At 31.4% G+C, this 68,593-nt stretch overlaps 5 protein-coding genes, 1 long non-coding RNA gene and 3 pseudogenes across 6 annotated transcripts; 5 read left to right on the forward strand and 4 right to left on the reverse strand.

Moving 5' to 3' along the window:
* Nucleotides 1–2,680: 2,680 nt before the first annotated feature.
* Nucleotides 2,681–3,931, reverse strand: LOC109794247 (putative ribonuclease H protein At1g65750). Its single transcript, XM_020353712.2, has one exon. The coding sequence runs from the start codon at nt 3,929–3,931 to the stop codon at nt 2,681–2,683; it is 1,251 nt and encodes a 416-aa protein (XP_020209301.2).
* A 7,845-nt stretch (nt 3,932–11,776) lies between these two features.
* LOC145952801 (uncharacterized) lies at nt 11,777–12,098 on the reverse strand. The gene is made up of 3 exons (XR_014430293.1): nt 12,065–12,098; nt 11,889–11,984; nt 11,777–11,802 (listed from the first exon to the last, which is right to left on the reverse strand). It is a non-coding gene; the product is annotated as an uncharacterized LOC145952801 (long non-coding RNA).
* A 98-nt stretch (nt 12,099–12,196) lies between these two features.
* LOC145952800 (uncharacterized) lies at nt 12,197–12,922 on the reverse strand. The gene is made up of 3 exons (XM_083065798.1): nt 12,629–12,922; nt 12,388–12,555; nt 12,197–12,320 (listed from the first exon to the last, which is right to left on the reverse strand). Exons 1-3 carry the CDS (start codon nt 12,862–12,864, stop codon nt 12,212–12,214), a joined length of 513 nt encoding a protein of 170 aa, XP_082921924.1. The 5' UTR covers nt 12,865–12,922; the 3' UTR covers nt 12,197–12,211.
* Nucleotides 12,923–13,178: 256 nt separating this feature from the next.
* On the reverse strand, nt 13,179–14,593 carry LOC145952799 (uncharacterized). Its single transcript, XM_083065797.1, has 3 exons — nt 14,284–14,593; nt 14,007–14,210; nt 13,179–13,922 (listed from the first exon to the last, which is right to left on the reverse strand). Exons 1-3 carry the CDS (start codon nt 14,539–14,541, stop codon nt 13,830–13,832), a joined length of 555 nt encoding a protein of 184 aa, XP_082921923.1. The 5' UTR covers nt 14,542–14,593; the 3' UTR covers nt 13,179–13,829.
* A 6,788-nt stretch (nt 14,594–21,381) lies between these two features.
* Nucleotides 21,382–28,191, forward strand: LHW (transcription factor-like protein). Its single transcript, XM_083065103.1, has 10 exons — nt 21,382–22,155; nt 23,177–23,386; nt 23,502–23,583; nt 23,712–23,753; nt 23,837–23,896; nt 24,494–26,341; nt 26,435–26,536; nt 26,846–26,986; nt 27,073–27,198; nt 27,563–28,191. Exons 1-10 carry the CDS (start codon nt 22,061–22,063, stop codon nt 27,725–27,727), a joined length of 2,871 nt encoding a protein of 956 aa, XP_082921229.1. The 5' UTR covers nt 21,382–22,060; the 3' UTR covers nt 27,728–28,191.
* Nucleotides 28,192–31,487: 3,296 nt separating this feature from the next.
* On the forward strand, nt 31,488–33,488 carry LOC109788749 (aluminum-activated malate transporter 2-like; annotated as a pseudogene).
* Nucleotides 33,489–42,848: 9,360 nt separating this feature from the next.
* On the forward strand, nt 42,849–44,891 carry LOC109788748 (aluminum-activated malate transporter 2-like; annotated as a pseudogene).
* Nucleotides 44,892–50,967: 6,076 nt separating this feature from the next.
* LOC109788747 (aluminum-activated malate transporter 2) lies at nt 50,968–55,353 on the forward strand. The gene is made up of 6 exons (XM_020347564.2): nt 50,968–51,989; nt 52,093–52,239; nt 52,330–52,602; nt 52,715–52,821; nt 52,917–53,057; nt 53,141–55,353. Exons 1-6 carry the CDS (start codon nt 51,596–51,598, stop codon nt 53,540–53,542), a joined length of 1,464 nt encoding a protein of 487 aa, XP_020203153.2. The 5' UTR covers nt 50,968–51,595; the 3' UTR covers nt 53,543–55,353.
* Nucleotides 55,354–58,996: 3,643 nt separating this feature from the next.
* Nucleotides 58,997–59,742, forward strand: LOC145952519 (E3 ubiquitin-protein ligase RING1-like; annotated as a pseudogene).
* The last annotated feature ends 8,851 nt before the right edge of the window (nt 59,743–68,593 follow it).

Consider the following 68,593-nt stretch of genomic DNA (forward strand, 5'->3'; position numbering starts at 1 on the left):
TATTTGTTAACCCCTATTTATGACGTGGCTCTATCCCTTTGTGAAATATGAGGAGTAATAATGTTAAGAAATATTAGTTAATGCTTTTAATTTTATATATATATATATATATATATATATATATATTCACTGTAAAATATTTTATATAGATATTTGGTAGAAATTTATCTTATTATTATATTTGGAGTTGTTTTTGTAGGTGTCACTATGGATCATACCTGTAACATATAAAATTTGTTTTTCCTATAATTATTGGTTGTAATGACTTATAAAATGATACTACATGTAGGGTTGGATTTTATTTTTAAAATTATTATAAATCATAACAACTTTTTTTTTCCTATCACTATGACGCATAGTATCATTTTTTAATTATTTTTTTAAAAGGAATAAAACAATTAAAACTGAATTATTTTAAAATGTTATAATTTTTATTTTGTTAAGTTTAATTATTTAATTATGTAATATTAAAAAAATTGAAAGTATTTATTTTAAAAAATGGTATATTCATTAAACAAATCTTGCATATTTTTTCAACTTTTTAATAAATTATTTTTATTTATCAAAAATTTAAAAATAAAAATAAAAAAACCAAAAATAAATAATAAAGGAAAAAAAACAGAAAAGGGGAGTCATTATAGTCACAAAATAGGACTCAAAATTAAAAAGTAAATAAATTTAAATCACTATAATCTTTAGTAACCTAAAAAAAAAGACACTATAGCCTATAATGATAATATATATATATATATATATATATATATATATATATTTATATTAACTAATTACAAATTTTTATTGTTGATAATAATACTATATATTTTGTAGTTATTTACCTTAATAATTTTAGTGTGTCACGTTGCATGACATTACATAGCTAATTTTTTTTTAAAAACAATTATATATTATTAGTCGTATCAGCAACACTAATATAAATAATTTCAAAAATATAATATATTTTAAAATAGTCTCATTCTAATAATTAATTTGTAAAATTATCTCATAGTAATAAAAAAAATAATTAAAAAAAAACCTCAATACATTTATGTCATAAAACTATGTCCTTCTCTTGATTTTATGAAGTGGAACGTTGAAACTTAGATAGTGTACCATCGTGATGGTACTCCTTTGTCTCCATGATTAGGAGTGGGGTTTATATATGAGAGGGTATTGTTGCATTGAAACGGTTCAAACGTTTGTTTATAATTTGAGGGCCTAACCCACATGATACATGATAGTTAGTGTGACAAAACTATTGTGCATGTGAGTTTGAGAAGGCTTGTTAAGGAGAACCTCAGAAATCAGAATCGATAATGTTCAGAGGCTTCAGTGGGAGCAACTTGATGAAGAAGACCTTCTAAAAGCAATATTTTTAATTGTTTATTTTTTTTTCTCGACTCTAATGAATGCCATATGTGAGATCTTAGTGCTAAATCAGATTTTAGAGTGTGTTTAGATTATAAATTTTAATAGAATAATTCATTTTTTTTAATCAATTACAGTTCGATATATTTATTTTAGTATTTCTAAATTCAGAAACTAACTCTGTAATAACGCCATGCAAATTCAAGAAGTAAAATATGGTACTTTAATGGCTTATTTTAAACTAAAAAGAGTTCATGGTATTATTAGGAAAATGCATGGTAGTTTATTGGTCCTCTAATTTGAAAAGAAAAAGAAAACACTATCAAAATTACTTAGAGATCAAAAGTGGTATCGTATTAGAGAATAAAGTAGACTAGAAAAATAAGGATTAAAACTAGATTTGAGAAGTTTTAGATGGACGTGGACCAAAAATTTATTTTATCGTAAAATAATATTGACCATTTTCTTAAAGTTTAAATATATTTTTAGTTGGTGTAAAATGAGTAAATTTTAATATTTATTTTTATATTATTTTTATTTTTCATCTTTAGAAAATTTGGAATCATTTTTTAAATGAATAAATTTTAATTTTGATGTTAGTAAAATATTTTTTTTGACAAATCACTATTCTTTATTTCTTAATTTTCAATTCAAGGTAGATATAAATAAAATTTATTCTAATATATATATATATATATATATATATATATATATTTATTTATTTATTTTTTTTGTTGAAAATGTCATATGTTTATATATATGGCATACAATTTTGAGAATCACTAAAACGTAGAAACTGATTTAAAAACTATAAAATAAAAAATAAAATAAAATATTATTTAATGAATGCATTATTCGAATGAATACATTGTGAGTGATGTTAAAGGCACATTTGATAGATTCATTGAGTCATGACTTTCATGCTTTGGTTAAAAGGTTCGTCCAATCCACTATCAACGGAATGTAGGACCATAGGTAGCATCAATCTTGATTTGACACATGTCAAATTACTTCACATTAACACGTGTCAATATACACATTCATATTTTTTTTTTTTGTTTTTTTTGAAGCAGCAAAAGATATTTTATTTATTTAATGGTATCAGAAGTGCAATTCATATTACAAAAAATGTGACTTGGTTAACCGTAATATAGAAATATCATATTCCAGATTACTAGACAACCAAGATTTGTGTTGTACCCCTCAAGTCTAATAGAGACCACCAGTACATGTACATATTTCAAATCCTCTTTTAGCCCCTTCATGTTTTCCGTAACTCTCAATGTCACACATAGGCCGTTGGATTTCCTCCCTTTTATCCATGACTTCCCCCATCCATTATACAACCACCTGGGTCTGCTTGCCATTGTGTATAGCTGTATGTGAATTGTTTGTTCAATGATAGCCACCTCCAAGTATCATTTTTTATATCCTGTATACATTTTTGGATTTGTAGTCTTCGGCCGTTAAATCTGATATTGTTCCGCATCATCCACACGTTGTAGACCACAGCACTCCACAACACTTTCCACCTATCTGAAATTTTTTTAGAAGATATTGAGATGGGCATTTGCTGAAAATGGTTTGAAGGATTTGCTGGTAGTACAGTTGCTAAGTCTATCCAGTTGTAGCACGTTTTCCAGACACAGTCAGTAACTCCGCATTCAAAGAACATGTGAGATGTAGATTCCTCTGCTCGTGAACATAGACTACATAGTCTCTCCGACTCTCCTAGTTCAATATTCCTGCTCTTAAGATTCATTGTTGTAGGCAATCCTTCCCTAAGTAGTCTCCAAATCATTACAGACACCCTTGGTGGTAGGTTTAGCGACCATAGTTCTTTATATACTCCACCTTCTTCTCCACCATTCTTCCATGAACTGAGTTGATCATAAGTAGCCTTAACAGTATATTCCATGTTATTTCCTACCATCCAGATCCAATGGTCTTCACTATTTTTGTCCAACACAACTTCTTGTAATCGGCCCATCATTTCTTCCCACTGAATTTCGTCCCTTCCCAACCATCTTCTTCTCCACCTAAAGCTCCACTCCCAACCTCCCTCTAGCCAGTGTCCCATATTGTGGATAGTTGTTTGTTGTTGTCCTGAATTGATATATAATCTAGGATAGTCTTCAGCCAATGTTTGTTGACCTATCCACTTGTCTTCCCAAAATCTTGTCCTTTTCCCATTTTTCACTTTCCAATTCATACATTTATCAAACCATTGTTCACTACAGTCTCCACCACACACTCTCCTCAAGTCTCTCCACCACATTGAATAATCTTTTTTGTTATCCCCTTCTATCAATTTTACCCATCCTCCATATTTAGATTCTAAGACCCTCACCCACAGATTGCTCGTATCATGATACATGTTCCACCTCCATTTTGCTAACAACGAATCATTGAACAAGGATAAATCTTTTATTCCCAACCCACCCCGACTCTTTTTGCGGCAAATTTTATCCCAACTCACCCATGCAACTTTCCTTTGATCTTGCTCCTCCCCCCACAAGAATTTACGCTGAATACTTTCCACTTCTTTTTGTACTGTTCTTGGCATCTTGTAGAAGGAAAAGTAGAATAGAGGCAGTGAGGATAAGACTGAGTTAATGAGATACACATTCATATTATGTGTGCACTTTTCTTAAGATAATTTTATTTTTAATTTTTAAATAATAAAAAATAATACTTTCACAAATATAAGATCTTGAATTTTCAGAATTAAGTATAAAATTTATTCATCTAATAAATATTAATAATTTTTAAATTTTTTATTAAATAAAATATAAAAATATAAAATATTTCAATTTTATCAATTAATAATAAAGAATTATCTCATTTTATTTTTATATTATTCGAATAATTTTTATTTTTATCTTATAAAAGTGATAAAATAAGATAAAAATAATAACTAAAAATATAATTTACTTAAATATTATTAAATATTAATTACTTATCATTTTTCTAATGTCAAATCACAATAAATGTTAATAATTAATGGACAAACATGTAACAAGGAGATCAAAAATTGTAAATTTTATAAAATTAATTGAATAAAATTGTGAAATTTTTTTTTTCAAAAAAAAAATTGTGAAATTAAAATTTAAAGATCAAAATTACAAATTTAAGATTATAAGGGGTCAAAACTGTAATTTAAATTTGTTGTTTTATAAATATTTTTGAACAAATTTATACAAAAGAGATTCTAAGTGCATAGGTCAATGAAAGATGGGGAAAATGGGTATAATGGGAATTTGAGTGATTGGTAATTGGCAGTTGGCATTGAAGCATAGTCAAGATTCTCATACTTATTTGTCCCATTTTGGCCTTATCACCTTCTCTTCGCCACAGTGACATTTTTTTTGTGCCCTTTCCGTCCCATCATCATTCTCTTCAAATTCATTTTTGGTGCCTTTTCTATTTTGTATGGCACATAACCCACCTGCAAAATATAAATAAATAAATTAAACCCTATCTTCTATCCCCATTTTCGAACCATTCACCACCAAATTGCAAAATCCTAATCAAAGATCTTTTTGTCTCATGTTTTTTCCTTGTGCTTCTTTTTCCCTGTTATGATTGATATGAAGAAATTTTGACTTCTAGTTAACCTCGTAGGGACGCTTCTAGTTCTACCACCCTTTCTAGGTTTCTTTGGTCATTACGTTTAGATTCTTAATGATTTTGGGTCCATCTTAGGTATTGTACATTATCAATGTAAGTCTAGAAAATATGCTCCATTGGGATACAATATCCAGCGTAATTTTCTTTCAATACTGAACACTTGCACCAAACTAAGCAAGTACTAATACAAAAATAGATTAGCTCACCGTTTAATACACTATAAAATGTTGAAAAAATTCATCTATATATCCTTACTTTTCCACTAAAATCCCTCGAGTTGTATGCCTATAAATTATAAGGAAATTTTGCAAAATGAAATTAAATTCCTAGTCTCTGCCTCACAGCTAGTTAGCATGTCTTTCTTTGCTTTGTTTTTAAAACACGTGACACGTCACATCTTGCATTATTTGATAATATTTGTATTGTAAAGTAGATTGCTTCATATTTAACGAGTCCAATTTATTTTGTAAAATTAACACTGCATAAAAAATAAAATGATTAGCTATTGAATTTAGCTTTGTCCAAAATACGGAAGAAAGAGTTTTTGTGCTATCCTTTTCACTGTATGATAACAATTAACTAAGAAAATGACAAAAGAATACAAGTCTTAACTCACGGAGCAGAATCACTACATATATACGTGGTTGGAAATTTTTGAATTAATTAATTTGTTCAATACTGAGCTATAAACCCTATCCTAACATGAAAGGCCAAAAAAATTCTATAAATTGTGGCACCAAAACAAGTCAAAAAGTGCCTCAATTGCCTAAGCATTACTATGTGATTGCAACAGGTGTGTCAAACTAAAAATGTAAGTCAATTGCCCTACTATTTAATAGGTCCGCGTGTACCCCCAAATCTCAATACATCCTTTTATGCATTGAAAGGTAAATGGAGACAAAGATACATGCAGATTCTTAAATTCTCCTTTTACACCTTTCTCTGTTTTTATATATATTACTCTACTTTGTTTTCTATTAGACAGTTGACAAGTAATTTTTAAAAAAATGGAAATTATTCTTATTTATAGTAATTTTGAGCTAATATACACATATATAGTCACAAATGTGTTTAATTATAATTGTATTATATTAATCACGATTAACTAACTGTGGTTAATATAAGAACCTAATTAATTGTAATGTACCGATGACCGACTGTATTTTGATATAGTCAATTAACTAAATTAATTGCAAAATTAATAACGGTTAAAATATATTAAGTGAGCTCAAGCAACTGAGTATTGTGTTAGAGAGTTATAAATTAAAGTACCACACGTTGGGTAAATAAAAACAAGCAAAAATGTATGTAGTAGAGTGTTGATATTGGACTAACCATGTAGTAGTATATATTAAGCATCAGATGTGTATAGTTAAAAACATTCAAACCAATAACTGTTAAACTTTTTAATAGTTATATATATTTTGTTTGTCTTTACTTGCCTATAATATAAGAGGCTGTGGAAAGAAAAGACAAACATGAGGAAAAGGGGTTAAACAACCTCAATAAAAAATTAACACTTTGACGTAAAATAATGATATTAATGGTAATGTTCAAAATATATGATAATTTTTATACTAATTTATTTTATTTATTGAGATTACGTCTAATTTTTAATTTAATTATATTGAGTTCTATTATCTTTAACAAGATATAAATATTCTTTTAAGAAGTCACTTTTGTTTCAAATTTAAGTATTTTTTAAATTGTTTATTGAAGTAATCCATTTAAGTATTCTTTTAACACAAAGTCTCTCTAGGCTTTAACATCATATATTCTTTTATTGTCAAGTCTCTCTAGACTCAAATGAGTATTCTTTTATAAATAAGTATATCTAAACTTAACACAAAGTCTCGCAAGACTTTTACGAATATTTTTTTACTGACAAGCTTCTTTGATGTTAAACAAGTATTGTTCTAAAAAACAAGTTTCTCCAGGCTCTGTATATCTAGATAAAATTTTACAAATGTTACTTTATCTTATAGGCAAAATATCATAAAACCAATTAAGAGCAATAGTCTTTACAAAAAGAATGAATAATATTTTATACAAAAGTTCTCTTTTGAAAAATCTATTTTTCTTTATGTTCTTGAAAATCTTTATACAATGGCTCAGTGGAGATGATCGTCACAAAAACTTTGAAGGTTCCTCACAAACTTATTTCGTTTGTCTTTGTTATGAATCCTTTGAGATGAGAAGTGTTTGTTGGTGTATTAAATGATTACTTTAATTATATTTCACCAAATTATCACTTCTTATTTGATTAAGAAAGCTATTTACCAACTTTAGGATACCAAACAACTTTATTGTGGCATGTGTTAGCGAAAAAGAGATTTTGCATCGATTTTTACTAACTTTTTTTTTGTGATTTCAAGAATCTGTTTATCCTTGTTTTTTTATGCATAATATGACTTCATTCACTTTAACAAGTTTGTGAATTTCAACGAACTTTTTTTGTTCTATTTGTTATGTAATTAGTTAGTCATGCACAAAGTAGTCATTACTCATTATGATGTACATTAAAGACTTTAATAGATAAGATTGTATGCTTCATTTGATGACACATCATCTATTTAGAGCTTTGTATCTTGTACTTTGTCTAATTTTTATTTTGTAAAAATATTTTTCCTTTAAAAAAATATTCTATTTTTTATCATTAAAATTTGAAAGTTTAAAAGATCCTATATCGTCTTTTGACCTGACAAAGATGTATAAATGAATAAATAAATAAATAAAATAATCAATTAAACATGATCATTCTATACTTATATACACATTACATTTTGTATCTTAATTTGTATACCATCATCTATACTTTTAAGAAAAATAGATTAACTTACTACAACGTAACATAAAATTAATTTGTTTATGCTTGTTATTTAGCATATTAGCATTTTATTGAAGGTTTTAAATATATGATGTATAACAAAAGATTGGTTTAGAAGTTAAATTTAGTTAATAGTATGTTTGAATGAAAAAATTTAAGAAGAAATTTTTGTTAAAAAAATTAAATACTTCGATGAAATATCTTGTTTAGATAGAGAATTTTTTTTTTAAAATTAAAAATTTAAATATTTTAAAAATTCTTTAAAATAGTAGAATTTTTCTTATCTCGATTATATATTCTTCATTCCTTACTCTCTTTCCCTTTTCTTATCTTTTCTTTTGCCTTTTTCTCTTCCAATTACTCCTTCTGTCTCTCTTTAAAAAATATCAATAATTTTTTTAATTATTAAATATTTAATTTTTAAAAATTATTTATTTTTAAAAAATTTAAATATTTAAAAATTGACTACCGTTTATTTTACAAAATTTAATTTTAGAATTTGAATATATATATATATATATATATATATATATATATATAATCAGTTCTTCCTATCATGTAAATTAGATTACCTTATTTAAATTAAAAATTAAAAAATTAAAAATTTTGAATTAACTTATCAAAATAAAATATTTAAAATATTCCACTCAAACTCAACTTACAAGAAAAGTTGCAACAATGCAATTTATTGATTGCGAAAAAATAATAATAAATGCTGTTATAATGATGGAGATGATTCTATTTTCTACTACAGTGACTAAAATAAACTTCTACTCCCATCAGTTTTTCAAAATTATGTGTGAATATATATTTTTTCATTTATATGTATTTCTCACACTTTCCTTTCGTTTGTAATTTTTTTATTTTTTATGTTGCAATGAAAGAAAGAGACTCGATAAACTGATATTGAAATAAATAAGTGTTACTAAAGAACCTTCTTTTCTACGACTTAAAATACAAAATCAATTTATAAATTTAATATTATTTTGCATTTATATACTTTAGTTTGTTTATAAAGAATCTCCAATAATGATGAATTCATTCTTAAGAAGAAAAACTTTGAGAAAGCGTTCCATCTCTCGTTTCTTCTATGCATACACCGATTAGATTTTATATGAAGTTGTTCGATCAATAATTCCTTGCTCATCATTCTTTTACGTTGTTTCCGAGATTATGATAATATTTTTTTTTCAAATGAAATTATTAGTCTATGTTTTGAGTAAATTTTACTTCAGACATTTTAAAACTATGATGATTTCTTATTATTTGATAAACAACTTAAAAACTTAATTTAATGCTATATTTATATGTACTATAATTAATATAGTATGCATAATATTATATAGGCCATATTATATATAGCTCAGACAATATCAGCCAAGCAACACATGTACATAAATAACATTTAAATATTTATTTGATTTTGATTTTGATTTCTTAAAAAAAAATTATTAATTTTAATCAATCTTTGTCTTTAGTCTAGTCAATGATAACATGACATATGTTTCATTGAATCAAATTCATCATCAATTAATTATTTCAAAATGACTTTTTTTTTTTTGTAAAATTATTCTAAAACTACCAATTTTCATTAATATGATCGTTACAACGGTTGATTTTTAAGTCTTAAAGTTTCGTGAGTTTTGAATTTGATAAAAAAAATATGTCAAAAGGGATAATTTTGACACAATCAAGATCTCGAAAAAAATTAGTTTTTAACAAAAATTAGTAAATATTGCTATTAATATTATATTTTAAAAAATTATTCTAAGACATGTGACATGCATAACATGATTCACTTGAGATTATACCCTACACTAAGATTACATGAAGAAAAGAAAATTTTAAAAATTAAAATTTACAAAAATAAGTTAAAATATTTTAAAGTATTAACATTTCATTAAATTATATTTGAATGACTAAAAATTTAGTCTAAGAAAACATAAAAATAAGTGATTGGATTCATTTCATAAGAACCATTCACTACTAGAATTTCTCTTATTACATGCGACTTTTCTTGCGAATTTTTCATAAAAATTCGCAGGAAACGTTGTTCTTGCAAATTTTCCTGCGAAATTTTATCTGCAGGTAATACCTTCGTGGATAATATTTTTTTGCGAATTTTAAAATTCGCAGGAAATTTTCCTGCGAAATTTCTTGCGAAAAAAATTCGCAGGAAACTTTCCTGCAAAAAAAAATTTGCAGGAAAGTTTCATGCAAAAAAAAATTCGTAGGAAAATTCGCAGGAAAGTTTCCTGCGAATTTTTTTTGCAAGAAATTTTGCAAGAATATTTTTTAAATTACTATAAATTCTATCAATAATTTTTCAACTTTCAAATGCTCACAATGAATTCATCCGAAGAATTTGTTTCCATGCCTCCAACATGTGAATGTGATACATAATCTTTTAAATTCTAAGATTGTAGATTATAAGCCTAACACTCAACCATATAAGTCAACTTGTAAGGTAAGTGTTGCCCCAACTTATATACTCTTTAATTGCTTTATTTTCAATCGATGTGGGACTTGAAGTTTTTTTTAAAATATTAAACTTATAAATTTAATTTTTTTTTAAATTTTTCTTGCGAATTAAAATTTGCAGGAAAATTCGCAAGAAAAGTTACCTGCAAAATTTTTCTACCATTTAGTAAAAATTACTTGCGAATTTATTTTTGCAAGAAAATCTGCAAGAAACAAAATAAAATTCTTACAATATTTTCTGCAAATTTTTATTACCATGGAAAAAAATTTCTACGATTATTAAAATTGTAGCAAAATTTATAGGAAATATCTATAAATTATTTTTCGCAAATAAATTCGCAAAAAATTTCTATGGATATTTTTTTACAGGAAAATTCGCAAAAAATTTCTACGAATATTTTTTTGCAAGAAAATTCGCAAAAAATTTCTGCGAATATTTTTTTGCAGGAAAATTTGCAAGAAAATAACACTTTTCTAGTAGTGATTGTGAATAGGAATCTATTTTTTCTCGTTCCCCACAAAATTACTATACCCTACAGTTAGGTGAAATAATAAAAGGAACAAAGTAACCACGTAAAGAAACGCGTACTAGCTCGTGTCTCCAACAAATGCTCCATCTTTTTATGCTTTTTACCTGTTTGTTTATTTGTCACACACAAATAGAGCAGTGACCAACCAATCATCTACGAAGCCATTTTCATTGCCATCTGGTTGCTTGGTCTACACATGGCCCTTTTTTTATTAACCAGACGGCTTAATAAAATTTTATAATCCATTCATCATCATAACCTCTTCTACATGACCACATGACCTAAGGTTGGATATTCTATAATCACTAGTACAGAAAGAGTCTTTTACATCGTGTATTTTGACCCTTTTACGTCGAAAAAAAGGGTCCGACGTTAATACGGGAGTCGTAAATTTACGTCGCCTCTAAAAGGCGACGTAAATTTACGTCGGGGATTTCTCCAAACCGACGTAAAATGGGGCAAAATCATGCCACAATTTTACGTCGGAGATGGCTTTGTCCGACGTAAATTTACGTCGGTCATTGCGTGGATCGACGTAAATTTACGTCGGACAAAGCCATGTCCGACGTAAATTGTGGAAGTTTTTTTTTTAAAAACGTTTGTAAATTGATATACCCAACACCTGCATATAAATATAATCCAGAATACCAACTCTAAACCAGACAGTCCAGAATAGAAATTCAAATTGTATTTCAAAATTGAATGACAAAAAGAAAATAATATATAAATCTTAAAAAACATAAATTATGACAATGTAAATCCTATTATCCTAAAAAAGCTATAAAACATGTTTGTCAATGCTATCTAACTAACTAAACTAACTAACTATCAAACTATAAACATAATATCTAACTAACTATCAAACTATAAACATAATATCTAACTAACTAAACTTAGAAAAAAATTTGCCCATTGTTCTCTTATCTTGAGCAACTCATCTTCCGGCAATGGAGATGGATCTTGAAAGACCTGAAAGGGTAATTTAAGTGTCATTAATATGCAATGTTAATTATTCTAAAGGTAAATATAGTTAAATAAATTTTGATATGAATTACCTGCGCCCAAGAATCAATAATACCCGCAGAAACTATGGCTTTCATCCAATACATGATGTAATAGCCACATTCAAACGAGTCTTGTTGCTTATTACACTAAAATGAGAAACAAATAACTATTAATTCCAAAGTCAATAAATTTAAATATTATTGATTGTATGAATTTATTTGCTAACCTTAGGGTATATGAAATGCAATGACTTTGATGATCTGGCTCTTCCACTTAATATATTAGCTCCAGACACGATTCTAATTAATTGAAATAAAAACAAATGTTAGCCAATATATATAATTAGTTTTAAAACATAATGAAAAAATTTTAGTTACTCATGTAATTGGCTTTTAATTTCATGGCTTGGTTTTCGATGAAGTGAACAAAACCACACCACAGTATATTCCTTAGGAATGATTACCATTAACTGCCAATGGGACCTACATTGTATGACAAACAAATCAGTTAAAAAATTACCATGATTAAAAAACCAATTAAAAAACTAACCCGTCAATGTATGGAGCCATGTATATATGTCTTCTTGAGTCACTCATCCATGTTTGCATATATTGTTGGATCTGGACCTGAGTGTTTCCTGATTTTTGGATGGATTGAGGCTCAATAAATCCATATACTTCTGCTTGTGCTTGCTCCACACTCAATTTGTCCATGTACCTAACACAAATAATTATTATAAGTTAAATGTAATTATTGTAAATTTAGACTCATAAAAGAAAATATGACTTACATGGCCCACAACTGTATGACAGATATATTTAACATGCAGTTTCCCCCAACAATCTCTAATGCATCAGGCAGAGATATGTATAGTGGAACATCAGAGCTATCAACTCCAAAAACTCTAATGTCCCACTGCAATTGAATTGGATGCTTCTTTATTCGTGGTAATTTGATTAGAAGCTTAGATATGGGATCATCCTCAGCTTCTGCGATATTGGCATCATGAACATGAGGTTCTCTCATGACCTCCTTACCACGATTGATAAAATCCTAAAGAAATAATCAAAATTAGTTAAACAATAATAGAATTATAAGAATCTAAAAGAGCAATAATATAATTACCTTTGCCTGTGCTGAAAGCGGCATGACCAAACGTTTTGGCCAAGCTAAGAATGTGCCGGTTGCCTGCCCCACTAGTTGAACCTCTGTATTGGGCAAAGGCACTGGAGCAGCAACATCTTGAACTTGGTCAACCACAACCCGTGTCCAGTCTGGCTGTAGAGGGACACCATGGATGGTTGAGCCACCCTCAAATACTCGGCCAATAGCCACTAACCGTGGGGCGTCATCCTCAACATATAACTCACACTGGTTTGGTACATCAGTGTGAGTCTGATCCGGTGAGGGATCTGGAGCAGCACAACTCCCTTTAGTGCTGACTCGAACACCATCATGAGCAACTGCAGTCTGTTACTGAGAACGAGCCAAAAGTTCAAACTTCTGTTCAAACTGTTTTCCAATATTCTTCAGTTTCTCTTCAAACTCCATCTTCAATCTCTGCTCCAATTCCTGTATAACCTCTTGACTGCAAGAGTTGACAGTGCTCCTCGATGATCGACCACCAAAGAAATCTCGGTGGCTCCAAGAACCACCAACACCACGCACACGACCTCCGTGCTCTGGCTTTCCTATGGCCGTTGTGAGGATATCATTCCGACCATCAGAAACAAATGAGCCTTGGGTGCTCTGCTCAACTAAACCCTCCTGCAACAATAAGGAAGATTAAAAATTCTTATGAATTAAATGAGTTGAAATGAAGAGTCTTAGTTTGTATATTTTTACTTACTATTTTACTAGCAACGACTCTTGCAGACTCAGAAGTCATTTCCCATCTGGTTTTGTCCGGGCTGCTATCCACATCTCATGGCGGGGAGGTGACTCTACACGGTCAGCATCCTCAACCCCTGCTGCCTGTGCCTTAGCCTTCTTCATTTGCTTTTTTTTCTTTCATATCCCCCTCTTGACAATAGATGGGGTGCATCATTCTTGGCCTGTCGTTCTTGGGCAGCTATTCTTTTAGCCTGCAATAATACAAAAAAGAAAATGAGATAAATTAAAATGTACCTTAAGTATTTGTGTCAATGTAAAAGTTATCAATAACTAACCTGCCACGAAGGGTCCAATCGAGTGGCACAAAATTGCATCCACTCCTCATCAGTGATATGGTACTTTAGACAGGGAGTCTCATTTTGGCGCTCTCCAAATACATACTCCCGTGTCAAGAAAGTCTTGAAGTCTCTCCACCTGGTGGCAAGGGCAGATAACATCTTCCTCCTCATGCCCTCAGTGTTGGGAATGTCAAAATTTTGCTATGAAAATAACAACAAATAATAAATAATGTATTTTAGTTATATAATATTGAAAGGATGTGAAAGTATATACCTGAATATCCTGCCACATGAGGTTCTTGTCAACCTCCTGAACGTCATCCCATGATGGAATGATAATAGAAACATGTCGTCGAGCTAGGACTCCCAAATAGCTCTTAAACTTGGCAGCATTTGGGCCTGATGCCTTTCCAGAACGAGGATCCACCTCAACCGGTGTCCTCTCCTTGGCAATGCGCCCAGCTGTCAACCCAGACAATCGGGTGACAGATCTACCTTCCCTCCTTCCACTACCAGACCCAGAATCCTCCATAATCCTGAAAAAATTAAACTGTCATTATTAAAACAATGAATTAACTGAATAAACAAATAAAGTAAAAAAGATAAAAATAATATAGCAACAAAATAACTAATAAAAAAATAAATAATACATAAACAGAAACCTATTAGGTTGGAATGTTTTCCCATATTCCTTCATCATGATCACTTCGAATAACATGTATTTCGTCCACTTCATTGTCCGCAATAGGACCAAATGATCTACTTGAAAAAGACGGTGTCTCATGCATATCTAGAGACTCATCTTCGTGAGTTCCATGCATGGTTCTTCCTTCGAGGACCACTGACCATTTCTCATTACATGGATCCTTGACATAAAAAACCTGTCTTGCTTGATATGCCATAATAAAAGGTTCATCCTTATAGCCGACCTTATTCAAATCAATAAAAGTAAATCCTAAATCATCTGTCCGCACACCCGTATTGCCATCAACCCATTTACACTTGAACACAGGCACTCTAAACGTAACATAATCAATTTCCCATATGTCTTCTATGACTCCGAAATAACTCATGGATGCTGTAATGGGATTTTTATCTTTTGAACTAGCAAAGTGCACAGCCTCAGCCTGAATTGTAACCCCACTATTTTGTACTCTACTTTTGTCATCTTCTGTCTTTGTATAGAAACAATATTTGTTAATGTCATACCCACCAAATGTAATGACATCGTTGTTAGGCCCACGCGCGAGTCTCAAAAGTGTATCAGAAGCATTAACCTCACCATAAACCTTTTTCTTAAACCAAGCTAAGAAACTCTTGTTATGTTCATTCAATACCCATTTCTCATTCATCCGGGGGTGTGCTATCTTGATTTCATCTATGTGTTCAGATATGTAAGGAATTACTTCATCAGTGTTGTTCAATATGTACAAATGGGCTTGGTCAACTTCTGTTCGACTCACAGTTCTAATCTTTAAACTTCGAGTACCCTTACCAAATTGTTTCCCATCATGTCGAGTCTTGGGAATTCCTATTGGTTCTGATTTTGACATATACCCTGAACAAAACTCAATGGCTTCTTCTGCAATGTACCTCTCCACAATAGAGGCTTCTGGGCGGTATTGATTCTTGACATATCCTTTTAAGATCTTCATGTATCTCTCAACAGGATACATCCATCTAAGATAAACCGGGCCACACAATCGAATCTCCCTAACCAAATGAACTATCAAATGCACCATGATATCAAAAAATGAAGGTGGAAAATATATTTCCAATTGACACAAGATTGTGATTGCTTCATTTTCTAACTCATCTAACTTTACAGGGTCAATTACTTTGTTGCAAATGGCATTGAAGAATAAACACAATCGAGTAATAGCAACTCTAACAGAAGATGGTAAAATGTTACGAATAGCCACAAGCAAAAGTTGTTGCATGAACACATGACAATCGTGAGACTTTAAACCAATCAACTTCAAATCTTGCATAGACACCAGACTCTTCACATTTGAGGAGTACCCTTGTGGAACTTTCACACTGCTTAAGCACTCACAAAAACTTTTTTTTTTCTTTCTTTGATAGAGTATGACAAGCTGGAGGCAAGTAAGTGCGTCTTCCAATAGACTGAGGATGCAACTCAGAACGTATACCCATGTCCATCAAATCTTGTCGTGCTTTCACTCCATCTTTAGTCTTTCCTTTGATGTTTAGCAATGTCCCAATTACACTATCACAAACATTTTTCTCCACATGCATCACATCTATGCAGTGTCTAACATCTAACTTGCACTAGTAAGGAAGATTAAAGAATATTGATCGTTTCTTCCAGATATTTCTCTCAGTTGACTTCTTTTGCGTCTTTCCGAACACAATGTTAATGTTCTTCACCCGTTGATATACTTCTTCACCATTGCGCGGTGTGGATGCAATTTCATCCTCTTGACTTCCATTGAATGTTTTCTTCAATCTACGGTATGGATGACTACGAACAAGAAACTTACGATGCCTAGTGTACGCAGTCTTTTGCCCATGTTTCAATTGGGTATAACTTGTGTTTTCTTCACATATAGGACATGCATAATGACCCTTCACACTATACCCACTCAACTTACCATATGCTGGAAAATCATTTATTGTGCAAAATAACATTGCACGCATAGCAAATTTTTCTTCACGATATGCATCAAACACCTCCACTCCTGTGTCCCATAACATTTTCAAGTCATCAATCAATGGACTAAGATACACATCTATGTCATGTCCTGGTTGTCGGGGACCTGATATCATCATAGACAACATAATATATTTTCTCTTCATGCATAGCCAAGGAGGCAAATTATAAATGACCAACAAAACTGGCCATGAACTGTGTTTACTACTTAAGTTCCCATAAGGATTCATGCCATCTGTAGCTAAACCAATTCTTAAGTTTCTTGACTCTGCACCAAATTCTGGAAATATTTCATCAATCCTCTTCCATTGCGGAGAATCAGCTGGATGTCGAAGAAAGTTGTCACATTTTCTACTATTTTCATGCCATGTGAGGTTTTTTGCATCCTCTTTAATGGCAAACAATCTTTTAAACCTAGGTATTATTGGCAAATACCATAAGACCTTAGCAGGGGGACCCTCTATTTCTTCCTCACCATTACTTCCATCAGTTTTCTTTTTGAACCGCGACAATCCACATGTGGGACACACTTTCAGTGTAGCAAAATCATTTGTATACAATATGCAATCATTAGGGCACGCGTGTATCTTCTTATACTCCAAACCCATTGGACATAGTATCTTTTTTGCCTCATAGTTGCGATTAGGTAACGTGTTATCTTCTGGAAGCATCTCCTTCAATAACTCCAACAATTCTGTGAAACTTTTATCAGTCCAGCCATTTCTTGCTTTTAAACTAAACAATTTTAAAGTTGCTGATAATCTTGTAAACATACTGCATCCTGGGTACAATGGTTGCTCAAAATCAGACTTTAAGGTATCATACACATGTGCTCTTTCAAAATTTTCTTCATCAACATCACGTATCATCTCTTCTAAGTTATCGCCCATCCCTTCAAAATTTTCAGTTGTTGACACTGTTGGAATGTCTAATATTTCTCCGTGCCATGTCCATACTGTATAACTCTTCACAATACCATATATAAACAGGTGATCACGTATTTCTCCAACTTCTTGACGTATCTGATTCAAACATCGAACACATGGACAATAATATGCCCCTTTGATGGGTTTCCCATTTTCTCTTGCAAATTGTAAGAACTCTTCAACTCCATTTCTGTACTCTTGACTAATGCGACTTGCATTCATCCAACTTCGATTCATTATCTATATATTAACACAAATTAACTATTGACTCAATTATTGATAAATTTTCTAACCTAAACTACAACCCTAAAAAATCGATGGTAAACTAAAGGTCAATGCCTAAAAAAGTCTCTTCTTTAATGCATCTGGAACGGCCCGTACTGAAACTGGAACGGTCAACGGACCGTTCCAGATCAAAAAATTACAACAACAAATTTCCAGCAGAACGGCCCGTACTGCTTGCAGAACGGCCCGTTCTGCAAGGAGAACGGGCCGTTCCAGCGGAACAAATAGCAAAAAAAAAAACAAAATAATTACGGGGACAACAAACTAACCTCAAACGACCAACATGTAGACACTTAGAGACTTGGATACGTTGAATGTAGCAATAAACGCAGTGGGAGACTCAGAAATTCAGAGAAAATGAGAGGGGTTGTTTGTAAATTGTGAGCGCGAGAATGGAAAATACAAAGGTGGGGAATATAGAGCCATTTTTTACGTCGGGTTTCGTTGATCCGACGTAAATTTACGTCGCACTATGAAACTGCGACGTTAATTCCCACATTTACGTCGGACTAGGGGGGATCCGACGTAAATTAGTCTCCACTTAATTACGAAATGCCACCGCATTTTTACAATGTCGGTGTTTACTGTTTCCGACGTAAATTGGGTGACGTAAATACCCTTTTTTGCACTAGTGAATATTAATTAGTTGTTTAAGACTCATAATTAGTGATAATTTTGAATGATCAAAGGATATAAAAATTTAAAAGTATTCACAACCGCTCAAGAAAGCTTATTCAGTGTTTCAATTAGCAAAAGATACTTTTATGCATTAATATAATGAAAAGGTTTGGGACCATGACTGGAATGTCAGCCAACCAGAGTCACACAAGACCAAATAAAAAAAAAAAATTGCACTAGGACCGGCCGTTACCTAAAGTAAAAATAACACACTAGAGTCAGGAAAAGAATAAAATACTGAACCATAAGTATACTACAATTGAAACTAGAGAGACGATTTTATTTATTTTGATTATCTTGAATTTGATATTTTAAAATAATAAAGAAGTGTTCTTCTTTTATATATGTTCGATTAATTCTTTAAAGATAGAGATCATAAACCAAGAGCATATGATTTTATTTTATTTGGTTTCTAATGTTATCCTAAGCTTTGAATTCTTCAGTCCCAGGTTAGGTTCATAGGTACATCATGCACGTACTTGATTACAGGCAGAACAATGCACACAATTTAACAAATATAGTCGCAATGTTTTCTTTGAAAAGAAGAAAGAGCACAACTACCCACCTTTAAATATCAAAAAACAAGAGAAATTTACGAAGTACGAAGAACAATAGCTGTTATACTGTGAGGATTAAAGTATACATATGTTCTTAAACAAATGAGATACCTAGACAGTTGTGATTCCGAAAATGAGAGAATGATAATTTTTTTTATAACACCGAAAAAGACCATATGATACTATCAAGTACCTACTGTTAGGATAACAATATGGGCATCAAAACATTCTCATCATGTAAATGTTGTGGTAAGTTTCTGAATATGATACCGAAATGCTTTCATAATTATCATGTTAAAATATTCTAGAATTATGTAAAGGTCGAAGAGAAGATAATTTAAGCGCTTATAAGTCTCAAACGTTGGGAGCATAGGGAACCCCGGTGCAAACTGAAAGTAACGTACACTTTAAGGTACGAAAAATAGAACTTAAGACATTCATCTCACTTTACTTTTTAAGAGTGAGATAAAGTCGATCTATGTAATTAAGCTATTATCCGAACAACAATTTGCTTGGTCTCACTTTGCATTGGTTTTATTTTTTGATGTTTCAAAGTAATAATAAAATTTAAAACTTATCAGCTTAAGCTCTTTTTATGTTTCTTTTTCTTTCTTTTCCTTCTGTTAGCGAAAAGAAAAAGGTAACTAACTATAAGGGAAAAATATCCGTAAAAGGCTCATTTAAGTAAAAAATAAGTTAAAGTATGATATATATTATTCACTTACGAAAAAGAGTATAAATTTTGGAATAAAACAAAAACACAATCATAAAAATATACTATTTAAAAGGATTGAGTATAATTTCCCCGATAGTTAAGGAAACAACAAGAAATTTCATCTTTATGATAAAATATAGTATTAAAAAGATTGAGTATAATGTTGCTTTAATTTTTGGTTTGTTGGTAGTGTTTTTTCTTGGCGACTTTGTAGTGGTCCTTGATTGTTACGCTTCAAGACGATGATGGTCTTTGATGTATCTATACAACCCAGGCCAACTTAACTATCAAGTTGACTCAAGAGACATTTGTAATTACACAAGTTTTCTTCTCTCATTTTCAGTTAAAATGCGAGCATCCAAAGGATGTGGACTTGATTCATTTTCTTTCAAATAAATGTGTAAACACATCCATGTCAAGCCGGCTACCTTCTCTCTTTAATTGTTTTTTAAAATTTTCGCGGCAATTAAAATTTTATCATAAAGTTCTTTTGGTAGGTTAGTTAATTATTACAACCAGAGGATATGCTATTAATTAGCACACATCGATTATGACTTCAGTAAAAAGGGGATGCAGAGTCAAGGGAAAATTCTAATATTCACGATAGTGATTTATCTGAATAATAACATTTCTGACTTCAAAAACATAAATTAATGATTATTTATGACCATTTAGTTCATAAAATCTTCAAACAAGATATTAAAATAGTTTTAAACGCAAGTGATTGCATGAGATGGATTACAAATTTACAATCAATGATAACAAGAGGCATAAGCAGGGAATGTAACAACAGAAAACTAATGACACCAAAATTGATGCCAAATATATTTAATTTTTTTAAAAAATAACTGTAATATATTTAGATTGACATTATTTTTTCTCTTGCTATGACCCCATCAACATTTAACGGTATAACCATTATATCTAGCAATAAATCGCATGATTGCTATAATAAAAAAATGTAATATTCTAGTATTAATTATTGTACGTTAAATTGGAATGTGTAAAGAGCTTGAAGGGGTAGCAGTAGCATGCATTATTAGGTGGTTTAAGATTTTTTTGGTTTGAGAGTATCTATCGCTGATAGTAGTGACTAATTTCCTTGCTAAGTTGGAGGTATATCAAAGGATGAGATAACTGACTCTAAGATTTAACACGACTGCATATACAAGACAAGTGTATGTTTAATTACACGTCTAAAATGTAATTCAGAAAAGAAAAAAAATATTTAAAATATAAAAATTATAAATGATATTCTAATATTAAGGCAACAATTGTGAAACGGGGCAACGCCGCTGGGAGCTCTTTTTCGCATCATGATTTTCCCACCTCAGTCATCAATCATGTCCAATGAGTATTCAACTTCTCCACAACACATCGCAACCATAGTAGTAATAATGTAATTTCACCCCAATGTCTGTGACGTAAGCGTGATGTGAATCCGCACTAGTCCATGGATCATGTCCACTACTCTCTCCCCAACTCCCACAGTGCCACCTCTCTCTCTCTCACCAAACAAAACAAAACAACACAAAACAAAACACACACTCTCACTCTCTCTCTCTCTCTCTATCTCTCTCTGTATCTGTATCTGACTCCCGACACTGTTTCAGAACCCGACAAAAGCAAAGCAACCTCTGCCTCCTTCTTCTCACTCTCTCCTCAGTGGCTCTACCCGTAATATACCCCAAAACTTTTCCTCTTTCTCAAACCACACACACACGCCACTTCCTTTTATTTTTCTTGCAGACAAGAGAGAATGAGAATGATATCGCACTTCACTTCCACCCCTTCAAACCCCTTTCCTCTCTAATGGACAACGTGGTGATGCCTCTCTACAAGCTCCAAGCTCGCGGCATAATTTAGACACTTTTTTTTTTCTTGCTAAAGCCTTTACTTTGCTCTCTCGCTTTCTCTCTCCACTTTACTTTGGTTTTTTGTTTTTCTTTCTCTCTCTACACCTTCCTCTGCCGGAGGATGGCATGCCGGAAACTCGTCGCCGGGAACTTGGATCCGCAGAGGAAGAGGAGTGGCGGGTTGAGAACGAAACAGGCGGGGAGAGGATCGTGCCGTGGTAGTTAGGTCTCCGAATCTGAACTCGCCGGAAAAATGAAACCTTTCCGGCTTTGATGCTCACCCTTTTGTTTTTTTTTCTGTTCGTGCATGCTGTTGTGAATCTTACGTTAAGTGAACTCTCGAGAGAGGATTTGTGAAAGATGGGTTTTTTGTTGAAAGAAGCTTTGAAAACTCTCTGCGGTAGGAATCAGTGGTCTTATGCTGTGTTCTGGAAGATCGGTTGCCACAATTCCAAGTAAGATTCTTCTGAAGATATCAAAAGTAAAAAATTTGTTTTTCGTTTTAGACTTTTAGTTTTTACTCTCTGCATAAGAAAAAAGGTTATGCAATGTTTTTGCTTGTTTCATCTTCCTTGTGTTAACTGTTAAGTTTTGCTGTTTTTTATGTGTAGCCCGTGCTTATGAGCTTGAGGAAAAAGTTACCTGGGGTGGGAACGAAGTTTTTTTGAGAAAATTCTGGTTTTTTTAAGATTTTCAGAATCAACTTTGGTTAAATTAAATGTCTTTTGTTATACGTTAGGTTTTCGTGCTTGTACGCTTGTACTTTCTCAGGATACCGTATTGGGGGATCTCATACGAAATTTATGTTCATATTAGATTCTGTTTCTGGGGTTGATTTGTTTCCTATATATGATTGACATGATGGGGTCTCATTTATGGGTCACTGCTTCCTTTTATTTGATTCGTATTCGTTTTCTGCAATATACTCTTTACTACTTTGGAACTTTGTGCCTTGATTGCTTCTGATTTGTCTTCAAGAATCTTAGTTTTTATATTATATTTGTATACTTAAAAAGAAGTTTATTTGCCATTGGTTTGCCAGGCGCACTACCTATTGGATTTATGGTCTCTGATTCTGTAAACGAATCTGCTAATTCGAAATTTGCCTTTGTCGTTTGATTCTGTTTGGTCTTATTTATTTTTTATTTTTATTTTCATGGGGGTTTTTCTGTTGATCAATCTTTGTCATGCAAACAACTTATGATGCCTGATTGCTTACAGCCAGTAACAGATTACAAAAATATCCACTTTATTTCCTTGTTTTTGGTCCTCTCAGCCTTTTGTTTTCTTTTCTGACTAAATATGTGGAAGTATCTTTGTAGCTTGTTCATTAATCTCAGCTGTCAAAATGGAGTTTTAATTATTAAGCTCTTTTTTTTTTCTTTCTTTTTTTCTTTTTTTTTTCTTTATGCTTATTGCTGCTGATTAAATATATTTGTTTTTGTTAAGTTACATGAGTATGGTTTGAATTTGCAGGCTATTAATCTGGGAAGAATGCTATTATGAACCTTTACCATGCCCTCCTCGTATGTTTGGAATGCCTGATTTGCCTTACCAAAATGGCGAAGGATGCTGGTTTTCTTTGGAGTCTCAGTCATCTCAGCTCGGGATTCAAGAGGAGGACCGAGTCTGTTCTTTGATTAACAAAATGTCTGTAAACAATTCAGTTATCATTGCAGGTGAAGGGTAGGTGCTTTCTGTCTTTGTGTATATGTGCATTTTTAATTCAGGTTCCCAACAAAAATTTGATCTGATTCTGTTGCTCTCATGTTACTTAAATGCCATGTTTTCTGCTACTCAGTACAATTGGACGGGCTGCATTTACGGGCAGCCATCAGTGGATTCTTTTGAACAATTTCACTAAAGATGCATATCCACCAGAGGTATGAAGTTGATTATTGTGGTAGCATAAATATGTATATTTTTTTTCTAGGAAAGTTTAAAGACTCAGGACAGGAGTATTATTACCTGTGAACTTCGTTTTGATATCTTATATTTGGGCTCTTTTTAGGTATACGCTGAAGTGCATCATCAGTTTTCAGCTGGAATACAGGTTTGTGACTTTCATTATGCTCCCTGTATTGTTATGAATTTTTTATTGCTGTTTCTTGATATCATATCATATTGTATTTGCAGACAGTAGCAGTTATTCCTGTGCTGCCTCACGGGGTTGTTCAACTTGGTTCTTTCTTGCCTGTAAGTCCTTTTCCTTTGTTCTGTAATTCTGGAGAGATGTAATGTAACATAATATCTATGATGACTTCATCATGCTAGAGCAATGAATTAGGGTGAGACTTGAGAGGACAAAGTATCTCACCTTGTAAATATATTGGTCAAGGTTAATGTTTCAGGCTAACTTGAGCACTTAAAAGTTGCATATCAATCACTCAAGGATCACAAGAATATGATCCATTGCATTAATTTAGGATATCTAGCCTTGAAAATTGAGACATTGGCTAGCGAGTTCTTTCAATCATGTAAATCCCCGTTGTCATATAATTCACTCCCGAGCTAAATTCTATGACCTGAGTGATATCCTTTGGTGATTCCTGATCGCAATTTATGGTGGTGATTAGTGAATAAATTGAAATGCAAGAAGTTTGAACCTTGCTCAAGATTTTCTTTATCTGTTGTGTCATTGAGTTTTACAGATGGAGCATTGCTAGTGCCTAGTTTAGATGAGTTTTTTTTTTGTTCTAGTTTGCAATCTAGTGATTGTGCTATCATTCTAGAAGCTTTCATGTCTGTTGTTCCAATGTTCCTAAACTAATGCACCAACACTTAATGGTACAGATAATTGAGAATATGGGATTTGTGAATGATGTTAAGAGCTTGATCTTGCAATTGGGATGTGTTCCTGGTGCCCTTCTATCCGAAGACTATTCAGCTAAAAACTCTGTCAAAAGACATGTTGAACCTGCTATTGCTGGTGTACCTGTATCTATTGATCTGCCTGTCATCACCTCAAATTGCACTCCCTCAGTAACTAATGGCTCCAACCAACAAAGTAGTTCATCTTATGCTTCAAGACCTTTTGTTCAAACACTTTGTCCTCTAAAGGCAGAGATAAATACTTCCCAAGGTTTTGCATTGACACCTGAAACTCGTATACTGAATCAGATATCCAATAACCCCTGCCTACCAAAGGTTATTCCAATTAGTAAAACAAGCTTTGCTGGCCAACGAGAGAATAGAGTTGTGGAAGCTGAAGTGATACCCTCAATTCTTGATTCATGCCTGCAGCAGCATTCTGCTTCATATAATGCAAGATCTGCATTGAATAACTTAACTTGTTCTGGTTCTTTTGGCCAATCTGGTCTAAGTGATGATAATCTAACATATATGGAACAACAAATCATATCAGCCATTGGGAATCGAGATAATGTTAATCCTTGTTTACGTGCATCAAGTACTTTAAACATGTCCCAACTAAAAACAGATGGAGGCCATATACATGGACACTATCTGGGTTCTGGCAGTACTTCATTACTTGGAGGGACTCCAACACATGGTGGGATGAGTACACTTTTGAGGTCAAATCTGATCACTAGTTCTGGTTCAAAATCTCCCCAAGCATCCACTACTGATTTATCTGGAGTAGAAGTTGGGATTGGACTTCAAAATTGTGATTCTTCAACTAAAGCAAGGAGTTGTTCGTTTGCAAATTTGACTAATCAATCAGGCACCTTTCCCATGCATGTAGAAGGTTCTGATCAGAAGATTCTCCCAGTAGATCTAAAGTGTGCTTCAACAAATCAAAAGATGGATTATGATTTGCTTCAGACCCCTAACCTGCCCTCTTTTCATGCTGAGGAGCATGTGCCCATTAGTGGTCAAATCCCTGGTCTTGCCAACGATTGCCTTCATAAAGATGGTAGTAGCCAATCTATGATGACAATGAATCCTAAGCTCAAACTATCTTGTGCTAAACCTCCATCAGGTGATGACCTGTTTGATGTTTTAGGGATGGATTTGAAACACAAATTGCTGAATGGAAACTGGACTAATCTCTTAGCTGATGAATCAGATGCTAATGCAGAAAATGTGGACAAAAAAGTAGCACCTATGAACATGCAGAGTGCAGCAACAGATCCGGATATTTATTCAGTTAAAGAGGCAATGTCGTACAGTGGCATCTTTTCTGGGATGGGAACAGACCACCTCTTGGATGCTGTGGTCTCCAAAGCCAAGTCTGTTGTAAAACAGGATTCTGATGAAATGTCTTGCAGGACAACATTGACAAGGAATAGTACCTCCTCGGTTCCCTCTCCTTCCTGTAAGCCAGTTATGTCTGGTCATGTGCAACGGGGATTGTTTGATTTTCCTAAGAATGGTGGTAAAACAGGTGCCACAGAAACTAGTTTTCTTAGGTCGGGATGTAACAAGGATGATGCTGGAAACTGTTCTCAAACTAGTTCTGTTTATGGCTCTCAACTTAGTTCATGGGTTCAGAATAGTGGGAGTGGTGTGAAACGTGAGAATAGTGTTTCAACTGGATACTCAAAGAGGCCAGATGAAGCTTGCAAACCAAATCGTAAAAGGCTTAAACCAGGAGAGAATCCCAGGCCTCGACCAAAAGATCGCCAAATGATTCAAGATCGCGTGAAAGAGTTGCGAGAAATTGTGCCAAATGGAGCAAAAGTATTTCCTTTCTTATTGTACATTCATATAGTTTTGGTAATTTAAATATTTGTTCAGGTACTGAGTTTCTTTTGTTTCTTTTATGATCTTCAGTGTAGTATAGATGCACTTTTGGAACGGACCATTAAGCATATGCTTTTCTTGCAAAGTGTGACAAAGCATGCTGACAAGCTGAAGCAAACAGGGGAGTCTAAGGTATGCGACAGTATTCACTTCTGTGTACCTTTGGCAGTTGATCTAGTTATGATTTGGGAATGTTTTATTTTGATGGGGAACAACAATTAAAGAAAAAAAAAAATTTGTTAGCATTTTGAGAAGTTTACTTTCCTGTTTATTTGGTAGCTCAAAATGTAATATCAGATGAACCCTTTATCACAATAAAATTTTGGTGTGCATCATCAATACTATGAGGGACTATAAAGAAGAATCTGTGGCAGATAAATATTTTGTTTGAGAAATTATTAATAGCGAAAAAATGGTGATTTTTCTTCCTTAAATATGCAGATTATTAATAAGGAAGATGGGCTGCTTTTGAAAGACAATTTTGAGGGAGGGGCTACATGGGCATATGAAGTTGGCTCACAATCAATGGTTTGCCCTATTATAGTCGAGGATCTGAATTCTCCTCGTCAGATGCTTGTGGAGGTAGTGGATGGTTTATGAAGTACTTTTTTGGTCCTAATATATTTCTTTATCACCATTATAATCGTTTGGCTTGTTTATTCCTACAGATGCTTTGTGAGGAGCGAGGCTTCTTTTTGGAAATTGCTGACTTAATCAGAGGATTAGGTTTAACCATCTTGAAGGGGGTAATGGAATCTCAAAATGACAAAATCTGGGCACGCTTTGCTGTTGAGGTAATACTCCAGAAAGGGACATATCTTATCATAACTTCATAAGTAGAGAATGAATTACCATGTTATTAGTCTTGGGATTGAGCCTAACTCATCCTACAAAATCAGCTTCTAAGGTGAGACTATGAGAGTTGTCTCTTATACTCTCTATCTTGACTTTATCTCTAGTTGATGACTTTTTCCTATTAGTCTTAAAAGAATAATATTTAGTGCCTCATCTGCATCCTCTCAACCATTTTAAAATTTAATTGCAGGAAGAGACATTGCATGTTTTTACTGTTTGTTGATTTTGATATTATCTGCCCCCTAAAATCAAAGATTATGATCATGAGGGTGAGGAATCCAATGTAATTAATTTAATTTGCAGGCAAACAGGGATGTAACAAGGATGGAAATATTCATGTCACTCGTTCGTCTTTTGGAGCAAACAGTGAAGGGCAATGCATCTTCCTCCAATGCAATTGATAACATGATGGTGTATCACTCTTTCCCACAGATGGCAGCAACTAGAAGGCCTAGTAGTTTGCAATGAACCCACCTGTTACATGGTTTCTTAGTGTGGATGTGTTGAGAGCAAGTGTGGTTTGTGCTTGCCATGACTGACATCAAATCCAACCTAAGATTTCAGGTGGTCTTAACTTTGTCTAACTGTTTTACATGTTATTTTGAAAGGGAGTGTGTAGGTACTAGGTAGTGGAGATCATGTCAAGATAAAATATATGTATTCCCAAGTTGTAACTGAATGTTTCCTACATAATGTACACTGTGATGACTTGCATCCATTTTTTGTTTTTTTTTAATTGTGTGGGGTTATTACCAAAGCAGTTGGTACTTGTGATTAGATGTATAGATATTGTAGGATAAGGAAAGAAGGTTTCATCTGCTCATTAGCTTGGTATACACTTTCCTCTTTGCCCTTTTACTTCTGTCTTTTATTGGGGTTGTGAATTTGGAAGTTTTTGTACCATGTTATATATTATAAGTTCTACTTGTGAAGTTGTGGTTTGTACATTAGTGTAAACAGTGCTCAGGGGTGCATTCGTATTTATTAGGTATTATAACATTTTTTATTTCTCATATACTGTAATTGGGAGATTTTAGTTTATTGCGTTTTAATTGCGGAGATGGAGTCCTTCATGTACTAGATTAGTTGGATTTTGGTCTTATATTAAATATTTATATTGTGATTTATGGTTAGGTTAGATAATGATGTGGCAGTTAAATGTTGCTTAATTACATTTTTTGAATTGCATTTTTTTTTGTGCAATTAAGTCACCTCAGCATATTTTAGAATTTTACTGATTTTATAATATTAATCACACTTTTTTTCCCCATAATATCTTCAAAAATAATAATAGAGTTAAAAAATAAAAGTATAAAAGGGATAATTTAACTAATATGAAAGTTTAGAGATATACTAAGAAGTTATATGATAATTATTGTAAAATTTAAAATAATAATTATGTTTTTCAAATATGGTGGCAAGATTTTAAACGTGAAATAAAATGAGATTGGAGTAGTTTTTAAGTGCACTTTTGCTCTCAAGAAGCACTTTTAGAAATTTAACTTCGGTAATTTTTGGAGTAAACAAGTTCCTTTAACTTTTAAGTTCAATTTATTTAGTATGAAATTTTATACAAACTTATTTAAAGAGTTTGACAAATTAATTGAAATAGTTTGTAGCTTATATGTTCTTAATTTTTATTTTATTTTTTATCTTCATTAATTTATTTGAAATTCATTGTTATCTTTCATATATATATATATATATATATATATATATATATATATATACTTTGAAACTATTTTATTTATTATGTCATTATTCTCTCACTTATATTATAAAAATTATTTTATGTTATTTTATATATTTATCAATTAATTTATTAGTCAATAGAAAAAACATTCAATTTGATCCGTTATAGTTTAGAACTTTATTTTATCAACCACACTATACATTTGGAGCAATGTTACCTTACATCCTAACATTTTTAAGTCAGTCCGTTATTTTTAAGAATGGTAATATTAATAATTTTTACAATTCTTAGATTGTACTCAACACAATATGAGATATATTATTATTTATCTGAATAACCAATAAATTAATGACTGACTGTCATTCAAGTTCTTGTGTTTTCGTTCAACCCAAGTCACTTGTTATTTCATGATTGTGCTTCCATTAGTTTTTGTCCACCAATTAACAATTAGGGTTTCAAACTTTGCAGTTGTTTTTGGTACGCCACTTGAATCACCTGATCTGATGGGTGTCCACGCATGCCATTTTTGCTGCTAAATATTATTACCTTTTATTGTGTAAGGACAATGACCATCCCTTGCATATCATCAAAATTCAGCACATGGCTTTCTATAATATGTTTTAAAGTACAACTAGGTCAAATTAGAAGAAAATAAATGAATAAGCAAATAAAATATGTGTCTCAATCAAATCTATGATCAAGCTTATAGAACTTGTAGTGGATTTGCATAAATGATATATAGATCGCATATATACTAGTGCATGTCCTCATCAAAGATTATGGCTGTTAGGACCTACATATGGATTGAAGATGTATTCATCTCCAACTACCTAAACATATAATTTCTACGTGGTGCACACATGATAACATATATGGTGATCACAATTTCCATGCACGGTTTCAAAGAGAAGCAAAGACATCAACTCTCATTTTAAGGTTTTACTTATTACTTTAATTTTAACCAATCCAAATAATTAAACTTATTGTTCCACTTCCATGTTACATTGCACTACGTAAAAGCCAACTAACTAAAAAGGAATATGTGCGTCCTCAAACCCACAGGCTCGCCGTTTGTATGGCACTTGTAGAATACCAAAATGCTCTCTGCACATTCAATATTTAATAATGTCTGGTGAATGCTTCCCAGAACCCAAGTATATATAGCCTCCTATAAAAGTCCAAACTCGCTACGTCACCCATTATTTTTGCAATCTAAGTATACACTAACAAATAAAAAAATTGGCCCCAATAATCAAACAGAAAGTGCAGACGCCCTTACTACAAAAAATAATCATAATAATAATTTATATATTAATATATAGTACAACTCTAGTATAAAAAAGTTTGTTGGAATCATATTGCCAATCCCAGGTAGCTTGCTCAATGAAAATAGTAAAACTAAAAATATGCTTCATGTGATATTAATAAAATAACTTTTATATAGACCATGATATGTATTTTTTTTTAAAGCAAATTGTATTTTAGACGAATAAAACTACTATATATGATATATAAATCTTTTCTTTTAAATAAGTAACACAATGTATATACTCAAAATTTGTACTTAAGGCCACTAATTATTTGTATCAATATAAGCTCGATGGTATTTAATAAATTATTTTATAAATAAATAATTTAATAATGAGTTATGTGTCATTAAAATAATTTAATTATATGTTAAAATTTAGATGATGTTAAAAAACTACTTGATTGATTACAAAAGAATATTTTCTCATTTGTTAATGACTAAATCAAACTCTTATTGTTGGCATATGAAACCTCCCACATACTATTAGGATAAACCATAATGTATTTGTTATATTAAACTTTTATCTAATATTATCATGCATACATTGTGTCTATTATTTTCAAATACTAATAAATTATGAATGAATAATATAAAAGTCTTTAACGATACATATAGTATAAATATTTTTATTTATCATCTAATTAGAAATCATGTATATGTATGGTAAGTTTGATGAGTTTCTAGTCAGTTAGACACACAATATAAAGTAACTCCTTTGGGTTTTTGAAATTACAAATCATGTAAATATTAAAAAGTATCAATGATTAATTTAAATTAAACCTTGTTCCAGTAATACAAACATTTTAATTAGTTGAATGGTTGTTGAATATATCTTAATTAGTTAGAAGAATTTTTTTTACTGAAAAAGTTTTTTTAAATAAAAATATTTTCAAAAATTCTTCTAAACTGTATTTAAATAGTTTCTTAATCCCAAAAATTAACTTATAAAGTGAAAAATATTAATTAATTTATATATTATTTGTTATAATATTTAAATGCACATACGTCCCCTCACTCAAATACCCTCTATAAAACAAACTCTCTGTTGCCTCATGCTTTTCCTAAGCCCATAGGTTGCGGATTACCTGCCGTGATTTTTCTCTAACAAACTTTCCCTCCTTCATCTCAAAACTGAGGGAGTGTTGGCTAAGACATTATCAAACACACTCCCAATTCATTTTCGCTCTTGGCATCAAACACATTCATAAGGGTTGAGGCTGCACGAAATGACCTTGCCTAGCGTGTTTAGTGCCAAAGTTATGGACAAATGTCACAACTAAAGAAAGTTGGAAAAGAAGATCCAAGAAGGGTGGTTCATTCTTTGAAAGTGGCACTTGCCATAACCGTTGTTTCATTATTTTACTATGTTAAGCCTCTTTACAATGGTTTTGGTTCATCTGCAATGTGGGTAGTTTTCACTATCTTCGAATTCTACGTAGGCAAGTTTTTTCTTGATTCACACAAATATAGCACCAAACGATAATACACCATGTCGACATGATTTTCTTACTAACGAGCAATTTGATTGTGTGACACATGCAGGAGCAACGTTAGGAAAAGGTTTTAATAGAGGTTTTGCAACATTTTTAGCTGGTGCCATGGGGCTTGGATCTTATTACATGGTGAACTCAATGTCAATGGGACATATAGTGGAACCGATACTTCTTGGAGCCTTAATTTTTCTAATAAGTAACGTCTACTTATCTTATTGAATTTCACATTTTCACTACTAAGAAAAATCCAATTAGATAATGATAACATTTGAGTTATTAATTGCAACTGCAGGAGTCACCTATTTTTGATTTTTGCCTCAAATGAAAGCGAGATATGATTATGGGTTGCTGGTGTTTATTTTGACATTTTGCATGGTGTCTGTTTCAAGCTACAGAGACTGGGAGATATTAGACATTGCACTGAAAAGAGTAATCACAATCCTTACAGGTGGATTAATTTCTATATCAGTAAGCACTTTTGTGTTACTGGTATGGGCCGGTGGCGATCTTCATAATCTTGAGGCAAAAAATATTGAAAAATTAGGCAATTTTTTAGAAGGTACACATAATACATATATCTTCCAATTTTGTAATTTGGCTTAATTTAGGCTCATTCTTTTGGAGTTATGTACATGAATTAGGTCCAATGTTGATCATGCACTTAAAATTGCAGGTTTTGGAGAGGAATATTTCAGAACATCAGAGGTTGGAGATTCAAACAAATCATTTTTGCAAGGATATAAAAGTGTTCTTAACTCAAAACAAGTTGAAGAAAATTTGGTGAGGATGAGAAACCCAAATTATGTGACGGTGCTACACTTCCCATATCACAATGTCTTACTTCTTAATTAAAAGTATTTAAATCATTTTTGCAGGCCAATTTTGCAAGGTGGGAACCCTGTGATGGTGGCTTCAGATATGGTCATCCATGGCAACAATACTTGAAGATTGGAAACCTGTCAAGACAGTGTGCCTATCGTATTGATGCTCTTAATGGTTTTCTTAACTCTACCAAGGTACTAATTGACCTCACATTTTATTGTGTATCAAATATTGTTACTGAAATGAAATGACTTAATTTTATAATGTTTAATTTTAGACACTAATAGAAATCAGAAGCAAAATACAAGAGTCATGCATGAAGATGAGCACAGAAACAGGAAAAGCTTTAAAGAAATTAGCAGTGGCAATACATAAAATGATTCCACCATCTTCTGCAGACACTCACATTGCCAAATCTAAGGTTGCTGCTACCAGCCTCAGATCCATTATTAAGACAGGATTGTGGGAAGAGACCAATCTCTTTGATGTTATTCCTGTTTTGACTGTGGCTTCTCTGTTGGTTGATGTGGTTTCTTACACTGAGAGATTAGCATATTTAATACAAGAATTAGCCACCCTAGCAAAATTTGAGAACAACATACTACCATAAAATATTATGAGTTGTTTTGTTTATCGTCTGTTTTCCCCCATGCATGTGCGCCTACAGTACAACATACTACCATGCATGCTGGTGGGCAAAAGAAAAATGTTATGAGTCGGTTTGGTTTAATAAAATGGAGGAGTGGAAAAGGTTTTAATGGAGTGTATGAAAGGGAAGGATATTAGAAATTCTGGTCGATTAGGATGAGGGAAAAGAAAGATTTTAATAATGAAAGGAAAGAGTAGTTTTTCTTTTTCTTGTTTAATATTTTAAAAAATAATTTATATTTATATTTTTTTAATTTTAAATTTAAAAACCTAAAGAATGATATTTTAGACATTTTTTTAAATATTTAAAACTTGTTTCCCACTTCAAATCTTGGAGAAGTTAATGGTGAAGAATTTTACTCTCATGTTTGATATAACTCTTCATTCCTCAACATGTCACATACTTTATTACATCATGTATAATATCACATTTTATTACACACTTGTATCTTATATTTGCGAATTGATTTTTTTATTAATTTAATTACCTTTTTATCCTATAATTTGATGAATTTTATCTTTTAGTATTTATACATGTAATTTTTGTTTTCTTTTAATTTTTATAATTATATAAACCTTTAATTTTAGTTCTTGTAGAAATAGATGACATGAAAAAATAAAAATAAAAATAATATAAACATAGACTAAAATAGAAGTTTTTAAAAATATTTAGGTATAAAAGTTATAAAACTACATGAGTCAAAAAAGATAAGAATTAAGGCAAAAGACAGTATCTCTCGTTAATTTTTTTTAAGGTCTCTTTTAAAGAGATGAGTGACTTATGTTTATTTTTCCATAGAGATAAATGTGAATTTGAATCTTTAATATTAGAGCCCGTATGTACTCAATAAATTTCTTAAATCATTTAACTTGTGCGATAACTAAAGACTATTTAAAACCAGAAAAGAAAGAAAGAAACAAAAGAAAAGGATGAAGTGCATAGTATCTGATGTCTCTTTTACGACCAACATGCATATATACACCATACCCCTATGTAGCATTTCATCTTTTAGTTTTACCCTATTTGCTGCCCCTCGATTGTTAGAAATCTGAGATTTGTATTTCTAGGAGAAAAAAAGAGAGGAAGAAACAAAGAAAGAGAGAACAAAGCGAAGGAAGCAATCAAAATATTTGAGACGAATAAAACTACTATATATGATATATAAATCTTTTCTTTTAAATAAGTAACACAATGTATATACTCAAAATTTGTACTTAAGGCCACTAATTATTTGTATCAATATATGCTCGATGGTATTTAATAAATTATTTTATAAATAAATAATTTAATAATGACCTAAAAAACTATTTGATTGATTACAAAAGAATATTTTCTCATTTGTTAATGACTAAATCAAACTCTTATTGTTGGCATATGAAACCTCCCACATAATATTAGGATAAACCATAATGTATTTGTCATATTAAACTTTTATCTAATATTATCATGCATACGTTGTGTCTATTTTTTTCAAATACTAATAAATTATGAATGGATAATATAAAAGTCTTTAACGATACATATAGTATACATGTTTTTATTTATCATCTAATTAGAAATCATGTATATGTATGGTAAGTTTGATGAGTTTCTAGTCAGTTAGACACACATTATAAAGCAACCCCTTTGGGTTTTTGAAATTACAAATCATCTAAATGTTAAAAGGTATCAATGATTAATTTAAATTAAACCTTGTTCCAGCAATACAAACATTTTAATTAGTTGAATGGTTGTTGAATATATCTTAATTAGTTAGAAGAATTTTTTTTATTGAAAAAAGTTTTTTTCAATAAAAATATTTTCAAAAATTCTTTAGACATGTATTTAAATAGATTCTTAATCCCAAAAATTAACTTATAAAGTGAAAAATATTGATTAATTTATATATTATTTTAGTTATAATATTTAAATGCACATACGTCCCCTCACTCAAATACCCTCTGTAAAACAAACTCTCTGTAAAACAAACTCTCTGTTGTCTCATGCTTTTCCTAAGCCCATAGGTTGCGGATTACCTGTCGTGATTTTTTGTATCAAACACACTCCTTCTGCATTTTCGCTCTTGGCATCAAGCACATTCATAAGGGTTGAACAATTTTCATTAAAGCTGCACGAAGTGGCCTCTGAAGTCACCAAAGGTTGGCAATGGTTAATGGCCTTGCCTAGCATGTTTAGTGCTAAAGTTATGGACACGATGTGACAACTAGAAAGTTGGAAAAGAAGATCAAAGAAGGTGTTGAGCACGGAGGGGGTTACCACACATATACACACGTCTCCACATTGGTGAGATATTGTCCGCTTTGGGCCCAAGCCCTCAGGGAGGGAGACGCCTCCCCATCGTTAGGAAGACTTTCGACACAAAAGATCCCAAATCTGGATCCACCTGCCAGCCATCATATATACTCGTCGAGCCAGTCACTTGACTAGACTATCGGCTCTGATACCACTGGTTGAGCACGGACGGAGGGGGTTATTGCACATATACACGTCTCCACATTGGTGAGATATTGTCCGCTTTGGGCCCAAGCCCTCACGGTTTTGCTTTTGGACACACCCAAAAGGCCTCTTCCATATTTCATGCGCACGTTACATCATATAAAGTCAACTTTTGTTGCAACCTGTTGGGGTTATTTATATTGGTATTTGTCTGAGGGGATATTGTATCAGTGTTATTTTTATAAGGTTATTACACAAACATTCTCCACAATGATGAGATATTGTCCGCTTTGGACCTTAGCCCTCACGGTTTTGCTTTTGGTCATCACCCAAAAGGCCTCTTAATCATTGAAGTATGTTTGTATTATATTAGTTGTTATTTGTTGTGTTATTTTATCGATGTGGGACTTGTTTGTATCCCAACACAACCATATTGTCATTCCCAGGTTGTGTGCTCTAGTCTCTAGTCTATTATAAATACAATATGGGACAACGAATCCCTTCAAAACTGAGGGAGTGTTGGCTTCAAGACATTATCAAACACACTCCTTCTCCATTTTTTCTCTTGGCATCAAACACATTCATAAGGGTTGAACAATTTTCGTTAAAGCTGCACGAAATGGCCTCTGAAGTCACCAAAGGTTAGCAATGGTTAATGGCCTTGCCTAGCATGTTTAATGCGTAAGTTATGGACACGATGTCAAAACTAAAGAAAGTTGGAAAAGAAGATCCAAGAAGGTGTTGAGCACGGAGTGGGTTACCACACATATACACACGTCTCCACATTGGTAAGATATTGTCTGCTTTGGACCCAAGCCCTCAGGGCGGGACACGCCTCCCCACCGTTAGGAAGACTTTCAACATAAGAGATCCTAAACTTGGATCCACCTGCCAGCCATCATACTTGTTGAGCCGGTCACTTGACCAGACCATCAGCTCTGATACCACTTGTTGAGCACAAACGGAGGGGGTTATCACACATATACACACGTCTCCACATTGATGAGATATTGTCCGCTTTGGGCCCAAACCCTCACAGTTTTGCTTTTGGACATCACCCAAAAGGTCTCTTCCATGTTTCCTGTGCACGTTACATCATATAAAATCAACTTTTATTGGAACCATATTGTCATTCCCAGGTTGTGTGCTCTAGTGTATTATAAATACAATATGGGACAACGAATCCCTTCAAAATTGAGGGAGTGTTGGCTTCAAGACATTATCAAACACACTCCTTCTCCATTTTCGTTCTTGGCATCAAACACATTCATAAGGGTTGAACAATTTTCATTAAAGCTGCACGAAATGGCCTTTGAAGTCACCAAAGGTTGGCAATGGTTAATGGCCTAGCCTAGCATGTTTAGTGCTAAAGTTATGGACACGATGTCAAAACTAAAGAAGGTTGGAGAAAAAGATCCAAGAAGGTGTTAAGCACGGAGTCGGTTACCGCACATATACACACGTCTCCACATTGGTGAGATATTGTCCGCTTTGGGCCCAAGCCCTCAGGGCGGGACACACCTCCCCACCGTTAGGAAGACTTTCAACACAAGAGATCCCAAACCTGGATCCACCTGCCAGCCATCATACTCGTCGAGCCTGTAACTTGACCAAATCATCGGCTCTGATACCACTTGTTGAGCACAGACGGAGGGGTTTATCGCACATATACACACGTCTCCACATTGGTGAGATATTGTCCACTTTGGGCCCAAGCTTCACGGTTTTGTTTTTAGACATCACCCAAAAAGCCTCTTCCATATTTCCTGCGCACGTTACATCATATAAAGTCAACTTTTATTGGAACCATATTGTCATTCCCAGGTTGTGTGCTCTAGTCTATTATAAATACAATATAGGACAACGAATCCCTTCAAAACTGAGGGAGTGTTGGCTTCAAGACATTATCAAACACACTCCTTCTCCATTTTCGCTCTTGGCATCAAACACATTCATAAGGGTTGAACAATTTTCATTAAAGCTGCATGAAATGGCCTCTGAAGTTACCAAAGGTTGGCAATGGTTAATGGCCTTGCCTAGCATGTTTAGTGCTAAAGTTATGGACACGATGTGACAACTAGAAAGTTGGAAAAGAAGATCCAAGAAGGTGTTGAGCACGGAGGGGGTTACCACACATATACACACGTCTCCACATTGGTGAGATATTGTCCGCTTTGGGCCTAAGCCTTCATAGTTTTTCTTTTGGACATCACCCAAAAGGCCTCTTAACCAATGGAGACAAGTGGGTATATATAAACTCATGTCCATCCTCTTGTTTGAACGATGTGCGACTTTGCTTGCATTCCAATAGAAGGGTGGTTCATTCTTTGAAAGTGGCACCTGCCATCACCTTAGTTTCTTTATTTTACTATGATAGATTTAGAACAAATGTATAATGAGGTGGAATTAGTTGAAAAAATAGTTAAGTAAAAGAAGAAAGGATATTTGAAGGAACAAGGCACAAATTTTGTATTAAGTTGAAAAATAGTGTAAAATGTAAGATTTGGTAGTTAGGTAAATAGCACTTAGGTTGTATTGTATTTTGGAAGTACGCTCATTGCACGGAAGCTATGCCTATTTATAGGCTTTGAACCACCAACTATCAAAAGGTGATTTTGATTTTTTTATTATTTACTTCATTCTAGACATTTGGTTCTAGAATTATCTAACATTTTCTTACAATATAAGTGGATAACTTCCGATGCTTCTTCCCATTTCTATACATTTCTAGAATTTTTTTAGAAATTTGCAACATTTTAACACTTCTCCTTGATGCAAATTTCTATAACACCAAGCATAGTTCGTAGTTGTTCAAACTTCGCTTTTGGTAGTGCCTTTGTAAATATGTTTGTAACTTGATCTTCTGTTGAGCAGTATTCTAGTTGAATTTGCTTAGTTGTCTCTGCTTTTCTGATGAAGTGATATTTGATGGCTATGTGTTTCGTTCTTTGATGATGAACTGGATTCTTTGCCATTGCTACTACTGGTCTGTTGTCACGGTATATAACAGTCGGTCCATCTTGTTGTTCACTCATTTCTTCAAGTATTCTCTGTAGCCATATTGCTTGACTTGTAGTTTCAGCAGCTGCTATATACTCCGCTTCAGCTGTTGATTATGCAATTGTTGCTTTCTTCTTTGACGCCCAAGAGAAAAATCCAGATCCTAGTGAGAAGGCATATCCTGATGTACTCTTCATGTCGTCTATTGATCCTGCCCAATCACTGTCGATATAGCCAATCATCCTTGATTTGGTCATTGTTTTATACCATATACCAAACTCCCTTGTGCCTTGTAGATATCTCAATATTCTTTTTCCAGTTCCATAGTGAATTTGACTTGGTTTTTGCATGAATCTTGATAGAAGACTTGTAGCGAACATGATGTCTGGTTGTGTAGCTGTCAAATAAAGTAAACTTCCAACTAGACTCCTATATTGGGATGCATCTGCTTCTGGTGCTCCATCCACTTTTTGTAGTTTCTCATTCATCACTAGCGGTGTACTTACAGGTTTGCATTCGTACATATTAAATTTTATCAGTAAAACTTCTGTATATTTCTTTTGTGAGATGAATATTCCATCATTTCTCTGACTTACCTCTATACCGAGGAATTAACTCATCAAGCCAAGATCAGTCATCTCAAAGGTCTTCATCATGTCTTCTTTAAACTCCATCATCATATTTGTATTGGTTCCAGTATAAATAAGATCATCTACATATATAGAGAGTAAGAGAGTATGCTGACCTTGAGTCTTGATGTATAGTGTAGGCTCACTTTTACTCCTCCTAAATCCATGATCAGTGAAGTACTAGTCGATCTTGCTATACCATGCTCGAGGAGCTTGCTTCAGGCCATATAAAGCTTTCTTCAATCTCAACACTTTGCCTTCATGGCCTTTAATCACGAATCCTGGTGGTTGCTCCACATAGATCTCTTCTTCGAGTACTCCATTTAGAAAGGCAGACTTGACATCTAGTTGATAGATGTTCCATCCTTTATGTGCTACAAGAGCTATTAAAGCTTTTATTGTGTCTAGGCGTGCAACTGGAGCAAATGTCTCATTGTAGTGCACTCTTGGTTGTTGTGAATAGCCCTTAGCGACCAATCTTGCTTTGTGCTTTTGTATAGTTCCATCAGGATTAAGCTTTGTTTTATATACCCATTTTACTCCAATGATATATTTTCCATGAGGGCAATTTATGAGCTTCCATGTATTATTCTTCTCAATCATTTTAATCTCTTCTTCCATAGCCTTGACCCATACTTATTGGTTTGCTGCCTCTTTAAAGCTTCCTGGTTCAAGTATGGCCAAGTTGCAGGTTTCATATATATCTACCAGTGATCTAACTCGTCTCGGAGTAAACTCAGGTGATGATTCTTCTTGTTGTGGTACTATTCTTGGAGATTTTGGAGAGATAACAATGTCTTGATTGTTGTCTTCCTGACTTGATGTAGTTGGTTGATTGATGGGCATGTATATAGTCTTCTTCTCAATTCAATCTTCTTCCCAGTTCCAAGTAGCATTTCCATCTACTTCAATATCTCTACTGATTGTTAGCTTCTTTGTCTGAAGATTGTAGACTCGGTAACCTTTTGATTGTGAGTTGTATCCCAAGAATATGCCTCGTACGGTCTTGTCTTCTAACTTATGCCTTTTTTCATCTAGCACATGAATGTAGCAAATAGATCCAAAGACCCTTAGGTGCTTAGTTGATGGCTTCTGCCCGCTCCAAGCTTCTATTGGAGTCTTATCCTGAACTGCCTTAGTAGGACATCTGTTGAGTAGGTAGACTGCAGTGTAGACTGCTTCAGCCCAGAATGTATTTGGCAGTCCTTTCTCCTTCAGCATCGATCTTGCCATTTCCATGACAGTGCGATTCTTTCTCTCTGACACACCATTTTTTTGTGGAGTATATGCGACTGTAAGTTGTTGCTCTATGCCTTCATCTTCGCAAAATTTGTCAAACTCACGAGATGTATACTCCTTACCACGATCACTTCTAAGTACTTTTATCTGTTTTCCACTTTGCTTTTCGACAAGGGCCTTGAATTTCTTGAATATTCCAAAGACTTCTGACTTTGTCTTCAGAAAATAGACCCACGTCATTTTAGAAAAATCATCAATGAAGAGGATGAAATACCTATTGTTGGTGTGTGATGGTGTCCTCATCGGTCCACAAACATCTGTATGAATTAACTCCAATAAGTTTTTTGCTCTCCATGCTTTGCTTGTCGAGAACGGCAATCGGTGTTGTTTGCCGAGGAGACATCCTTCACAAGCTTCATTATTTTCCTTTAGGGTGGGTAGATCTCTCATCATACCTTTCTGATGTAGAAGCTTTAAGGCATGAATATTGAAATGACCAAATCTCCGATGCCAAAGCCATGAGTCGTCAACTTCTATCTTCATGGCAATATTAGTTCCAGGTTTGAAGCTTATGGGAAAGCTTTTATTTCTCTTCTCCATTTTTACTTGGCCAACCTTTAACCTTTTACTATCATAAATTTTGCATATATCTCTTTCAAAGAGAAGAGAATACCTATTTTCCATCTTCTGACCAATGCTTAAAAGATTTTCTTTAAGATTGGGAACTAGTAAAATGTCCTTGATGAGTCTCGTACCTTTCTTTGTCTCCACCATGACAGTGCCTTTGCCTTGAGACTCCACCATGGTGTCGTTTCCCAGTCGAACTTTGACTTTGACGGAGTTATCAATGTCTTTGAAGATGCTTTGGTCGTTGGCCATATGATTGCTGCATCCACTATCCAAGTACCAGCTTTCTTCTATGCTAGGAGATTCTTGATTTGCATAGAATAGATGTTTCTCCTGATTACGCTCTTTGGCAAAGTTTGCTTGATGCTTATTTTTATTACGACAATACTTCTCCACGTGGCCGGGTTTATTGCAGTAATGACGTATTGGCTTCCCACGATGCCAACAGTCTTTTTGTGCATGTCCTGACTTATTGCAAATACCACACGAAGAATATTTATCTTTTTTGTTTCTAGAGAAATTTCTAAAATATTTGTTTCTAGAACATTCTCCGACATTTTTCTTTCCTCCATCTTCTTTATTTCTAGACTGTAATTTAAGCTTTGATTGAAATTCATTTTTAACTGAATCTGTATTGACACGACTATTTAATCTTGCTTCGTGCGCTCCGAGGAGACCAATTAATTTATTCACCGGTAGAGAAGATGGATCCGAGGAAGTTTCTATGGAAGCTACAATGGAATCATATTTTTCCGTGAGAGTGATAAGAATTTTTTCTACCACTCTCTTCTCCTTAATTTCTTTTCCATATAATTTCATTTCCATATAATTTCATTTTATTAACTATTTCTTTTATTCTTCCATAGTATTCTTCAATGGTCTCGGATTCCTTCATTTTAATGGTCTCAATTTCTCTTCTTAGATAGTGTAGCTTGACGAAGCGTACCTGTTCATTGCCTTCAAATTCTTCTTCCAAAATATCCCATGCCTTTTTTGCAGTATCTGTGTCCATGATCCTTCTAGCGATAGTTTCTCCCACAGCTTGTTGAAGAACAAACAATGCTTGGGCATCCTTTTGTTCACAGTCTTCTAACTTCTTTTGCTTCTCCTCGGACAGAGTGATAGTATTATCTAGTTTTGTATAACCAGATTGAACGATATCCCACAGTTTTTGTGAGATAAAATATGTCTTTAGTTTGAACTTTCAAAGATCAAAATTTTCATCAGTAAAAACTGGTAAAGGGACAAATGAAAAATTAATGGTATTGGAGGCCATAGATCAAAGAAAAATGTTTATAAGTATAGAAGGGAATTTTAGAAGTAGTTGGGTGATTTTTCTACACCCAATAGATGACTGAACGTAGCTCTGGTACCACTGATAGATTTAGAACAAATGTATAATGAGGTGGAGTTAGTTGAAAAAATAGTTAACTAAAAGAAGAAAGGATATTTGAAGGAACAAAGCACAAATTTTGTATTAAGTTGAAAAATAATGTAAAATGTAAGATTTGGTAGTTAGGCAAATGGCACTTTGGCTGTATTGTATTTTGGAAGTACGCTCAATGCACAGAAGCTATGCCTATTTATAGGCTTTGAACCACCGACTATCAAAAGGTGATTTTGATTTTTTTATTATTTACTTCATTCTAGACATTTGGTTCTAGAATTATCTAACATTTTCTTACAATATAAGTGGATAGCTTCCTATGCTTCTTCCCATTTCTATACATTTCTAGAATTTTTTTAGAAATTTGCAACATTTTAACATACTATGTTATGCCTCTTTACAATGGTTTTGGTTCATCTGCAAAGTGGGCAGTTTTCACTGTCATTGTTGTCACCAAATTCTCCGTAGGCAAGTTTTTTCTTGATTCACACAAATATAGCACCAAACGATAATACACCATGTGGACATGATTTTCTTACTAACGAGCAATTTAATTGTGTGACACATGCATGAGCAACGTTAGGAAAAGGTTTTAATAGAGGTTTTGCAACATTTTAGTGGAACCTATACTTCTTGGAGCCTTAATTTTTCTAATAAGTAACGTCTACTTATCCTATTGAATTTCACATTTTCACTACGAAGAAAAATCCAATTAGATAATGATAACATTTGAGTTATTAATTGCAGTTGCAGGAGTCACCTATTTTCGATTTTAAATGAAAGCGAGATATGATTATGGGTTGCTGGTGTTTATTTTGACATTTTGCATGGTGTCTTTTTCAAGCTACAAAGACTGCGAGATATTAGACATTGCACTGAAAAGAGTAATCACAATCCTTACAGGTGGATTAATTTCTATATTAGTCAGCATTTTTGTGTTACCCGTGTGGGCCGGTGGCGATCTTCATAATCTTGAGTCAAAAAATATTGAAAAATTAGGCAATTTTTTAGAAGGTACATAATACATATATCTTCCAATTTTGTAATTTGGCTTAATTTAGGCTCATTCTTTTGGAGTTATGTACATGAATTAGGTCCAATGTTGATCATGCACTTAAAATTGCAGGTTTTGGAGAGGAATATTTCGGAACATCAGAGGTTGGAGATTCAAACAAATAATTTATGCAAGGATATAAAAGTGTTCTTAACTCAAAACAAGTTGAAGAAAATTTGGTGAGGATGAGAAACCGAAATTATGTGACGGTGCTACACTTCCTATATCACAATGTCTTACTTCTTAACTAAAAATATTTAAAACATTTTTACAGGCCAATTTCGCAAGGTGGGAACCCTGTCATGGTGGCTTCAGATATGATCATCCATGGCAATAATACTTGAAGATTGGAAACTTGTCAAGACAGTGTGCCTATCGTATTGATGCTCTTAATGGTTTTCTTAACTCTACCAAGGTACTAATTGACCTCACATTTTATTGTGTATCAAATATTGTTACTGAAATGAAATGACTTAATTTTATAATGTTTAATTTTAGACACTAATAGAAATCAGAAGCAAAATACAAGAGTCATGCATGAAGATGAGCACAGAAACAGGAAAAGCTTTAAAGAAATTAGCAGTGGCAATACATAAAATGATTCCACCATCTTCTGCAGACACTCACATTGCCAAATCTAAGGTTGTTGCTACCAGCCTCAGATTCATTATTAAGACAGGATTGTGGGAAGAGACCAATCTCTTTGATGTTATTCCTGTTTTGACTGTGGCTTCTCTGTTGGTTGATGTGGTTTCTTGCACTAAGAGATTAACAGAGTCAATACAAGAATTAGCCATCCTAGCAAAATTTGAGAACAAGGACTATAAAGTTGCGCAAAAGCGCCCAACGAGTCCTCGCCATGAGGAAACTCCATAACAACACAACAGTGGACCACATCATGTTATTGCTATTAATTAACCAACCTTCTGCAATCACATAGTCGGAATTCCTAGGTGCTTGCATTTTACTTACTAATTGATAAATTAATCATTCAGTTAAATGCAAGTTGATATAAATTAAAGCCCAAAATAGGAAAATTAAGCTTAAAGTATTATCAACATTTATAAAATACGTACACACATAAAAGAGTCTTATACAAAGTTTAGTCATTGTTTTCTTGATAGATACCTTGTTTCAATACAAAGATAAAAAATAAAAAAAATCATAATTAAAAAAAAAAAAAAGAGTGGAGTGTTTTTTTTCTCCAAATTTGACTTTTTTACATGTTTGTTAATTAATTTTTGTAATCAATGGCATGTGGATATGTTGAATATAAAAAAGTATAGTCTTTTAATGTTATGTTTATTTAATTTTTCCCTTCGATAATTCATCTTGTTTGAGTGACAAAGTACGAAGTAAAATTATCATTTTATTTGTGTTTTTTTAATGTCTGGTGAATGCTTCCCAGAACCCAAGTATATATAGCCTCCTATAAAAATCCAAACTCGCTATGTCACCCATTATTTTTGCAATCTAAGTATACACTAGTTCTAACAAATAAAAAAATTGGCCCCAATAATCAAACAGAAAGTGCAGACGCCCTTACTACAAAAAATAATCATAATAATAATTTATATATTAATATATAGTACAACTCTAGTAAAAAAAAGTTTGTTGGAATCATATTGCCAATCCCAGGTAGCTTGCTCAATGAAAATAGTAAAACTAAAAATATGATCTTATGATATTAATTAATAAAGTAATTTTTATATAGACCATGATATGTATTTTTTTTTTAAAGCAAATTGTGTTTGAGACGAATATGATAAATCTTTTCTTTTAAATAAGTAACACAATACATATAATTTGTATTTAAGACCACTAATTATTTGTATCAATATATGCTCGATGATATCTAATAAATTATTTTATAAATAAATAATTTAATAATGGGCTATGTGTCATTAAAATAATTTAATTATATGTTAAAATTTAGATGAAGTTAAAAAACTATTTGATTGATTACAAAATAATATTTTCTCATTTGTTAATGACTAAATGCATATGAAACCCCCATATAATATTAGGATAAACGATAATGTATTTGTCATATTAAACTTTTACCTGATATTATCATGCATATATTGTGTCTATTTTTTTTAAAATACTAATAAATTATGAATGGATAATATAAAAGTCTTTAATGATACATATATATTATACATGTTTTTATTTATCATCTAATTACAAATCATGTATATGTATAGTACGTTTGATGAGTTTCTAGTCAGTTAGACACACATTATAAAGCAATCTCTTTGGGCTTTTGAAATTACAAATCATGTAAATGTTAAAAAGTATCAATGATTAATTTAAATTAAACCTTATTCCAGCAATACAAACATTTTAATTAGTTGAATGATTGTTGAATATATCTTAAGAATTGGTTTGGATGTAAATTTAGAAGAATTTTTTATTGAAATTTTTTTTTTCAATAAAAATATTTTCAAAAATTCTTCTAAACATGTATTTAAATAGTTTCTTAATCCCAAAAGTTAACTTATAAAATCAAAAACATTGATTAATTTATATATCATTTTAGTTATATTATTATCGTGGAAATAGGAAGGGCATAAGGTTCTTTATCTTTTAACTTTTTTCTTCTTTTAGTAGAACATTTAAGTGTAAGATTGCTTAGGCAATTGAAAATAAAATTGCTTTCAACTCTAAGAAATATTGAGAGCAGTTTTCGAAAATATTAGAGGCATTTTTCGGTGGGTTTGAAGGAGGGCAACTACTATAAATAGGATATGAAATTATGGATATCAATGAGAGGGTATCGGCTAAGGCATTATCAAATGCACATATTATTGAGCACTCAAGGTTCATATATAAATGTCTTTATATTGGTATGATATTATTTATTTTAAGTCTAAATTTTCATGATTTTGATTATCTCTTAAAAAAACCTTATATATATATGAATGGAAATTATATGTATTTTATAAACTTTTATTTCTCTCAATAATCTAATGATGTGAGATTTTATTTTTATTTCAACATTCTCCCATAAATAGCAATGATTAACGGTCTTGTCTAGCAAGTTTACTACTAAGATAATAAAAATGATGTCACAACTAAAGAAAGTGGTAAAAGAGGATTCAAGAAGGTTGAATTATGCTTTGAAAATTGTCATCACCTTAATTTCCACATTTTACTATGTGAATCTTCTTTTTAATGATTTTGGTTCTTCTAAAATGTATACAATTTTCACTGTCATTGTTCTCTCTGAATTCTCCATAAGCAAGTTTCTTTTTCCTCCAAAAAAAAAAAACACAAATTTAGCATTAAAAAAAAGTATATATAGAGAGAATTAAGAATGTGTTATGTGGTTTTTTGGTTTCTGATTCACGAGCAATTTGGTTGTGTGATACATGTAGGAGCAACACTTGGAAAAAGTTTAAATAGAGGTTTTGCTACATTTTTGGCTGGTGCTCTGGGACTTGGATCTTACTACCCGGTGAACTCGATTTCAACAAAACATACAGTGGGACCTGTACTTTTTTGAACCTTAATTTTTCTGATAATAAGTAATGTCTACGTGTCCAATTGAATTTCACTAGCTAGTTTTACTAACAGCTAAAACATGACACAAATAAGATTTGAATTATTAATTGTAGCTAGAGGAGTCACATATTTTCAATTTTTACCTCAAATGAAGGCAAGATATGCTTACAGGTTGTTGGTGTTTAATTTGACATCTTGTTTGTGTCAAGCTATAGAGACCATGAGATACTAGACATTGTATTGAAAAGGGTAATCACAATCATCTCGGGTGGTTTAGTTTCTGTGTCAGTCAGCATTTTTGTTTGTCCCATATATATGGGTTGGTGGTGAACTTCACAACCTTAAATTGAAGAATGTTAAAAAACTAAACAACTATTTAAAAGGTACATGTATATACCTATATTCCAATCTTGTAAATTTGGAACAATTTAAGGGCACTCTTTTGGAGTTATGTGATGGGAAGAGGCAAGTGAAGTGAAGCTTGTTCTTCCTTTTCCTTTTTCACCAAGCGGATCTTCTTTCTTGATCAACGAATCCAGATTGCAATACAAATTGAGAACAAGAAATAGATGAATCTCTAGGCTAAGATGGAAGTATCCTAGCAAGAAACTCAAAGGATTGCCCACGGACTAAGCTTAGAACTTAGAATTCCTAAGGCTAAGGCTATGGATTTTTGAGAGACTTGGTTGAATGAATTTTCAGAAATCTCTATTATGATTCAAAGTGCTGAAATGTGCAATTTATAGGCTAAGGAAGCAAGCATAATGGTGTCAACTCAAGGAGCACAATTGGCGCCAAAAATTTGAATTTCAAATGGGATTTGAAATTCAAATTTCTTGGCAACCCCATGTGCACGTCCAAGAGCTAATTCCATGTGCATTAAGGTTGCATTTAGAGTTAATTTGATGTTGATTTGGGTGGTCCATGTGCAGCATCATGTGGGTTAGCCCATGTACACCAAATGCAACTCAAATTACTCCTAAATGTAACCTTAATTTTAGCTAACTTTTCTTAATTAAACTTTCTCTTTATATTCTTATTCTAATGACCTAAATACAATGGCCAACCTGTCACAAACATTAAGAAATAATAAAAGAAATAAAATGAGCCCATTATTGAGTACCAAAAGCCCAAAGGCCCATAAAGCCAAAAAACAGGCCCAATAAGCCTATAGCCCCAAAAAATGCTAATCTAAGTAGTTCAAAATACAATACCAAAACATATAAAATCTATACTAATATAATATATACAACATAGAAGAAAATGGATGTCTCAATGGTGTGGCCCATGTGAGAAGCAACTTGGGCCTTCCAAGCCTACCGGACCTATTGGGCTTTGACTAGCCCAAATCTTCATGTCTAGCTCATTCCTCTTGGATCCTTCAAGATATCACCTCTTGCCCTCCTAGGCATGATTTCATCATCGTGTGTATGAAATGGGTCCAATATTTTATAATTGACAATGGACATCAAAACAATATAATTGCAAGTAGGGGTGGGTATACGGACCGGTCCGGCCCGTTTAAGGCCCGGTCCGTAAAACCCGCGTTTTAATCGGGCCGGATAAGTCTGGTCCGTAAAATAAATGGACTTATTTTTTAAGTCCGTATCCGGCCCGCTAAAATCCGCGGATAACGGACCGGTCCGCGGGCCTAAATAATGGTTTAAAAAAATAAATTTTTTAAAAATAAAAATACATAAAATTAGAAGAAAAAAATATTTTTTATTTATAAGCTAAAATTTATCAATAGTTAAAATGGTTTAAAATATTAAATATTAAAATATTAAAATAAAAATAATTACAAATACTTAAATAATAATAGCAAACTTTCAATAATAAAAGCATCAAAATGTCATAAAAATCATTCAAATGACAAATATATACCAACTAAACATAATTTTAATGTCATAATAATTTTAAAATATTAAATACACAACTTAATATTAAAATCATAATATTTAAAAATATTAAATGTGAAGTCCGTGGACTAGCCCGCGAGCCCACGGATTAAATCCGCCAAGTCCGCAGACTTAACGGGCCGGGCTCAAAAATTAGACATAATCATACGGATTTGAAAAAAACAAGTCCGTTATCCGCGAAATCCGCGGGCTTACGGACCGGTCCGCGGACCCGGGTCCATCTACCCACCCCTAATTGCAAGCTTTAGAGAGGAATATTTTAAAAAGAAAAAAAAAAGAATATTTTAAAATAATTAAGTTGAGAATCAGATATAAATAATTTTGGAAACAATCTTAATGTAAATGAAAATTTTCAAAATGATTAGAAATATAATATTTATCAAATATAAAAACAAGTTATAAATAATGATAAACTCACATGTCAAAAGAAAAAATTACAATATAAAACGTCTTTCATATTTATAATTATGTTTTAATCAAAATATTAATATTGAATAATAAATAGTAATTTACTATATTACAAAGAACATAGTACCATGAAAAATAAAAAAATATTTTTTTAACAATATTTTTCTCTTATATGTTAAATTTTTACAACATAACATTTGTTTATCCAAACTCGCTCTCTTTTTAGAAGCAGTTTCTGTGGTCGGTTTAGTAGTGGTGGGGAGTTTAATATATATATATACATAAATTTTAGGTTATAGTTTCGTTGTCATCATTAAAAAAAATGTCATCTTTATTTATTTATTTTTTAATTGCGGTCTTTAGTTCATACTTCATAGTCCCGTATTTTACAACAAAACCGGATTCGTCTGTAAAAAAAAGTGCATTCACGATAAAAACCCAAATTGAGTTGAAGTTGCTAGTCCAAATCATTCTCGAAATGTTCTTGATATATTTTGTTTGATTATAAAGGAAAAGAAAGAGGAAAGTTATTTTATATAATCATACAATAATATTTTTATGATACTAGTTTTTTATTTATCTCTTTCCGTCCCATTACCCTTTTATTACAGACTTTTTTCTCTCTTTTTTATACAAACTATTATATAAAACTATTATACATCTATCGCTTATAAAAAAAAGATTAGTAGAGAACGATGGCTGTGTTGCTAATGTTAAATTAATACTTTAATTATGATAAGGAAATCTCGCTTTCTGGGGCGGACTCAAGTTTTCTACCATTAGTCCATGATTTTGTTAATTTAAAGGTACTTTGATAAACCTTTAGAGAGTAACTAAGAATCATAAATAGTAAAGTTTCTTGACCTAACAAACTCTGTTTAAAAAGGTATACAAATAGGTTAAAATGTAATTGACCACTCCAAATTTATTTGTAAGTGTGAAGCACTTAACAAAATATATTTTTTCTTCAATATTGTTATTTATATTAAAAAATATTTTTCATTAATTTTATAACTTGTTAATTCTAATAAATATTTCCACGTTAATTAAGTCCACAAAGGAAAGTAATATAGAACATAATTAAAACTGAAAATGGAAATTGGAAGATGACATGGTCATTGCTATGGGATTTGAAAAGCATGATAAGTGATAGGCGTCGAAAAACCCTTCAAAGTTATCATCATTACTATCAACAGGATCAAATCGATTTCACTAACCAAAACCACGATTTCCTCAAAATCTACACGAGGGTTAATTTGATTCCGCTTGTATATATGGCACGTGCTCCTCTGGTTTAGGGTTTTAATTTGGAATATTTTAATTGCCATAAACAAAAATGGAGGCTCTAAGATCAATTAATGCTTTTCACAGCCAGCGCATTAGTTGACGGGAAAATTTTCAACTAAAGGCAAATTCAGGAATAGTGCATATGAAAAAGAAAATTATAGGAAATTTTCTCATTTTTTCATAACTCTAAATAGATATTATCATAGGAAAAGTGAAAAGTTTTCTTTGATACATTGTGTTTGCCTAGTACATCCGTGGGGCAAAATTGAATAATACATGACAAACGATGGTTGTTCCAGATACGAATGTTACTTCGCTCCAAGAATCTCTTGTTCACGTAGTCGTGTAATAATTCAACTTATAATATCGTTCTTCTACTTCCATGGTGTAATTAGAAGTTCTTATCCTACAAAATCAGTTTGGAAGGTTAATTATTTTTTGTTGGCTATGAATAACACTAGTGGACGTAGAATATATGGCAAAAGGCAACTAAAAAGGCATATGCGTCTTCAAACGTGGTGGCTCGTGGCTCGGCGTTGTATGGCACTATTAAAATGCCAATGAAAGCACTAGTAGAATACCAAAAAGCTCTTCTCTACATTCAATTTTTAATATCTAAACAATGGTTCGTGAAGTATTTAGCCTCCTTCAAAAATCAAAATCTCACTACGCCTCCCACTCCCACTAATGGCAATGTAAGTGCATAGTTTGAACAAATAAAATTGCCTCATGAAACAGAAGAACATGCAAGTGGAGGCGTCATTATTTAAATAATCGACTATATTACATAGTATTACACTAGTCATATAAAGTCAACTTTTGTTGGAACCATAGTGTCATTCCCAGGTTGTGTGCTCTAGTCTATTATAAATACAATATGGGACAACGAATCCCTTCAAAACTGGGAGAGTGTTGGCTTCAAGACATTATCAAACACACTCCCAATTCATTTTCGCTCTTGGCATCAAACGCATTCATAAGGGTTGAACAACTTTCATTAAAGCTGCACGAAATGGTCTCTGAAGTCACCAAAGGTTGGCAATGGTTAATGGCCTTGCCTAGCGTGTTTAGTGCTAAAGTTATGGACACGATGTCACAACTAAAGAAAGTTGGAAAAGAAGATCCAAGAAGGGTGGTTCATTCTTTGAAAGTGGCACTTGCCATCACCTTAGTTTCTTTATTTTACTATGTTAAGCCTCTTTACAATGGTTTTGGTTCATCTGCAATGTGGGCAGTTTTCACTGTCATTGTTGTCTCCGAATTCTCCGTAGGCAAGTTTTTTCTTAATTAACACAAATATAGCATCAAAGGATAATACACCATGTGGACATGATTTTCTTACTAACAAGCAATTTGATTGTGTGACACATGCAGGAGCAACGTTAGGAAAAGGTTTTAATAGAGGTTTTGCAACATTTTTAGCTGGTGCCATGGGGCTTGGATCTTATTACATGGTGAATTCAATGTCAATGGGACATATAGTGGAACCTATACTACTTGGAGCCTTAATTTTTCTAATAAGTAATGTCTACTTATCCTATTGAATTTCACATTTTCACTACTAAGAAAAATCTAATTAGATAATGATAACATTTGAGTTATTAATTGCAGCTGCAGGAGTCACCTATTTTCGATTTTTGCCTCAAATGAAAGCGAGATATGATTATGGGTTGCTGGTGTTTATTTTGACATTTTGCATGGTGTCTGTTTCAAGCTACAGAGACTGCGAGATATTAGACATTGCACTGAAAAGAGTAATCACAATCCTTACAGGTGGATTAATTTCTATATCAGTCAGCATTTTTGTGTTACCCGTATGGGCCGGTGGCGATCTTCATAATCTTGAGTCAAAAAATATTGAAAAATTAGGCAATTTTTTAGAAGGTACATAATACATATATCTTCCAATTTTGTAATTTGGCTTAATTTAAGCTCATTCTTTTGGAGTTATGTACATGAATTAGGCCCAATGTTGATCATGCACTTAAAATTGCAGGTTTTGGAGAGGAATATTTCGGGACATCAGAGGTTGGAGATTCAAACAAATCGTTTTTGCAAGGATATAAAAGTGTTCTTAACTCAAAACAAGTTGAAGAAAATTTGGTGAGGATGAGAAACCCAAATTATGTGACGGTGCTGCACTTCCCATATCACAATGTCTTACTTCTTAATTAAGAATATTTAAATCATTTTTGCAGGCCAATTTTGCGAGGTGGGAACCCTGTCATGGTGGCTTCAGATATGGTCATCCATGGCAACAATACTTGAAGATTGGAAACCTGTCAAGACAGTGTGCCTATCGTATTGATGCTCTTAATGGTTTTCTTAACTCTACCAAGGTACTAATTGACCTCACATTTTATTGTGTATCAAATATTGTTACTGAAATGAAATGACTTAATTTTATAATGTTCAATTTTAGACACTAATAGAAATCAGAAGCAAAATACAAGAGCCATGCATGAAGATGAGCACAGAAACAGGAAAAGCTTTAAAGAAATTAGCAGTGGCAATACATAACATGATTCCACCATCTTCTGTAGACACTCACATTGCCAAATCTAAGGTTGCTGCTACTAGCCTCAGATCCATTATTAAGACAGGATTGTGGGAAGAGACCAATCTCTTTGATGTTATTCCTGTTTTGACTGTGGCTTCTCTGTTGGTTGATGTGGTTTCTTGCACTGAGAGATTAGCAGAGTCAATACAAGAATTAGCCACCCTAGCAAAATTTGAGAACAAAAAGCACCCAACGAGTCCTCGCCATGAGGAAACTCCACAACAACACAACAGTGGACCACATCATGTTATTGCTATTAATTAACCAACGTTCTGCAAACTTATCACATAGTCGGAATTCCTAGATGCTTGCATTTTACTTTTTAATTGATAAATTAATCATTCAGTTAAATGTAAGTTGATATAAATTAAAGCTCAAAATAGGAAAATTAAGCTAAAAATATTATCAACATTTATAAAATACGTACACACATAAAAGAGTCTTACACAAAGATTAGTCATTGTTTTCTTGATAGATACCTTGGTTCAATACAAAGATAAAAATAAAAAATAAAAAATAAATAAAAAAAAAGTGGAGTGTTTTTTTCTCCAAATTTGACTTTTTTACACGTTTGTTAATTAATTTTTGTAATCAATAGCATGTGGAATGTTGAATATAAAAAAGTATAGTCTTTTAATGTTATGTTTATTTAATTTTTCTCTTCGGTAATTTATTATGTTGGAGTGACAAACTACGAAGTAAAATTATCACTTTATTTGTGTTTTTTATTTTCAGCGGCTGTTTTAGGCTAATTCTAACTTTCCAAATACGTTAGAGTGTCAATTTCATTCGCATGGGTTATTGGCTTTCCAACGCGACACAACGTTAAATCAAACAGTCTATATAATGAAACATCCAGATTAAAGAATAAATTCATTGATTAAGAAATTTTACAATATTCACAGTGAATTTGCAAGTTAAAAGAAATATGATTCCAGTACTTAACATGAATAATTTTGCTGTGAATTTCCTAAGTAGACTTTATAAATTGGTTGTACTTGAAAGTGTTTTATAAATGGGTTCTTAGTAAACTTATCTAGAGAATCTATTATAAGTTGTTATTTCAGTAACTTTTTTTTAATTTTTTATTCTGACTCTAATTTTTAAACTCTCGTTAATTGTCTAGTTCAGCGAATCCAAGAGAAAAATATTTTCAAATTGACCAACATCTCAATGTCATTCATTTTCCTCTTGTATATGTTTGATTTGGGTCTTCATTTTCTTTACAATGGTTTAAATTTTCCCTTTGCTTATGCACCAATAACGGTTCGCCATTTTTTCCGTCGTCGCATGTAAAACGTTCAGTGCCAAAGTCTAAGAAGAGTTCTGGTTGTACTTCAATATATATATATGCTTCATTAAGGCCTTACACAATCTTGAGCCTTTTCCCACTTTGGACAACACAAAGATGATAAAGAAACTTGACAAGATGAAGCTAGGCGAGTCATTTATTCCTTTAAGGTGGGATTGGCGCTAGTATTGATTTCAATTTTGCAACATTTTCATCCAAACTTCTATGGTTTTAGTTCTAAATTCTAGTATAATATGGTCAGCTTTAATCTTTTGAATTATTTGTGGGTGAGTTACAATTTAGGAATTCTTCCTCAATATGTAAATTATAAAAAATGTTGGACTTTTTGACTCTTGTGAGACTTTTTTACAAATTGTTTATGTAAATGAGATTGTTTTCAAACATATTACATCTTTGAAACAGTTTTAAACCGTATTACTGTAGATTATAACAATATTTGTGACAAGTGACAATTTTTTATGAATCATTAAACTTGAGTCATTGTAATCTACAACGACATATGCTGACTTTACTAAAGGTCGATAGTTATATATATATAGTTATGAGTCATAATTACAATAATTTTTTTGTGTATTGTTGTGGGCCATAATTATAATATTATTTTTGTCGTTGTAGACCACAACTACACTATTTTTTTTGTGTGTTGTTGTGGACTATAACTACACAAAAAAAAAAAGTTAAATTTGGGTCATTGTAGCCTATAATGGTTCCCAAATATTTTTTTTTTGACCATTAAGGCTACATGACACATTTTAATTGACAAAATGTGCAATGAAAGAAAAAATTAAACCAAAATCACTATAACCCACAACAATCCTTGAAAATTTTTGTTTGACCATTAAGACCATGTGGTACATTCTAATTAGTAGAATGCACAATAATAATAAAAAGTTAATCGAGATCATTATAACCAAAAACAACCACAAAAAATTAATATTAATGGGAAACACTATATTCCACAACAATCCCCTACATGTAAGAAAAAAAAAGGTGTTATTGTCCACAGCAACCCAAAAAAAAATTTATTGAAAAAAGTTATAACTCATAGTGACCCCTACATATTAAAAAAAAAAATAAGAGTCACCTTTTAGTCCACAACAATCCCTAAAAAGTAATATATATATATATATATATATATATATATATATATATATATATTTAATGAGAGCGTTATAGTTTATAGTGACATATGTTAACTCTAATCAAAATCATTAGTCCACAATGATTTTTGTTAGGTCAAAAAAATGTTACGTATCACTGTAGCCCACAGAAATATTGTTTAAAACAATCTCAAAAATATAATATGTTTCAAAATAACCCTATTTATATTAAAAAGAATTGTAAAAATTTCCACGAGGGCTCAAAAAGCCAAAATGCTGAGACAATGAGGTACGCATGGTTTGTATTATTTTTCAGGTCCAACAGGCGGAAAAGGATTGAACGAGATATTGGCAACGGGTTTAGCTGTTGCCCTGGGTATTGCAACTTATATATAGCATAGCGACTCTCATCAGAAAGAAGGGGAAGCCTATATTGTCTTCAATATTTGTCTGTCATAGGTACGAAATTAGCTAAGTAATTTTTAAAACTTTAGGTACAACTAGCCACGTATACATGAGTTTAACTAATTGTTTAATCGTGTAGAGAGGTACATACCATACAGCTTATCATCAAAAGTTGAACACTTGTACTTTTTAATACCATAAATTAAAATTTGATCCTTGATTTTAGTAAGGAATCACCCTTACTTAATCTGCATAAAGATTATTAATTGATCTTGAATCAACAAAAGTTCATGATTTCAATTAGTCATTATAATATATATATATATATATATATATATATATTTGAAGTTTTTAACTTACAATAAAAAAATTAATTAATTAAAAACTATGTAATTTAAGACTACATGATAATTTTTGTAACATATGAAGCCAATACTTGTAAAGATTTAAGGTTTAACCCGACTTGTTTTACGGTTCAACTAACTTATTTTATTTTATTTTTACTTTTATTTAAATTTATAAAAAAAAAAAAAATTATCAAGTCAAATGGTTTTGACTCTAAAGTTGACCTAATTTAGTATGATCAATATACTTTTTTTTGGATTAGACCTTTTTTACAATTTTGCTGAAGTTATCACTTTACTCATAAATGAACTAATATGATGAAGAAAAAAAAGTTATATTTATAAGGAAAAAGAAACAACAAGAGGAAGAGTTAGTGTTGCAGGTGGAATAGTGACATTCATGAGACTTTGCCCATGGTTGAAGGCGAGATATGATTATGGGTTGATGATGTTCATATTGAACTTCTGCATGATATCTCTTTCGGATTACACAGAAAGTAAAATGCTAGAAATTGCACTAGAGAGGTTATTAACAATCATCATTGGGACCTGTATTGCCATTTTGGTATGTGTTTGCATATGGCCAGCTTGGGATGGCCAGGATCTTCACAATCAAATTGTTGGTGACATGGAAAAACTTGCCGATTAATTTTTTCGAAGGTTTGCACTGTGATGTTGGGTACGAGGATTTCAATTGTTTATATCCATGTTTCTTATCTTTTTTCTTACTTCTCAGCTAAGTACACACTAAACAGCAAAAATCAAAGTTAACGTTTAGAAGGGTTTAGGTTTAATATTGTATTTTATTAACATACAATCTTAGAAGCATAAATAGAAAACCGAGTTAAAAAGAATTCATTGATATAAAAATACATTTTATTTGCAACTTTTGTATATTCTGGATGTAAATCCTTATTATAATATCTTATGAGATTTAAACTTATCAAGTTTGTGGTCAAACATGAAGGATTTAGAGAGATGAGTACTTTAACAATTTGGAGAATACGGAATTTCGATCCTTCTACAATATTAACATCTATTAATTATTAATAATTATTCATACTTTAGTAATGTGTCATTTAATAATATGATATTTAGACATAATTTAAAAAAAAAAACATGTAAATAAAATTTATTAATAATTAAATACTAATTAATTACTCACTAAAATATATATAAACAAAGTTTTTTATGCATGTTATTTTCTAATTTTTATTTCTACAAATCATGTTATCTAATATCATGACATTTAAGCAGTGAAAAATTATTGAATAACGCAAACATTGAATGATTAAAAAATATTAAATTGATGATAGGACAAAATTTTCATATTTTAAAAATAAAAGAATTAAATATTTTTATTTTAAAATAAAAAAATGGAAGAACCAAAATCATGTATCGACCAAATTAGAGAGACTAACAATGTAATTTAACTAAAAAGAATTTTTTTCTTTCATTTTTCCTCTAAATTTGTGTTCAATAATTATTCCATTTTAAAAAATATATATTTATAATACATACTTATAACAAAAGAATTTTAATTTGTTATATGGCCTTATTTCCTTCAAAATTTGGAATTTCCTCAATCCTTTGGATTTCCTTTAGGCAATATTTTAAAATGGTACTCATTTTAAAATATTTGAAATATTAATTTTATCAGATAACAAAAAAATATTTTTCTGCTCGACATAAAATAATCATTTTTTTTTGTTTTGTTTTTTTTGTTATCATATCCTAATATCTAAAATTAATTAATACTTTTAAGTCTCTATAGTTATATGACGTTCCTATGCCTCTTATTTGTCTAACAAAAGGTCATGTAGACATCTTATATAGCACTGATCAATAATACATATGCGATGTAATAGCAAAATATTATATATATATATATATATATATATATATATATATTATAATTCCTAAAAATAAGTTAAGAACTGATATAAATTAAATTGATATGACTTAAAATGAATGTTAGAGATTAGAATAAAATAATTTTAAAATAGAAGCAAAAAAAAATAGGGATCTAAATCAAGATTTATTCATTTTGCAATAGTTAAAAAAATAATTTAAAATTTTAGATAAATAAAAAATAATATTTTAAGAACTGAGAAAACCAAAATTCATTCATTTAATCATTTTACAAAGACAAAAAATTATATTTAACTTTAAATATTATCCAATGTAATATTTCTTTCATTCATCCAATAGCCTTAAAATTAACTTTTCATAATTTTATTGTTATTCTTTTAGTTTGTTGTCTTTTTTTTGTTTAAAGAGTAAAATGATTTTTTTAATGTTATTTAAATATGAATAAAATAAATAAAATTGACGAGGATTTTATTAAATTTAATTTTCGGTTACCAACTCTGTAATTTCTGTTGTGATCGATAATATAATTCACGTATGTCCAATAGATCATGTAAGGGATTTAATGTTAATATGTCTAATTTATTTTGGCTGATGATAAACACATCTCCACTCTCATATAAGTACACCCCTTTTTTAAAAAATATATATAAAATATCTAAATTACCCTTAAAAAAAATTCCTAAATTTACACGCCCTTTTCCGCACCCCCGGCCCCGGCTTCGAGCAATTGATGTAGCAGCTCGCCGACAACGACCCCAACCACTATGGCACGCCGCCTGCCGCCAAGGACGCCGTCAAGAACCTCCTCACTGTCACCGTCGACGACATGCTGAACTCGGAGCTGAACCAGTGCACGGTTTTCCAGGAGAGTTTGAGAAGGGATCGCATGTGACGCAAATGCCCTGCAAGCACGTGTACCACGGTGACTGCTTGATTCCCTGGCTTCGCCTGCACAACTCTTGCCCCGTGTGCTAGTACGAATTGCCCACGGACGATGCCGATTACGAGAATCGGACGCAGGGGAACGCCGGTGATGGGTCGAGGTCCAGTGGGAGAGATAGTGGTGGCAGCGACAATGGCGGTGCATGTGCAAGGGGGAGTAACAGGCCTGTTCACAGGACTTTTAGAATATATCTGGGGAATCCTTTTGATGCAGGTGGGTCTGCGCACGACAGCGGGGAAAGGAGATGGAGGAATTTTCCAGAAGATATGGATTGAAGTTGTATGTGAGTAGTTCTTGTTTGAATATGGTTTTGTGTGTTTTGTTTGTTTTTTATGATTTCAGTTGATAGGCATTTATTGTTTTTATTTTGATTTGAGAATCAGATATATTAGTTTTTGATTGGATTCATGATTCGATGTTCTGGTTCTATAGTATAATTGACAATCGATGACATTGAAGTGTGTGGGTTTTGGGGGGTGGGGGGTGCGGGGTACGGGGAATGTGGGGAATGGGATGTAAATTTAGAAAATTTATTTTCTTTAAGGATAATTTAAACATTTTATATATATTTTTTAAAAAAGGGGGTGTGCTTATACGAGAGTGGAGGTGTGTTTATCATCTGCCATTTATTTTTCCAATATCACGACTCCAAACAGATAAAGCCCAAAGTCGGAAGACCCAAAAGCAAAGAGCCCAAATTCAAGACTGTAAAGTCCAACAAAACTAAACGCCCATCTCCTGACACAGCAACAGAGCACAAAAGCTGGACTCGTGATATATACACTTTTTTTTTTAAGTACATCTCCTTTTTAAAAAAAAAAAAAAATCCTAAAATATTTTTTTATTTATAATTTTTTAATTCTACACCTCCAACGTTCAATTTTACATTTTTTCTTTCTTTTCAACACGCTTCCTTCTCTCTTCTTTTAAGTTTTGATATATACCTCCATGTCTTTCCTCACTCTTTACATATTTTAGTAGGTAATTTTAATTCTTTCGATTTTTACATTACTCTCTTCCTTCTCTCCTTTCAATTTTTACACTATTATCCTATCTCTCCCTTCTTTTTTTAGTTTTCACACGCATGCTTGACAATGTTAAAGATGTATGTGATTTTCTTGACAATATCAAAGGTACTAAGACAAATGTGTGTTTTTTTCTTTAAACACCTTTCCTCATTTACACGTTTAGAAAGCACAACATTTTCAAATAATTTTAGTGTTCTATAAAGTATTTTCTGAAATTATATTTTTAACATACTTTCAAGAAGTATTACTTAAAATACTAAATTTCTTGTTACAAAAAGAACTTTTTAGAATTATGTAAAATAATACTCTAGAAAGTACTTTGTGAAATACTAATTTTACTATTTCTAAAAATACTTTTCGAAACACTAAAATTGGAGTTCTAGAAGTATGTTATTTTACATATGCTGAAAAGTTCTTTTCTAAACAATAAATTTAGTGTTCTGAATAACACTTTTTGGAAGTATGTAAAAAAATAATTTTGGAAAATACTGTTTGGAGCACTAATTTCACTATTCTAGAAAGTACTTTTTGGAGTATTGAAATTAATGTTCTAGAAAGTATTTTTCAAAATAATAAATTTAATGTTAAGGTTTATTGAAGTGTGAAAGGGAAAGACATATTTGAAGAAAAAAATGTGCATTTGGCTCGATTCCTTCAAAACTATCGAGAAAATCACACATGCCTACAATGTCATCACATGTCAATTCTACAGTTTAGGTGCATGTAAAAACTAAAAGAGACAAGAAAGGAATAAAGTAATGTGAAAAATGAAAGAATTAAAACGACTTACGAAAATAGATGAGGAGTGAGAGGAAGATAATGAGGTGCATGTGAAAATTGAAAGAGAGAAAAAAAGGTGCGTGAAAAATAATAAACTACTAAATTGAAAATTGGAGGTGCGAAATTAAAAAATAAAAAATTATTGAAGATATTTTATAAATTTTTTTAAAAAATAGAAGAAAAAAAATGTATTTATAGAGGAGAGATCTGTTTACTTGAAGAGTAAGTCTAGATTTAGGATTTAATTAGTACTTGCTTTATTCAATAACTCATATTTTATATCAAATTTTAACAATTTAATCGTTAAATTTAAAGTTCTTAACGCATATATCAAGTCTGTAAATTTTTTAAAGATTTAAAAATTATTTGATATTTCATTTCATTAACTCAAATCAATATATAAAAATTTTATGATTATTTATAAATTTAAATTAATAAAACAAAGTATAAAACGATATTTAAAATTTAAAAAATTTATAAATTTGATTTATGTATTAAGAACTTTATATTTAACAATTAAATTATTAAAATTTAATGTAGAACATGAATTATTAAATAAAATAAATCTAAATAAACTTATTCTAAATAGACATAAGTTTTCATATATGATGAACCCAAAAGCATGTAAAAGACAAAACAAGAAAAGAAAAAGTTGGGCCAGTTGAATAAAGAATGAATGACCAAAGCAAATTAACCAGTAACAAGTAGGGGCAGAAGCCAATCTAACTCGACTCATATTATAGAAAAGACGAAGAAAGGGAGGTTCAATCATGGGTGGTGGTTTTTCAAAGGATGTACGGAGCTTGCTTTGGTTGTCAAAGAACAAACACGGAGTGTACGGGAACATTTGTTGTTATCTCTACTCTGCATTTATGAATATTGTTTGTTTAAGAAATTACTCCAAATTTTGATCACGTAATATAGTGAAGATAAACTATAGTCAAATAGTTTTTCAAATTCCCCGGAGGTGGCAAACTTCAAAAACCATTCACTTGGGAAAAGAAACAAAAAAGTTAAATATCATAAAATATCTATTCAGAAGTGACATTATTTGTCCATGGAAATTGTGTTAACAACTTGCAAGGTGATAGACGTATGGATCCATGCGCACACTTTGCAGCAGCCATTTCACACTTCACATTAGGATAATATTCAACACCTTTTCTTCTAATTCGTCGTGAGATTAGACATTCTATATATGCTTCAAATTTCATCTACATTATTCGTTAAACGCGGAGAACACGGACCAGATCATTAAATTATTAGATATCGGATATCATCGTTGTCTTTATTAGTATTTGGACTAAAACCCCTTTTAATATTTTAAAGTTTTAATTTAATCTCATTTTAATTTTAAGTTTAATTTAGTTTCATCAATAAAAAATACTAATAATATTTGTTTTCTGTTTAAATTTTTCAAATATCGTTAAAGAATTATGAGAATGTGTAAATCACATAAAAAAAACCTATTAAGTAAGAGTCGTGAGAATTATGCCCGTAATTTTCAATCACATGAACACTCCTAAACAATATTTGAGAAATTTAGATAAAAAGTAAACATTACTAGCATTTTTAATATAGGTAAGATTAAATTGAACCTAAAAATTAAAATGAAGCTAAATTAAAACTTAAAAATATTGTAAGCCACCTTTTAGCTTTAATATTTATTTATAACGTAATTTAATAATTAGTAAATTACACCTTCACTTCTTAAAGTTTCGTCTGATCGCGCACAGCCTTCTTGTTATTTTAAAATTTATAGCAACCTCCCTTATATAGAATCACAGAATAATATTTGTATTGTTTTTTTTTAATAATTAAAAGAGATTAATATAATTTCTGTTAAAGTGACTTTTTTCTTCAAGAAATTAAGAAAGTTAGGGTAGGAGTAGAAAAAATAGGTACATGTGTAAAATTAATCCGTTTTGTTACTTTTTAAATAATTAATCTATGCTACCTAATAATTTTGATGAAATAAACTATGTACCGATAGTAAAAAGTTTTACATGGTTATTTAATTATAAATTATCATACATGATAAATTGGTTGATTTTAATAATAAATAATTAAAAGGTAATATTATTAATAATTTTTAATTAATTAACAATAAAAAAATATTTTTTTCAACATATAACCATTAAATTCGTAATTTTCCGTACAAGTCACAATTGGAGAGCATTTGCTTGAAGTGTTGTATGATATTGGTTTACTAGTGATCAAAATACATATTATGGATAGTTAAATACATATTATGGTATACTGTTGATCATTAATATAATATCAAAATATATATTATGGGTTAGTTAAATTAGTTGATGCTTTATCTTCACATAATCCATCACTTAAACGAGCAAAAATTTCATCAAGAATCCATGATCGATGCAAACATTGTAGAATCTCTTTTAGAATTTTTTTAATATTGGCATATAATTCAATTAGCCCAATTTTTTTAAATATATATATATATATATATATATATATATATATATATATAAAGATGTAATTTATATTCTCGTGGTTCATAAGTTGAATAGAATCATAATTACCATTATCTTCTTGATAATGTACAAGGAGTTGATAATAAACTTCTATTTTATATTTTGAATATTTCTTACTCCAACAACTTCTTTAATTTTGTACTTCAAGAATTGTAACATAATCCCTTTATCAATCCTAAAGGAACTTAGAAGAATCACATTTATATGTAATTCCTATAAGATTAGTAGTATTGTGGTTTGTGGAAAAAAATGTAAGAATAAAAGACAAAGAATTTATATCCATATTCACACTACAATAAAATTGTCATATAGTGACACATATCATATAGTAACATTATACATGTCACTAAAAATTACTTTTATTCACACAATAACTATAATATATGTTGATATATTATTAAAAAGTGTGGGTATATATAGACTATAGTGACACACAAAACATATTGTTAAATCTCATTCAAAATTAACACTAAAATTATATGTAATTATATCTATAATGACACTTTTTATATGTCACTATATATAACATTTCTTTAGTGTCATATTCATTACAAATAAATGACTAACAAAACAAGTTTACATGAGACTCATATGCTAATTATTATAAGACACAACATAATATATATATATATATATATATATATATATATATATATATATAATTTTTCTTTTTCTGTAACTAATAAAGACATATGAAAAATAAAAAAAGGTCTATCTCTATATACGGTGACAATATGAAAATCACTGGAGCCAATGACAATTTAACTGATGTTATTATTGACTCTAAGGATTTTTAAACATTGTTATATAGATTCTTAACACCATATTTATTAAATATAAATTAGATTATACGTGACACGTCAGTCTCAAAGGATTACAACAACAGTATCTTAAATAATTTCAAAGACGTAAATTATTTAAAAGAGTCTCATTCTAATCAATATTTTTTATAACTCACTTACAATAATAAAAAGCCTTGTAGTGTGTTTGGATGGAGAATTTAAATGGAATAATTCATTTATTTGAAGAATTTCAAATTCTTTGAGGTGAAATACCTTGTTTGGATGAGGAATTTATAAGGAATTTGAAATTCAAGCATTTGTGAAATTCCTTGAAATAGTAGAATTTCAAATTCTCCCAAAAGAGTAAGAAGTTGAAATTCCTCATATTTTTTTTCTTATTTCACTTATATATTTTATCTTATCTCTTATCTCTTCATGTTTTTAATTATTGAATATTCAAAAATATTTTTAAAATTATTAAATATTATCTAATATTAATTTTTAAAATTATTAAATATTTAAAAATTAGCAAATATTTGTTTTTATAAAATTTAATTTAAAAATCTCATATAAATATATTTTTAAAATCAATTTTATCATGATAGAATCAAATTATCATATCCAACCTAACAATTTAAAATTTGAGAAATTTGAATTGACTTATCCAAACAAAATATTTTAAGAATGATAGAAATTGAAATCAAAGTAATTCAAATACCAAGAATTTAAAATTCTTTGAATTTGTAAAATTCCTCATCCAAACACACCAACACATCCTTGAATTTATATAAGGTAATTCATTTATTTGAAAATTTTTAAATTCTTTGAAGTGAAATGTTTTGTTTGGATGAAGAATTTACAAATAATTTGAAATCCAAGCATTTGTGAAATTTCTTCAAATAGTAGAATTTCAAATTCTCCCAAAAATGGGAGAATTTGAAATTTCTCATATTTGTTTTCTTATTTTACCTATATATTTTATCTTATCTCTTCATTCTTTTAATTATTGGATATTCAAAAATATTTTTAAAGTTATTAAATATTATCTAATATTAATTTTTAAAATCTTTAAATATTTAAAAATGGATTAATATTTATTTTTATAAAATTTAATTTTAAAATCTCAACATATAAATATATTTTTAAAATTAATTTTATTATGGTAAAATCAAATTATCATATTCAACCTAACAATTTAAAATTTAAGAAATTTGAATTGACTAATTCAAACAAAATATTTTAAAAATGATAGAAATTAAAATCAAAATAATTCAAATACCAAAAATTTAAAATTTCTTGAATTTATAAAATTTCTAATTCAAATATACCATTAAGAGTTCACATTCAACAAAAGGGTAAAAAGAAAATGCTTTTCAATTTGATGCATTGAAAAATTCCGACAAACAGTTTTTCGAACACAACCGGACTTGTACCCACAGGATCACGAGATGAATACATAAACAACTTGTTTTGTCGGTATTTGAAATGTGACGGGCGAAAACGTAGATTTTCATTTTTTTTTTCCTTTCGCTTTGGTTGGGGAAGAGGAAGAGGAAAAGAAAAAGAAGGAAGTGAGAAAGAATATGTAAAAATTGATTTAATAAAAAATAAAAATAAATAAAATTTACAATTATTTAATAAAGTAAAAAAAAATAGAATAAAATTAATATTTATAATTATTATTTTACTTTTTTTTACAATATAATTTAAATTATTTTTTTTCACATACTGTAATTTTAGATATTTTCTGAATATATTTCACAATAATATTGTCAATAAATAAGATATAAAAAATAATATAAGATTTATTTCTAATTTCTCACAATTCTCTTTAAATATTTTTCATCAAACACAATTTTTTTTTCTTCAAATTCACTTTAAGCCACCCCTCTATCAAATCATCCCACCAAACTTAGGTTAAAACACGTGTTATGCTAATTTTTAGGAATTCATGAGGGTTCGTATTAAGCATCAACAGAATAACTAAATAATAAGAAAAAGCTATGTCATCCTGCTTTATTTGATGCTGCAAATTAAATTAAGTTTTTTTATTTCAACCAAGTTGGCAAGTTGAAAATAACCGGCTTCCGATAAGCATTTTGGTAAAATATGCCGCTAATTAAGGATGTTGGGAGAGTAACGATTCCTCATGAACAAGTGTATCAAGTCTGTAAGAGCTAAAAACACTCGATTAAGCCAAAGAAGAAGAAAAAAAATTCGTTTGTTAAAAGAAGAAGAAAGAAAAATTCGTTTGTTAAGATTCCAAAAAATTAGGCCTCAAATTTGTAAATAAATTAATTAATTTTAATTTTCTGATTTTTTGAGTAGAAAAATCATTTATTAATATTTTATAATCAAGTAATTTTAATATTTCACTCTCAATAAAAAAAAATGGTTAATTCATTTAATCTATCTTGTAATATTATTGATCTTAAATAAGATTTAAGTAATTTTAATTTTTAAATACTCCTTTCCATAGTAACAACTATTCTTAGTGATAGTAACAAATTTATCAACAGCACCGTATTGAGATTAAATTAACTCTTCTAATTTTATTTTTCTTCAATTTTTCAAAACCAAATCCATACTTTTTACTTGACATTTTATACAAGTCAATGAAATATAATAAAATAAAATAAACAAGTAAAACAAAAAATATAAAATATAAATATAAAATAAATAAAAGAAAATGATGAAATGATAGAACTTGTAAATAATAATTATGTGTTGATACTATTCACAGCAACAATTTGAGATTAATTATTCACTTTAGCAATTCATTTTATGTTTCCAAAGAATACAAAAATGATGAAAAGGAAAAAAGAATAAAAAGAATGAGAAAATTTAGATAAAAAAATTAAATTGGTAAGGTTTACAAAGAAAATAATTAATACTCGTTATCTTTTTTTTTTTATCATTTCAAAATACAATTTTTAAAATAGTAACATTATATAAAAATAAAGCAAAAAAATTAACTAAAAATAATACAATTAATTATTAACTTTATAAGGATATTGAAATATATTTCGTCAACATTGGTTTATCTCTTAAATTTAGTTGATATTAATTTATAAGACAATAAATTTTTAAACTTTTTTTTAAAAACTTTTTACATAATTAAGGGTATTAAAGGTTTTAAAATTTGGGGGCCTAAGACTCATTAATACCGATTGTAAGAGATTAACTAATTAGTTGTCGGTTATATTTTAATTGACTTCAAGCGCAAATGAAAATTTCATATTTGATATAATTGGATATAAGTAATATATAAATTTTTTAAAGGAAATAATATATAAGTTAAAAAGTTTATTAGTATAATATTTTAAGTTTTTTTTATTGGTATGTTTTAAGATTTAAGATTAAAATAAATTATAAATTTATTTGTGTAATTTACTTAATATATATTTGTACCGTCTCGGCCTATTTCCGATATGGGCGTGGGAAAAAGGACCGAGACCCACGTCACCTTGCCACGAGGGATCACTCGGCAAAGGACCGATCCTATTTTGTAATACGGGTGAGCCCGATTAGAATATGACCCGACCACCCTCACAGGAGTTGTCTCGGTGAAAAGACCGACCTTATCCAACCAAGTGAGTTAGCCCGGCTTGGGTATGGTCGGCCAGGGGGCGCTCGGCCATGGTGAGATCGACCAGGGTGCGCTCGGCCATGGTGAGATCGGCCAGGCTATGCTCGACCATGGTGAGATCGGCCAGGGTGTGCTCGGCCATGGTAGATCGGCCAGGATGCACTCAGCCATGGTGAGATCGACCAGGCTGTGCTCGACCATGGTGAGATCAGCCAGGATGTGCTCAGCTGATGTGAGATCGGCCAGGCTGTGCTCGACCATGGTGAGATCGGCCAGGGTGTGTTCGACCATGGTGAGATCGGCCAGGGTGTGTTCGGCCATGGTGAGATCGGCCAGGCTGCACTCGGCCATGGTGAGATCGGCCAGGCTGTGCTCGGCCATGGTGAGATCGGCCAGGATGTGCTCGACTGATGTGAGATCGGCCAGGCTGTGCTCGGCCATGGTGAGATCGGCCAGAGTGTGCTCGGCCATGATGAGCTCGGCCAGGGTATGGTCGGCCAAAGTCCGAGTGGGTCTCACCCTTTGGACTAGTCCGAGAATCAAGGATGAAAAACCTATCTTTGATAATCAAATATTCCCAAGGAAAACCATTATGAAAATCCGTTATGGAAATCCTCACACACACAAGGCCCAGGTGACCCATGAATAGAAAAGTATAAAAC

Source organism: Cajanus cajan, chromosome 10 (assembly GCF_000230855.2).
Source record: "Cajanus cajan strain Asha chromosome 10, NIPB_CcT2T_4, whole genome shotgun sequence".
NCBI classification, from domain to species: domain Eukaryota; kingdom Viridiplantae; phylum Streptophyta; class Magnoliopsida; order Fabales; family Fabaceae; genus Cajanus; species Cajanus cajan.

Coding starts and splice junctions, on each gene's coding strand:
- LOC145952800 (XM_083065798.1), bottom strand. CDS start 12,864: ATGAGAGAACCTCATGTTCATGATGCCAATATCGCAGAAGCTGAGGAT. Junction 12,556..12,628: donor GTCATACAGTTGTGGGCCAT/GTAAGTCATATT, acceptor TATTTGTGTTAG/GTACATGGACAAATTGAGTG. Junction 12,321..12,387: donor ATGGCTCCATACATTGACGG/GTTAGTTTTTTA, acceptor CATACAATGTAG/GTCCCATTGGCAGTTAATGG.
- LOC145952799 (XM_083065797.1), bottom strand. CDS start 14,541: ATGGAGGATTCTGGGTCTGGTAGTGGAAGGAGGGAAGGTAGATCTGTC. Junction 14,211..14,283: donor TCATGTGGCAGGATATTCAG/GTATATACTTTC, acceptor TTATTTTCATAG/CAAAATTTTGACATTCCCAA. Junction 13,923..14,006: donor GATTGGACCCTTCGTGGCAG/GTTAGTTATTGA, acceptor GTATTATTGCAG/GCTAAAAGAATAGCTGCCCA.
- LOC109794247 (XM_020353712.2), bottom strand. CDS start 3,931: ATGCCAAGAACAGTACAAAAAGAAGTGGAAAGTATTCAGCGTAAATTC.
- LOC109788747 (XM_020347564.2), top strand. CDS start 51,596: ATGGGACAACGAATCCCTTCAAAACTGGGAGAGTGTTGGCTTCAAGAC. Junction 52,240..52,329: donor AGCCTTAATTTTTCTAATAA/GTAATGTCTACT, acceptor TATTAATTGCAG/CTGCAGGAGTCACCTATTTT. Junction 52,603..52,714: donor ATTAGGCAATTTTTTAGAAG/GTACATAATACA, acceptor TTAAAATTGCAG/GTTTTGGAGAGGAATATTTC.
- LHW (XM_083065103.1), top strand. CDS start 22,061: ATGGGTTTTTTGTTGAAAGAAGCTTTGAAAACTCTCTGCGGTAGGAAT. Junction 22,156..23,176: donor ATCGGTTGCCACAATTCCAA/GTAAGATTCTTC, acceptor TTGAATTTGCAG/GCTATTAATCTGGGAAGAAT. Junction 23,387..23,501: donor GTTATCATTGCAGGTGAAGG/GTAGGTGCTTTC, acceptor TCTGCTACTCAG/TACAATTGGACGGGCTGCAT.